Source organism: Globicephala melas, chromosome 10 (genome assembly GCF_963455315.2).
Source record: "Globicephala melas chromosome 10, mGloMel1.2, whole genome shotgun sequence".
Taxonomy (NCBI): Eukaryota; Metazoa; Chordata; class Mammalia; order Artiodactyla; family Delphinidae; genus Globicephala; species Globicephala melas.
The window spans coordinates 63480929-63537020 of record NC_083323.1 but is presented as its reverse complement, the minus strand read 5'-3'; the positions used below and the strand labels follow the sequence as shown (position 1 = coordinate 63537020).

The window sequence follows — 56092 nt, the reverse complement described above, 5'->3', positions numbered from 1 at the left end:
TATTGGAGGACAATGCTCTTACCTCACCCCCTCAGGGTATCCTTTTCGGGTAGAGATTTGGAACTGCCCAGACTAGAAGAGATGAAGGCCTCCTCCCTTAATTAAATGCCCAGGGGTTGCTATGGAAACCAGAGCTTCCAAATCCTGGTCAGACAATGGGGAGAGGAGCTGCCTCCAGCCTAGACAAGTGAAGCTTCAGGGACCTTGTCGGGGAAAGGAATGGGGGCCAGAGGGTGAGAAAAAGGGGGTGCCAGCCAAGGAGTTCAGCCTCCCCTCTCCGTGGAACTGTGGGAGGGGGCCTCTCCGAACCGAGGGGTCTGCCTGAGATGGAGGAAGTGGGGGGTGGGGGCATGGCTCCGGGAGAGAGGAAGGGAATGGGGGCAGCCAGCTGGAGCCAGGCACTGCCCAGAACTGAACACCTCCTTTGTTCCCAGAGGAGAAGGCCAGCCAAGTTGGTAAACAAAGGGAAGAGGCCAGAGGGCAGACAGCTAAGCGATAAGGCTGGGGACTGCGAACAGCTGAGTAAGGGAGCCTGAGAGACAGAGGGGAAGTTCCCGAGTCCCACTGACAGGCAGAACGTTGGCATATATTGTCACCTGGACATACACAGTCACTAGAGCCACACGGGACCCGCGCTGACACACACCTCTACAGGAACAGTGTGCACTGAAGCACCTGCCTTTGGGAACACTCAGACCCCCAATGCCTTTGTCCCCCCAGCTCCCCTCTGGAGCCCTTTCTTCACCCCCGGCCTTTGGAGCGTCTCCATAGGGAAGGCAGTGAACAGCCCTCTGTAATCAGCCCAGCCTCCCGCACGTGGGGCAGCAGCATATTGGGGTCAGGGTCTTCAGTGGGTCTTGGATCTTGTTACCACACGTCGAGGGAAAAGATCCCCAGTTTGAAAACAGTACAACACCTACCATTAATCGGCACTTACGTGTCAGGCAACTCTGCAATGACAGTCCTCCTCTCCTAGAGAAAGGAACCTGAGGGGAAGTTAAGTAAAGCAGGCCTCACAGCCGTCAGGAAGCGGCAAAGCTGGGACTTGAACCCAGGTTTGTCTGGTTCTAAAGCCCGTGTGCCTTCCCACTTGCCCCCCCTTTGCTTCAAAAACCTCTTGGAAACTTTTCTGAACAAGCCCACTCTGTTCTCGTCCCTTCGCTCTCCCACTCGGTGTTACCTAAATACTTCTCCAGAAGCAATTCCCAATTTGTAAGCTGGTTATCTAAAGGGTCTATATATAACTTGGTTGTTTGGTACCCAAACATATTTTTTCCCAGAGAAAAGGTATTAAATGGGTCCAGAAAGGCCACTTGACCTAGAATGCAGCTGACAAGTACATCTGGTTCAGGACTAGCCCGGGGCCCCAACCATAGTTAAATATTATTGTTTCCTGGAGAAACACATCCCCAGTTCACTGGAGAGAAAGAAACAGCTTTCTGTTCTCACTTTGTCCACCCTCTCCATCATCCTGCTGTACCTGTATCCCAGCTGATGGCGTGGCTGAGGCTGGCGGGTGACAATTTATAAATCAGGCTACATTCTGAGTGCTGACCGAAGTGGGTGTTTCTTGAGAAAACGGCCCAGGGTGGAGAGGGTTAAGAAACCAAGGCTTGCAAAGCTGAAAGAACTGTTTGAGTGGCACAGAGAAGGCTTGAGGGTGGAGGGGCGAGCAGGTTGGCTTCTACAACTGCTTAAAGGACTGTCCTGATTGCATCTAGCTCTAGAGGGCCAAACGAGGACCAAGTTGTAACAGGGAGTCAGATTTTGTTTTTAAAAGGAAGAACTTTCTAACTATTAAATCTCTTCAGAAATGGAATGGGCGTCTTGGTGAAGTGGTGTGTTCTCTGACACTAGGAATATTCAAGGAGAAAGTAGATGACTGCCTGCTCGGCACACGGTAGAGGGAAGGAAGCGTTGGACCAGCAGATCTCTGAAAGGCCTCTAAATTCGTATACTCGTTTAGCAAAATGTTATGAAGTGTCTATATGTGCCTAGCACTATGCTGGGAGCAAGATTTAGAGTGAGAATACAGTGGGACCCTTGCCCTCAGGGAGCTGGAGGTCTAATCGGAGAGTCAAGCATTAAGCACAACTGGATCTATAACCTATAATATAGGTTATAAGGGGAAATAATCGTTTACTACTATGAGAGAATAACAGAAGGGATCTAATTCAGAGGTGGGATCCAAGAGGGCCTCTCTGAAGAACCCACAGTGAGGCTGAGATCTGAAGGATGAGTGGGGGTCAGCCTGGGAAAAGGGGAGGGGATGTGTATCTGAGTGCAGGGGGTGGGGTCGTTCCCGGCAGAGGCCACAGCAAGTGGCCTGGGGCAGGAAAGAACAGTGTGACTAAAAACATTGTGAGTGAGGAGACAAGGGCAAGAGATGACATTGGTAAGGGAGGTAGGGGCTGGCACACCTTACCTGGTCCCCTGACCTTCTCGCTTACCTGGTTGCCCTTCCCTGGTCCTGGAGCCTTGGCCTTAGTCTAGCAGCTCCCCAAAGCTGCAAGTGCCCACCATTTCCCGTGGCTCCTCCCACTGCCCTGGGACCCCCACAGAGCAGTGTCCTAGGAGGTGGAATGGTAGAATTCTCACCCGCCTTATGTGGGAGGCCCAGGTTCAATTCTTAGCTCTTGCCACTGCCTTCGTTTCAAGAAGGTAGCATAGCTCGGTGGTGAAGAGCACAGACTGCAGGCAGCCTGGGTTCTGATGGTGGCTCTGTCGCTTGCTTGATCTTGCCAAGGCACTTAACTGCTCTGTCCCTCATTTTCCCCATGTGTAAAATGACACTGATGATCATGCCTATTTCCTAGGAGTGTTAGGAATTAAAATTTGTTAAGCGTTTAGAACAGTGCCTGGCCTGTAGTAAGTACCAGATGAGTGTTTGTTAAATAAAATAAATCCCTGGCAATAAATCATCGCAACATCTGCTTCCCTGTCTCATCCCGTGCTCTTCCACTTGCACCCCTAAGTCTACAGCGGGGATCCGGGGGCCAAGTCTACTGCTCTCCTCACCTGCTTTTCTAGCCAGGGCTGCTTCTGGCCACAACTCCGGTACTTAAAAAACTAGGCAGAGCTCAGCTCACTCCAGCCCAGCCGTCCTAACCCCCAGAATAAAAGATGTTCCTAACCGTAAGCTGCAGTCAAACCCAGGTGCGCTCGTGATCGCTCCCTCAGCATTCATCCTCCAGCTGTTTTCAGAGGCTGAGGGCCTTCTGGATACGCCGAATGTATCCTGAGCCTCATGTCCTGGGCCCTAGGCCTGATCCCCAAGACTGAGCATAAAACTACTCCCAGGTGCTCCCACACTGCCCTAGGCTCACTCTCAGGGTTGAACTTACACATCTACAGCATAAGCACCGGCTTTCCTGCCGGTGTCCTTGAGGGCGGCAGCGGTCTCCCTGTTTTCTGTTTTTGTTGCATCCCAGGGGCTACATATAGCACTTATCCTCTAGCCCCATTTCTCATGAGTTCTCCGCCTGGCATCTCTGAGCCAGCCACACAGCCTGCTGTCGGCTTCTCAGGTTTGCTGTTCTCTCTCCTCAGGGCCTTTCCGTGTGCTTTTCTCCCTGCCTAACGTGTTCTTCCTCAGGCCTTTGCTTGACCGGCCCCTGTTCCTTCTTCAGGTCTCAGCTTACCTGTCACTTTCGCCAGGAAGCTTTCCATCAGGGCCCTGGTCTAGGTCCTGGTGGGTCTCCCAGCCCCTGCATTTCCCCATTGTATTTTAAGCATTTCCTTACTTATCTGTGTCGACGAAAATAATCAATAAACAATCTATAATAGGAATAAAGTTTTACTTGAGCCAAACTGAGGACTAGAGCCAGGAAGACAGCCTCTCAGGTAACTCTGAGGAACTCTTCTAGAAAAGCATAGTTTTCAGCACAGAACAAAGAACATCAGACAAGTCAGGGATACATTCCTTGAAGGTTTCAAAACAAAAACCCAGACCAGCACATACACAGTGAGTCAGTATGGCCTTGGCACGTGGGAAGGGAGTCTTTATCATCGATAAAGACTTTCTGCACTGGCTTTCTGGGAAGGGAGGTATTTCATCTTTATTTTTTATTTTATTTTATTGTTTTGATTTCCCATTTAGTTTTTTTTTTAACATCTTTATTGGGGTATAATTGCTTTACAATGGTGTGTTAGTTTCTGCTTTATAACAAAGTGAATCAGTTATACATATACATATGTTCCCATATCTCTTCCCTCTTGCGTCTCCCTCCCTCCCACCCTCCCTCATCTTTATTTTTAATATGGACGTTCTTTACTTCTGGTCAATGTGCCCTTCTCCTTAATAATTAAAGCAGATGTACCATGTATGTTTGATAGGCCATAAACACACTGTTCTTGTTAGCATCAGATTCAAGTTAACTCATGTATAAGCCAGAATGACTTCCCTGTACCTCAACATGTGAAAATTTCTTTTGTCATCTGTGTCTCCCACTAGCCTGTCAAGTTCAGGCAGGGTGGGGATCTTGTTTACCTAACTTGTATCGTACCCTTAGTGCCCAAAGCAGGGCTCATAATAAGCCAGGAGTTTAAGTCTTGGGGCCCATGGATGAGCTCCCAGGAGTTCATGAGGCTCCCAAAATCATATAACAGTTTTTGTAGATTTGTAGTGGATTCTTTCTGGGAGAGAGTCTGTATTTTTTATCATAACCTCAAAAGATAGATAACGCCATCCCCTCACCCCGCAAAAACAAAAGGTTAAGAACCACTGTGTAGGCCTTCCGTAAAGGCTTGTTTTTGATTGGATGCATTTATCTGTGAAGATAATCGTTGATATTCAATAAACAGTTATTGAATGGATGATTAAGCCTCCTCTTCAGGGTTAGGGTGCTTTTAATGTTTTCAACGGATCAAGAAAAACCTCAGAAGAAACCTTTGCCAGTAAAGGTTAAAGTGCCCTTGCCTCAGCCCCTGACTCGGTGGCCCTAAATACCCCCTCTCCCTTCCCCGGGCGCACAGTCTAAGACTAAAGCTTCCGAGGCTCACAGCCCCTGCCAGAACTCATCTCCTGTCCTGAAATCCACCTACTGCGCCTTTGCAGCCTGTCAGCTGAAAATAATCTTGGTGAGAACAGGGGTGGCAGGAGCAGTCCTACAGAAGGTTTGATGGAGGGAGACTCTGCCCCCTGCTGGCTGCCCTGCTCCCCTTCAGCCGCCCGGCCGCGCCTCCAAAGAATGAGGTCAGAGCAGGGAAGAGGGGAGCGAGGTGAGGCAGAGGGGCCAGGGGAGGGGGCGGCCCCCCAACCGGGCAGTCTCTCCCATCAAGATTAGGCTCTGTCTTCAAACAAGTCAGGGGCGGTAGCTTCTGCTTTGAAACGCCCACCGCTTCCCCTCTCAGGGCTCCTACAGTCTACTCCCAAATTAGGAGCTTGGGGAGGGCAGGGGCTGCCATGGGGGTGGAAGTCCTTCTGGAGCTCAAAGGGAGGTCCAGTCACTCAGACTTGGCTTTCTCATCGATCTCTTTTCCTGGAGCCTGGCTACTGCCGACACCTTGGGATCCGGAGCCAATTCTCTGCATCGCCTACACTTGGCGTGTGGTGTACCAGCCTCCCCACATCACCATGGAAACAGGAGCCTCTGCATCCATCCCAGAACTGATTTGTGAAGCTAAGAGAAGAATCTGAATTTCAGGGTGGGGTGCATAGGAAGGGCAAAGAGAAAACGTTCACAGAAATTGTGGGGAGAGGGAGAGAGACATCAGGGTGGTGGAGGGGTTGCTTTATAAGGGTTACTGGAATAACTTGTACCCTGTGAAGAGAAGCAGCTTCCTTGACAGACCATAAAGGCAGTCCTCTCGTGGGCTACTGGTCAGCTCAAACTAACCAATCCCTCCACGGGCTGTCCTTCGTAGCTGTATAATCTTGAGTGAGTTCCTTAATCCCTCTAAGCATCTCTTTTCTCATCTGTAAAATAAAAATAATAGCAGCGCTTACTTCACAGGGTTATTGTAAGACTCCAATGAGGTAATGCATACACAGCACTTAATATAGTGCTTAGCACACAGTGAGTGCTCAAAAATGTATTGTTGCACATGCTTATGTTTCTATATATTTATATATTTTTTAACATCTTTATTGGAGTATAACTGCTCGACAATGGTGTGTTAGTTTCTGCTTTATAACAAAGTGAATCAGCTATACATATACATATATCCCCATATCGCCTCCCTCTTGCATGTCCATTCCACCCTCCCTATTCTATATTTTTAAAAATATTTACTTATTTATTTATTATTTGGTTGCACCAGGTCTTAGTTGCGGTCCGTGGGCTCCTTAGTTATGGCAGGTGGGCTCCTTAGTTGTGGCACGTGAACTCTTAGTTGCGGCATGCATGTGGGATCTAGTTCCCTGACCAGGGATCGAACCCGGGCCCCTTTCATTGGGAGCGTGGAGTCTTATCCACTGCGCCACCAGGGAAGTCCCCCTATAGTTATTATTTGTGTCTCCTTAGCTAAATTGCCAGCCCTTCAATAATACTTGAATACTTCACAATTTTTAAAGTGCTTTTGCACACATTTCTCTCATTTGTCCCACCCCAATCCTGAAAAATAGGAGATTACTCTCCCCACTTGGTAGGCAAAGATGCAGATTCAGAATTGAAGCTTGTTCAAAAGCTCAGCTCTAACCTGGTGCTAAAACTCAGGGTTCTATAGAGCCTGGGTTCGTTGCCCTGTTCACTCACATCCTTTCTGCATCCCAGCACAGTGACACAGATGGTCAGTGCCTCACTGTTTGCTGACACTGATCCTGGAGCAGGAGTCTCTGGGAAAAGCTAGTCCTGAAGTGTGGGCCTTGGGTTTGACCATGAAGGAAGCATAAAACTCTTAACTGAATCTATAATTAAAAACATTGCCACAAAAAGGGAGTGACTGCTAATGGTTTGGGGTTTCTTTTTGGAGTGTTGAAAGTGTTCTAAAATTTTTTTCTTAATGTATTTATTTTAATTTCTTTATTTTTGGCTGTGTTGGGTCTTCGCTGCTGCACGCGGTCTTTCTCTAGTTGCAGCGAGCAGGGGCTACTCTTCGTCGCGATGCACGGGCTTCTTACTGCGGTGGCTTCTCTTGTTGCAGAGCACGGGCTCTAGGCGTGAGGGCTTCAGTAGTTGTGGCTCGTGGGCTCAGTAGTTGTGGCTCGTGGGCTCTAGAGCACAGGCTCAGTAGCTGTGGCGTGCGGGCTTAGTTGCTCCGCGGCATGTAGGATCCTCCCGGACCAGGGCTCGAACCAGTGTCCCCTGCATTGGCAGGCGGATTCTTAACCACTGCACCACCAGGGAAGCCCCTGACTATGTTAAATTTTTTAAATATTGTGTTGGTTAAAAACACGCAAAACATTAAAGAGATGAAAAGGAAAAGGAAGAATATTACGGTATATAAATTAATTTTTTTTAAAAAGTAAAGAAAGTGGAAAGGTAAACCACTGAACTGGAAAGTATAAATGCAAGGGAGTAATAAGATCCCAGGGTTGCAAGGGCCAAGTAGCAACACTCAACCATCAAAGGTCAGGTGAGAGTGGCTACCTCAATGGAGAGCAGATTCAAAGCAGAAATCAGAATATCAGGACTTCTCTGGTGGCACAGTGGTTAGGAATCCGCCTGCCAATGCAGGGGACACGGGTTCGAGCCCTGGTCTGGGAAGATCCCATATGCCGCGGAGCAACTAAGCCTGTGCGCCACAACTACTGAGCCCACATGCCACAACTACTGAAGCCCGTGCACCTAGAGCCCACGCTCCACAACAAGAGAAGCCACCACAATGAGAAGCCTGCGCACCACAATGAAGAGTTGCCCCCGCTTGCCTCAAGTAGAGAAATCCCGTGCATAGCAACGAAGACCCAATGCAGCCATAAATAAATAAATGAATAAATAAAATAAAGCAAAATAAAATAAGAAATCAGAACATCTGACTCACAAAGACAGTGATTGACGTTGGTCATGGTGTTCCTAGAAGTGACCTAAACAGGAAGCCTACTAAATTCTTACTTGATCTGTATAAGCAGAAAAGTTCTAGGTCAAGGGAACAAAATTCTAACCAGAATCATAAAAACAGAGTCTTAACCCCTCAGTCAATTCCCAGACTTGAGTCACTTTACATACCCAGAGCCCTTTAAATGAAGAAGAGATTGGGTCTTCTTGAGGAAGAACCCCAGTACACTGCCAGGACAGTTAATCTTTATCCTAACCTTCCCCAAAAGGCCTTTTACCAGGGTTACTGTGCATTGGGGAAAAGGAAATAATCAGACTTTTCAGGAACACTGTCTCTGAACTGACACTAATTCCAGGAGACCCAAAATGTCACTGTGGTCCACCAATCAGAGTAGGGGCTTCCGGAGATCATAAGATGATCAATCAGGTCTATCTCACAGCGGGCTAGTGAGTCCCTGAACCCATCCTAGGGGTATTTTCCCAGTTCTGCAATGCATTATTGAAATATACTAAGCAGCTGCCAGAATACTGACATTAGTTCCCTGACTTGTGGACTGAGGGCTATTATGGTGGGAAAGGCCAAGTGGAAGCCACTAGAACTGCCTCCACCTAGGAAGATAGTAAAGCAAAAGCAATGCCACATTCCTGAAGGGATTACACAGATTACTACCATCCTTAAGTTCTTGAAAGATGCAGCAGTGGTGATTTCCACCACATCACCATTCAACTCACCTATTTGGCCTGTGCAGAAGACAGATGGATCTTGGAGGATAAGAGTGGATTATTGTAAGCTTAACCAGGTGGTGACTCCAATTGCCAGATGTGATTTCATTGCTTGACCAAATTAACACACCCCTTGGTACCTGATATGCAGCGATTGATGTGGCAAGTGCCTTTTTCTCCATCCTTGCCAATAAGGACCACCGGAAGCAGTTTGCTTTTAGCTGGCAAGGCCAGCAATACACCTTCACGGTTCTACCTCAGGGGTATATCACCTCTGCAGCCCTATGTCATCATTTAGTTCACAGGGATCTCGATCACCTTTTGTTGAAAAAGCCAGTCTCGTGCTCACAATATTTCATCCCCCACTCAGCAACATAAGAATGGACCTTGGGGTTGGAACACTTTCTTACCAAGAGGTAAAGTGCCCGCACAGCCTGTGCACATTGTGTGGGTCTCTCTCTCTCTCTTTCATGCTCAATGTGTATTCGTTTGTTCTACTTAAGCAAATGCATCAGTGGTCCTCAGGCATGCCCCCAGCTATTTCATATTCTATGGGGGAGGGGGAGGGATCCTTTTACTTGGCACCAGAGGGGGTGCATATAGGCCAATTGCCCAGCATCTGCTTCCAGGAGGGACCCACTGGCCTTCAGGGACCAGCACCCACTATTGAAGTTGATCCTGCTCTGTCTCTTCTCTAAGTGAGTAAAGCACTGTTCCATCCAGTGCCTGACTACATTGTTTTCCTTGGCAACTCTGTTACCAAGATGCAGTGGGCAGAAATGTTTAGACTTCTATTCCCGGTGGCCAAACAGCACTGTGATGACCTCAGCTCTTCCTCCATGTAGTGGGAGTCCTCCCCTGACACTGGTCATCAATATATGATGTTCTGCTTGACACCTTTCTGATCCACAAGATATCAAACTTGCCCATTACATTGATGACATTATGTAGATTGGATCTAGTGAGCAAGAAGTAGCAACTACTGCCTGAGTAGCTCAGCTGGGAGAGCATCAGACTTTTAATCTGAGGGCCCAGGGTTCATGTCCCTATCCAGGCGCCAAGAATAAATAAATAAACAGAAGAAGTAGCAACTACGGCAGACATTGGTTTTTATTGGTGAAACATATGTGTGTCAGAGGATGGGAAATAAATCTGGCTAAAGTTCGAGGCCTTTCCAGCTCAGGGAAATTTCAAGGGTCCAGGGGTGTGGGGCACATCAAGATATCCCTTCTAAGGTGAAGGATCAGGGAGGGAGAGAGACGCAAGAAGGAAGAGATATGGGAACCTATGTATACGTATCACTGGTTCACTTTGTTATAAAGCAGAAACTAACACACCATCGTAAAGCAATTATACTCCAATAAAGACGTAAAAAAAATAAAAATAAAATAAAGCGAAGGATCAGTTGTGGCATCTGGCCTCTTCTACAACCAAAGAGAGGCACGACACCTTATCGGGCCTCTTTGGATTTTGGAGGCAGCATATTCCTCATTTGGGTGTGCTATTCTGGGCGATTCACCAAGTGACCTGAAAAGCTGCCAGCTTTGAGCCGGGCCAGAGCAAAAGAAGGCTCTGCAACAGGCCAAGCTGCTGTGCAAGCTGCTCTGCCGCGGGGGCCACACAATCCAGTAGGTCCAATGGTGCCTGAAGTGGCAGTGGCATACAGCCATGCTGTTTGGAGCCTTTGGGAGCGCCTATAGGTGAATCGCTGCACAGGCCCTAAGGACTTTGGAGCAAAGTCCTGCAGTCCTCCACAGATAACTACTCCTCTTTTGAGAAAGAGCTCTTGGCCTGCTACTGGGTCTTAGAAGAGACTGAATGCTCCGAATGGACCACCAAATGACTGTGTGACCTGAGCTGTCCATCAAGCCATAAAGTTGGGTGTGCAAAGCTGCACTCCGTCATCAAATTAAAGTGGTATGTAAGAGATCAGGCCTGACTAGGCCCTGCAGGCACAAGTAAGTTACATGAAGAAATGGTTCAAATTCTCATGGCCTCCCACACACATCCCTTCCAGCCTGCACCCATGGCCTCAGGGGAAGTTCCCTATGATCAGCTAATGGAAGAAGAGAAGACTCAGGCCTGGTGTGCAGTTGGCTCTGCACAATACACAGGCACCACCCACAAGAGAAGAGCTGTAATACTACTGACCCTTCTGGGGACATCCTGAAGGACATTGTGAAGGGGAATGGTCCCAGGGGGCAGAACATAGAGCCGTGCACCTGGTTGTTCACTTTGTTTGAAGAAATGACCAGACATGTGATTATATTGTTATATTAGCTCCTGGGCTGTGGCCAATGGCTTGGCTGAATTGTCAGGGACTTGGAAGGAACATGATTGGAAAATTTGTGACACGGAAATTTGGAGAAGAGCTATGTGATAAAACTCTCTGAATGGGCAAAAAACATGAAGATATTTGTGTTCCAAGAAAAAGCTCACAAAGAGTGACCTCAGCAGAGGAGGACCTTAATAATCAAGTGGATAGGATGACCTGTTATGGGAATACCGTCCATCTTTTTTCCCAGCCACCCCTGTCATTGCACAATGGGCCCATGAACAAAGCAGCCATTTTGGCCAGGACAGAGGTTATGCATGGACTCAGCAACACGAGCGTTCACTCACCAAGGCCAACCTGGTTAAGGCAATCACTGAGGGCCCAATCTGGCAGCAGCAGAGACCGACACTGGGCTCCCTGCATTGTATCATCCCCCTGGGTGAACAAGTTGATTATACTGGACCACTTCCATCCTGGAAAGGGCAGTGTTTTTTTCTTAATGGAATAGATATTTACTCTGGATACACACCTGCCTTCTCTGCATGCAAGTCTTCTGCCCAAATTACCATCTGTGGATTTACGAATGCCTTATCCACCATTGTGGTATTCCACAGAGCATGGCTTCTGATCATGGAAATTAGTTCTCAGCAAATGAAGTGTGGCAACGGGCCCATGCTCATGGAATTCACTGGTCTTACCATGTTTTCTGCCATCTTAAAGCAGCTGGTTTGAGAGAATGGTGGAATGGCCTTTTGAAGACTTGGTTACAGTACCAGCAATAGTGGCAGTCCAGGCAGGACTACTAATGGCCCAGACCTTTCAGGAATGAGAGTTTGGGTCACCCCACCAGGTAAAGAACCATGACCAGCTGAGGTGCTTGCTGAAGGCAAAAAGAATGCAGAATGAATAGTAGAAGAAGATAGTTATACATTTCCAGTACAGCAAGATGACCAATTACAGAAACGTAATTTCTGTAATTACAGGACTGTAAGAGTTATATTTGTCCTTCTTGTCTTGTTATGAATAAGTTTGTGTGTGTATAAAAATAAAATATCTTTGTTTTTCCCCTCTCTTATTCCTTATCATGTAACATAAAATATATCGACTTTATTTTATAATATTTCAGTACTATGACCTGGTTATAGTCTTTATTTGGAGATTAGGTATGGTTTAAGAACGGGTGTATTGACGAGCAGTGGACTTGTGATGGTAAATTTTATGTGCCAGCTTGACTGAGCCACAGCGTGTCCAGATATTTGGTCAAACATTATTCTGGGTATGTCTGTGAGGGTATTTCTTTTTTTTTTTTTTTTTGCAGTACGCGGGCCTCTCACTGTTGTGGCCTCTCCCATTGCGGAGCACAGGCTCCGGATGCACAGGCTCAGCGGCCATGGCTCACAGGTCCAGCCACTCCATGGCATGTGGGATCTTCCCGGACCGGGGCACGAACCCGTGTCCCCTGCATCGGCAGGCGGACTCTCAACCACTGCGCCACCAGGGAAGCCCCTGTGAGGGTATTTCTTGATGCGATTAGCATTTTAATCAGTAGACTGAGTAAAGCAGATTGCTCTCCCTTATGTGGGTGGGTCTTATCCAATCAGCTGAAGGCCTGAACAGAATAAAAGGGCTGAGTAAGATGGAACTCCTCCTGCCTGACTGCTTGAGTTGGGACTTTGGTCTTTTCTGGCCTTTGGACTCAGACTGAAACATCAGATGGATGGAAATATATATTTTATGTTGTAAATATTTATATTTTAAATATTATATATTTAAAATATTGGTTCTGTTTCTCTGGAGGACTCTGATACAGGCATTATATCTCACATTTAAAACAACTTTATTGAGGCATATTTTGCATATCATAATTTGCCCTTTTCAAGTATATAATGCAATGATTTTTTTACCCCAAATTCATCAAGTTGTCCAAAATAAATCAGTTTCAGAACATTTTCATCAACCCAATATGATCTCTCATGTGCATTTAATGTTAATCTCCCCCCCTGCCTCCAAGCAATTTGTAGTTTACTTTGCATCTTTATAGCTTTGCCTTTTCTGGGTAGTTCATATAAATGGAAACTTACAATATGTGGCCTCTTGGCTTCTGCGGTTTATCCACACTGCAGCATGCATGCATAGTCTGTTCCTTTTTTATCGTTGAATAGTATTCCACTGTGTGGAAAGAGCATATTTTGTCTCCCATTCAGTTGTTTTGGGACATTTCGGCTGTTTCCAATTGGGCTATTATGAGTAATGCTGCTAAGAACATTCCTGTGCAAGTCTTTATGTGGATACACTCTCATTTCTTTCAGATTGATGTCTGAAAGTGAAATTGCTGGTTCACACTGTGAATTTATGTTTAACATTTTAAGACACTGCCAAAGTGTCTTCCAAAGTGGCTGTACCATTTTGCATTCCCACCACCAGTGTATGAGGGTTCCTGTTTCTCCATATATCTCCAAAACTTGTTATTACTTGTATTTTAAAATATGGCCATTATGTGAAAAATAATCCAAAAAAGATTTTTAAACGGTCATTGGGGAAGCTAGGGATTTTGAGAAGTAAAAGACCCTCTCTCAAAAACTGACTGCGGTCCTCCAGCCGGCAGAGGGCGCACCGAGCCAAGACCTCTTCTCCTAGCCGTTACAGCGCCATCTTAGCGAGATCCCCGTTGCTAGGAGACGGAGATGCGTCTTTTGGTTTGGGAGCCTTGCCTCACCGCTATCCCAGGCTATCTCCTGCCTGAGGTCTGAGATCTAAGGTCCAACTACCCTCCAGGGGCAGTTCCAGAAGTCAGCTTTCTGGGGGCATTTTCCTCCTACCCCCTCTAGCGCTGGCCCTGGCAGGCGGAGGATCCTCGCCCAGATCCAGCTATGTCTAAGAAAGGGAAAAAGGCCAAGATGCCCCTGTCCGACGAAGAGCAGCTGCTTCTGTTTCAGCAGAAGTTGCTGGCAGAGGAGGAGATGGCCAAGAAGAAAGAGAGGCTCCTGAACCAGTTCTTAAAGGTGATGGATTTTTGCATTAACTCTCTGCCCAATCCCACACGCCCCCTGCACTGGTCCTGTTGCCTTGCCCCTGTCATTGTGGGAGCCTCATTTTCATGCTAGCCTCCGCTCCTCTGGAAATCTTAAGACCCAGATATACTTAGATTTCAGGCAATATTGTCTGGGGGAAGGGGCAGTTCTCTGTGAAGCATGGAGGGAGGAAGGTGGTGTAAAGCTTGACAATCACTCCTGAGCCCCAGAACTGGGACAGTAGGTGCTATCAGCTGTCTGAGCTGTCTGAAATCGTGATAGTCTCCCTCGAGATGGGTCATTACAAACAATATCCTGCTCTGATGCTTCCACCCAGAAGGAAATTCATGCTAGCTCTCCCTAAAATGCCATTGGGCTGCTCCTTTCTTACTTCAGACCCTCCCAAAACAAGAACAGGAACTCCTGAGTGTTAGCCATGAGGAGCTTTGGTCCCTCAGAAAAGAAGAAGGGTGATCTTGTTTGTTGTACTGTATCAGGGCTTTTAACCCTGACCTCTGGGAGGGGGTAGTTATTTATTCCTTCACACAGGACAAGCTGGCCAAGGAGGAGCACAACTGTGCCCTGAACCTTAGTAAGATTAACACACAGTGGAGGACGGTCCTTCGGGAAGTCAAGACCAGAGAGCTTCATAAGGACATTGAGATCCTCAGCCGAACGTTTGAACGAGTGGTGGACTGCAAGGACGGTGTCATCAAGGCAAGCTCTCTTCCCAAAGAAACACTTGACTATGACTGTCTTGATCTCTTAATAGAATGGGCCTAGTGAAGTAATTGATCTTAAAGCCCTCCCAAGACACATGAAATGAAAACTAGAATATTGAGCCGTCATCCTTCTCCCTCTGTTAGAGGAGCCATTCTCCTTGGTCATCTACTGCCTCAAACCAGTACCATATTAGAGTTATAAGGCACAGTAGACATCACCTGATGACTTGAACTTAGTTCTATACCTTCGTTTCAATGTGAGAAGACTCAGTTCCAGAGGCAGGAACCAGTTTGCTCAAGGTCACACAGCTAGTCCATGAGAGAGCTGTGACTACACACGGATTTCTTGACCCCCACTCCAGTGCTTTATTCAACCAAATTCTGTTTGGCCTCTTTGATTCAACTTCAGTGGCCCTGGATGAGGTTGAGAAGATCTCCATCGGTAAGAGCAGTTCTGTATCTTTAAGCAATTCAATCAGCCAACCTTATGTTTTGGGGAGGTTCTTGAGTTGAGTATATACCATCTTTTCTTCTAAGGGATTTCTTCTCTTGAGTTCCAAACCCCTTATTCAGGATCCCTCGATATCTGTTCCTGGCTGTGTCACTGTCCTCAAAACTGAGCTCATGAGCTCCTCCTTCTCTAGCCAGCCCCATTTCCCATCCTCCACCATCTGATCTTCCTCATACTCTCTATTTGGGTAGGACCATTCACCAGATCACCCAACCCAGGAATCTGGGAATCATCCCAGCTTTTGCTTCCATTCCTAACTTCTGTTACTAAGTCTTGTATAAATCTTCTGCTTAAATATTTTTCAAAGTCACACCCTGCTCTTCTTCCTCACTGTCCTGCTGTAGTTGAGACGGGCATTATCTATTGCAATAGTCTCTTTTTTTATTTTTTAATTTAATTTAATTTATTTATTTTGGGCTGTATTGGGTCTTCATTGCTGTGTGCAGGCTTTCTCTAGTTGTGGCGAGCGGGGGCTACTCTTTGTTGCGGTGCGCGGGCTTCTCACCGCGGTGGCTTCTCTTGTTGCGGAGCACGGACTCTGGGCGCGAGGGCTTCAGTAGTTGTAGCGCGAGGGCTTTGGTAGTTGTAGCACACGGGCTCAGTAGTTGTGGCTCACAGGCTCTAGAGCGCAGGCTCAGTAGGTGTGGCGCACAGGCTTAGTTGCTCCGCGGCATGTGGGATCTTCCCAGACCAGGGCTCAAACCCGTGTCCCATGCACTGGCAGGTGTATTCCTAACCGCTGCGCCACCAGGGAAATCCTCACCAGGATTATCTTTCTAAAGCAAATATCTGATCCTGTTACTCCACTGCGTAAATCTCCTTAGTGGCTCCCCTCTTCTACAGAAAAAATCGAAACTCCTTGGAAGGAACATCAAACATCAAAGCCCTTCATGATCTGGCCTCTACCTGTACCTTTCACATAGCCAGCCTTCTTTCCTGTGCCTTTGCACATGCCATTCCCTATCTCCCCAGTTTTCCTGGCAAGCTCTCACTCCTGCTTCAAGAGTGATACAACTGACATCTCTTCTATGAAGCCCTCCTCAGTGCTCTTAGTCAGATGTAGGCACTAAGTCCTTTATATCCCATTGTCACTGGGAAATCATCAACCTCATAGCATTTTTCATGCTGTAATTTCTTTTCAGAATTTACAAAATCAGAATTTAATCTGAACTTTATACCTGGGGTTTTTTTGGGGTTTTTTTTCAGAATTTATTGTAATTTTCTACTTATATAACTTTTCCTACTGCAAGACTTCAAGCTCCTTTGGGGGCACTGAGAATGTCTTTTGATCTCTGAATCCTCAGCATCCAGCAGGGTGCTGGTACATAGCAGGTTTAGTAAACGTTTCTTGAGTGAGTGAATAGTCTTCCATTATCAGCACCTATTTCAGATCTCTTTCATACTAAACATGTAAGGTAAAAGCTAGCAATGTGGTAGTTTACAGTGAGTGGATCATGTGGGCATTTGGTAAATGCTTTTTTGCTTTATTCACTTTAATTTGTTTTACTTTTTTGAATAGGTAGTTCACTCACAAAATTCAAAAGATAAAAAAGTTATATAGAGAAAAGTTCCCTCCCACTGGTGCGTTTCAGCCACCCAGTGCCCCTCCCAATAATTTTAGTTTCATGAGTAAACCTTTTTTTTTTACACAAATGGTAGTATTACATAGTGTTCTGCCCCTTGCCTTTTTCACTTAATAATATATCCTGGGGATTATTCAACATTAGCCCATAAAGAGCTTCTCATTTTTTTTTTTAACAACTGCATAGTATACTGTATTGTAGTTTAACATGTTACTTTGTCCTCGGTATTTCCTGTGTCTTGGTAATTCGATCTAGAAGCTTGCAGGTGTTGTGTTTTTCTATTAGGAGGCACATTTGTGATGTTAGCAGCTGTTGATTATCCATTAATTCATTGGGGGTTGCAAAGTGCTGATTTTCTAATAGTATTCTTTTTTCATTTATTAGTTTGAATACTTCTATAAAGAGATACTATCATTTACCATTCAGTTACCCAGAGGTATACTTTATATAAGAAATGCTTATATACACTATAGGTTATATAAGAAATGCTCTTTCTCTTCCCTTTACAAACCAGTTTAAAAAAAAAAAAAGAATCGGTTGTCTGGCATCCTCTAATGGTAACTGATTTTTTTTAAAAGTATCCTGATAAACTCATAATCAAACATATTTGATATGTTTTGATCCATTGCAGTTCTTATCCATATTGATGCTCACACGGTCCCTTTTTTTTCTAGTGGACATGTTCTCATTTTTTATTGCTACATCACAAACCACCCTAAATTAGCAACTTACGACAACAATTTACTTCACTCTGTCTCGTGGTTCTGCAGGTTGACTTAGCTTACCAGGGAGGCTCCTGCCTGACATCTCTCGTACGGTTTTCAGTCAGATGTCATGTGGGGCTGCAGTCATCTGAAGGCTTGACTGAGCTGGATGTGTAAGATGACTGACAGTTGATTCTGACTATCCGCTGGGAGCTCAGCTGGGCCGTTGACTGGAATGAATGCTTCCACATGGCCCCTTCACCAGCACTGGCTTCTCACATTCACAAGTGGCAGAGCCAGAGCTCCCAGGGCCAAAGAATTGGCTTTAGAGACTAGGGAAAATAGGAACTAGCTAGCCGAATACATTTTTATTTTCTCACAGAGATGCCATTCAGCCAAAATGGTAACTCTGTGTTTCCTACCCAGTCGTTAGTGAAGGACCTGTCAGAAGCTGAGGAGCAGTACGCCCACGCGCTGCGCAGCCACTTGCACAACATTGACCAGCTCTTGGCCCTGCAGAGACGCCGGCTCAGCCTCCTAGAGGAAAGTTACAACGTGGAGCTGGAGGCCCTAACCAAGGAGTTTGAGACAGAAAGGTATGGGGACCTAAGAGGAGATATGGGGGGGTTGAGCCCAGGGGACTAGCTAGAGCCTATGTCAAGATGCTGGCTGTAAGCAGCCACCCACTTTCAACTATCAAAATCCTACGCATCTACCTCTCTGGGGGACAGGGATGGGAAGGAGACTTTTCACTGCAACCTTTTGTACTTTTTGATTTTTGTATCATATGAATGTATTACCTATTCAAAAATCAAAATAATCTTATTCATTCTTTCTGGCCCTGAAAAGAATAGAACCCGCCTTCCCTCTGTCCTTCTTCAGTACCTAAGAGTTTGTACCGTTCATATAGTTTTATTACATACTGCTTTGCATTGTCATTATTGATCCCTATGCTTTATGCCTCAGAGCAGAGACGGTATCTTATCTCCTACAGGAAGACAATTATTGACCAACATGAAAAAGAGATTCACTACCTACAAGATGTCTTCGTGGCCATGGAGCAGAACTGCCTAGATTCTGAGTACGAAAGCAAGCTGGAGTTCCAGAGCATGTGGGAAGATCTCAAAAACAAGGTACAGAGGGAGAGCAGAAGGGCAGGAACTGGGAGAAAGTGAGAGAAAATCGCTCAAGGCTAGTAGAGCTAGAAGAGATCCCTTTAACCAACATGGCCAATAAAATGCCTGTTGCCGCTGTAGGTACCCCTACTGCTTTTTGTAATTTTGTGAAAATTGGTGGGGAGGGGGAACCATTCTGAAATGTCAAGGAAGTGCATTTTAGAGCTAACGCACACCAAGGAGATTGTCTGGCTTCTCCTCTGTGATTTGTAGATGAAGAAATTAAGACCCAAAGAAGTGAAATGACCTGCCAAAGTCATGCTGCTGGTCTGTGGTAGAGCCAGGGGGAGAGTCCAGTTCTCCTGTCCCTTGGCCCCAAGAGCTTCCACCACCCTGGAGGCTGCAGACTTAGCCAGCCTGCAGACCTGGATTTGGGGGGTGGGGCCCTTTGCTTCTTTTTGGCCGCGTTGGGTCTTCGTTGCTGTGCACAGGCTTTCTCTAGTTGCGGTGAGTGGGGACTACTCTTCGTTGTGGTGCTGGGCTTCTCATCACGTTGCCTTCTCTTGTTGCAGAGCATGGGCTCTAGGCATGGGGGCTTCAGTAGTTGTGGCACGCAGGCTCAGTTGTTGTGGCTCGCGGGCTCTAGAGCACAGGCTCAGTAGTTGTGGCGCACGGGCGTAGTTGCTCCGCGGCATGCGGGATCCTCCCGGACCAGGGCTCGAACCCGTGTCCCCTGCATTGGCAGGTGGAGTCTTAACCACTGTGCCACCAGGGAAGCCCCCGCTTTGTTTTTATTTTGCCTCATAACGTTTCATTAAAAATTTTTATAAGCTCTCTACATTTAAAAATTGGAAGATTTCACATAAAAATCCAAATTTTCAGCTTCCCTTGAAAAATGTAAAGATCTGGTAACACTGGGCCACATTCCAAATGGAGACATTCATGTGAAGCTGAGCAGCTGTGCTCCCACCCCCCCAAACACAGACCAATGGAGCATTTCCTCTCTGGTTCGCCACAGGCCCCAGCTAGCCCACAGCGCTTATTTATATCATCTGCCTGGTTTGTAGGCATTTTCACTGGCAACCTCTGCACCACGCTGTGCTACAAACAGTTCAAGAGGGGGAGGTTGCTGGTGGAAGTGAAAGGGTGCTAATAGGGTAATTCCAAGCACTGGCTATTTTGGGGCCACTTCCCAGAATTTAGAAGAGAAGCACTTTCTAAGACTGCAACTGGAGCATACAGTAGAAGATCTGTGGAGAAGGTTCCAGGATGCACTCAAGAATTACACTGATGCCACAGAGGATCGAAAGATCGCCTTCGAGACTCTAAAGGCAAAGGACGAGAAGAGCTGCAAAGAGATTGAAGCACAGATGAAAAAAATACAGAGACTACAGGTTAGTGCAGCCCACCCGAAAGACTCACTGCTTTAACTGTTCCATTATCCCCTGTTCTCCTTTCCCCAGTTTCTACTGGGCCTCATCACTGGTTGGGGAAAGATGGTATGCTCTGGTATCAGTCCCCAGACAGTCCTTTTACCTGCTCCCTGAAGACCCTCACCTAGTCAACTGTTTCCTCTAACCTACCCTGTTCCTCTAGGATTCCATAATTATTTTAAAAGGCAAGATCATGGTGCACGGCCGCGAGAGTGAAGAACAGAACCAGGACATTCGTGAGGACAAGGAGTTGGTCCTTGTACAACTGCGAAAACTTAAGGCCCAAAGGACTCAGGCCCGGGGAATATCACAGGAGAACTTAGTCAAACTCACCCTGGAAAGTAATGCCACCCTCAAGGCCCTGAGGAAGATTGTCGACAAGGTAACAAAGGGGAGAAGGCAGCCAGAACAGAACCAAGGAAGACGGCTCCCTGCGAAGCGGAAGGGGCTGGGGAGACATAGAGGGCTTCCCCCTGCTTCCTGCCTGAGTGCACACTTGGAATGCCTATTCTATTCCATGTTCCCTCTCCTCTCACATTTTAAGTGAAATTACTTCATGATGAATGAATTTTAGAAGAGTATAAAATACTTGGAATAGTGCTTGGCACATAGCTCTCTCTGTTGGATGTATTTATTATTTTTGTTTCCCATTTGGATAAGTAGCTCCCCTGGTTTGAAGCAGGGGAACCAAATCCACTATTTCCCCTCCCCACCCCCTTTCCTAATGAAAGGTCTCTTCTTGCTTCCAATAGGGTGAAAAGGTCCTTAAACTTGCTGAAATATGTAGGAAATTTGAAACAGAGGAAGAAAAAGTGCTGCCTTTTTATTCGTCGGTATTGACTCCCGAGGAGCAGGACATAAAGATTGACCCAGAGGAGTTTACTGAGGAGCTTGGAAAGGTAAGCTTCCTACGGCCCGGAGGCCACCGCCCAAGGCTGGGGCTACACTTGCTAATGGGTGCTACCACACCCCTTCTCCCTTTAATTCAATTCCCAGGTGATAATGGACTACATAGGGCTGGAGAATTTCTGGAAAAGGTACAACAAAGTGAAACTGGAGCAACTGAGCCTTCAACACAGACGTGCCCAGTTGTTGGAAATCAATGAGAAGCTGCGTGAGATGCTCAAGCAGTACTTGGATGGCATCTCAGTGAGTGATGAAGTGCTGAGCCAGCTCAGCCCACGCTTCATCGTCAATCAAAGCAGGAACTTACCCCAGCCCCCGTCCATGCCTACAGCCCAGCCAGGTGGCCAAAAACCTCCAGCCACTTACAACATCATTGAAGCAGCCCATGTGATCGCCCACATCCTGTGATACAAGGAGAAAATCTCTTTTCAACCCCCAGAGAATGTTTTGAGAGACCTGAGGACTTTGCTATTAAAAATCTCCATGGAGTTTATGAGCTCCTTGTATCTTTGCCATGTTGGATAGAACAGTCTACCTGGAGGACACTAGGAATACAGCGGCCCTAGGGGGTAAAGAGAGTAGCTAGGCAACTACCCAGAGGCTTACTTCTCAGTGACGGATTGCTCCTCAGTCAGGACGCCATGGGAGCCAAAACACATACCTTCGGGACCCAGAGATCCCATGGTCCTTGGGGTAAGTCAGGACAGGAAGAGGGCCAGGAGAAGAGATCCAAAGCCTCCAACCACCCCCATGCCAGGCAAGACCCAACGAAGAATGCCCTTTCTCCCCAGCCCTTTACCTTATTCCCACTTACAAAGGTAGCAGCAGAAAGTATCCGGTGAAAAGTGCAAAGATTTTAAAAAATTATTTTTTATTTCTTTTTGCTCTTGTTTCTTTTCTCTTCCTTGAGCTTCTTTTTGGAGACTTTAGGTCTGCTGGCCTTTTTGTATAGGTGATACCCAATGAGGCCCAGGAGGGTTGGCACCATGGCCATGCCTACCAGAGGCAAAATGCCCTTCACCAGCTTTTGCCAGTAGTTGGCTCGGATCAGTGCAATGAGCTCCACGTCAAAATGCAGCTCTGCATCCGCTGGAGGCAGAGAGGAGGTGAAGGTTAGAATCCCTGTGCATGTTACCCAGGACTCAAATCTGAATGAAAGCGGGGAGGGCAGACCACAACCACAGCACCAACTGTAAAGCTGGCGAGATTTAAATGTGGGGCTGAGTTCTCTTACAAAGGCAGAAGCAGAGGAGGGTTATGAGCTATCTAGTTATAGTCACGTTTACCTCAAATATACAAGTGTGGCTTGTATTCACTGACAGGTCTTTGCCAGGACAGAAAAACTTTCTGTGAAAAGTACTTGTAAAGTCCATTTGTAAGTTAGAGACCGCTGTACTAACTGTATTCCATTTCTAAACAGCCACATGGAGAGAATCTTTGCGGGGCTGAAATTAATTGGATTTAAACTAGACTTTTTAAAATTTCACCAACCAATGAGCACACCTCAATGTGATTGTTAAAAAAAAGAATAGGTGTTTCACCATAAAGGCTAGAGAGGAAGAAGGATGTGGTTTAAGATGTAAGGACTGGGGCTTTCCTGGTGGCGCAGTGGTTCAGAGTCCACCTGCCGATGCAGGGGACACGGGTTCGTGCCCCGGTCCGGGAAGATCCCACATGCCTAGCGGAGCGGCTGGGCCCGTGAGCCATGGCCGCTGAGCCTGCGCGTCCGGAGCCTGTGCTCCACAACGGGAGAGGCCACAACAGTGAGAGGCCCGCGTACCGCAAAAAAAAAAAAAAAGGAGTGGAGGAATGGACAGGAATGAGTTGGGGGAGAAATGCAAACAGGCAGCACTGGAAATGAGGAGGTAACAGAACTTTGGGTAAAAGAATTTCTCTTTAGTCCCCTGACCCTCTCTATGGGTCTCTGTCTAAGCTGGAACTCGGATGAGAACTTTTATCCCAATACTCTGAAGTACAAGTCATTTTCGCTAGTAGAACATTTCTTATAACCAAAAGCAAGAGATATGCATCTTGGGAAATCTGTCCAGTCTCAGGCCTTCAAAAATCGGTATCAGCAGTGACCTGTGAGGGCTTTTGAAGTTAGGGGGGAGGCTTGGCTTTTTTTTTTTTTTAAAACTTATTTTTAATTTTTATTTATTTAATTTATCTTGGTTGCACCAGGTCTTAGTTGCAGCATGTATGTGGGATCTAGTTCCCTGGGGATCAAACCCAAGTCCCCTGCATTGGAGGGAAGATTCTTAACCACTGCACCACCAGGGAAGTCCCAGGCTTGGATTTTAAAAGCTGTTTTTTGTTTTATTTTGTTTTGAATTACTTGACTGTGATCATCCTGGTGGAGGCTGAAAGGAACGGTGGAGATGTGGTGAGAAGCCATGCCAACTGCACAACCAACAGTTTGGAGTTGTAGGAAAAGGGCAGGAAAGAAGTCCAGAATTCTCGGAGAGGTGGCACAGGCAGCAGACTCGTGTGGCTCAAGCAGGTGTCTCCTCCCTAAAAAGTTGCTGTCTGCCAGAGGACAAGCCAGTGGCTTTAACAGGTTATATATTCCTAGTCCCTGCTGGTGATCTGAGGAGGAAGAAGGTGGCCCTGCAGAAGGAAGCCTCAGCCACTCCTGTACCTTTCAGGAAGCTGGGTTTAGACCTTCTCAAGCTCCAGACAAAGTGTACGTGGCTCCTTGTACGTGGCTCTTAAAGACTGGGTGTTTTTGTTTGTTTTTGCTGCACAGTGCAGCATGTGGGATCTTAGTTCCCAAATCATGGATCCAACCTGCGCCCCGTGCATTGGAAGCATAGGGTCTTAACCACTGGACTGCCAGGGAAGTCCCTGGGACTGGGTATTTTGATAGCCACAGAGAGAGGCCTAGTCAGATTACCTGGGATAGATGGCGGAAATCCCCGTTTTCCATAGGCCAAGTGAGAAGGAACGATTACCCTTCGCTTCTCTCTGAGGGAAGGAATGTGAGTCATAGCCAGAGGTGGGAACAGGTGGGCCAGCCACCTCAGTCCATCTGAAGCCCCACCAACAAAACCCTCTGGATATTCACACTCAAAACGTGAACTTTCCCACCTGAGCACCAAACAGGTTGACCAGCCAAGGCGTCCATCCCCCCACATGTCTCAACTCCACCAACAAAATCCACAGCCAGGAAGCCTGAGGCTTCATCCAAAGCCTCAGTGCCCAGTGACCTTGACCTGCCCAGTGTGACGCCAAAGCCCATTCTCCTGCCTCCTCTAGGAGCAGGGATAGCAGAGCCATGCAGAGGGGGTACCCAAGCCCACCTGCCCAGATACTCACCCCACACACATGTCTAGAAGGCTCTGCTCCAGACCTTGAGGAAGAAGACACAACTGAATAGGAAACTACCTACATTCCCCAAATCCCAGGAGAGGAGGCTCAAAGGCTCCCCATGGACCCTCAGTTGAGCTCCCCACTGCTGGAATCTCTGGCTTCCAATGTGGTGTGGGGCAAGAGGAGTACTAGAAGCGGGGTTTGAACCTCAGGAGGTGGCTGGTAGAGCCCGGGGATCTTATTCCAGGGGACATTTCCACTGTAGCTTAGGAGTTGAAGAAGCTAAGCAAGGGCTTAGGTTGGGAAGAAGTGGAATGGGAGGTACGGCTCACATACCTGGTATCACCTGCTTTTGGCCAAGTTCTATAACCAGAGGATCTCTGGTCAGAGAAGTGTCAAAGATGCGTCCATCTACCAAGCTGCCCTGGGTGGGGTGGGGGGGGGGAAGAGCTTCTAGAGCACACACCTAGTACCTCTCCCTCCCAGCAGGGCGCGCACACACCTGGGCCTCGGTCGGCAACCCGCTAGTGACTGCTGCCTAGCATTCCCCTCGGGGCAGAAAGGGCTGGCGCTTCTCGGAGATCCCTCCACCCTTCACTTCTCAGGGCCCGGGAGGAACTGGCGGAAAAGCAGGGAGGTAAAAAGGGTAGGAGCGCCCCTCCCCCGGCCACGTGCTGGAGGACCCCCAGAGCCGGAGTGACTCGCGAACCGCTTGCCACGTGTCCAAGCTAAAGCTGACGTGTTGCTGCAGGGCGCCGCCCCCCCAGGCCCCGCCCCGGCCCCCCAGGCCCCTCACCGAGTAGTGTATGTGAAGCGTGTCTCCAAAGGCAGCAGGCTCAGCACACGGTTCCGGGGGCTCCACCTATGATCGCACTACAGGAGTCACGGAGGCTCCTCCAAAGATCCCGTTCTTGCCCTTAGACTCAGCACCCCCAATTCAGTGCCCGCACTGCCTCTCCTCCCCGCTCCCAGGTTCCTTGAGACCCCGGCATTCGCCTCACGAGGCCCGACCTCCAAAGAGCCCGCCCGGGACTATCTCCTCCTCACCAGGGTCTCTACTTGGAGGGTCCGGACGGGACTTTCGGTTTCGAACCCAGCGTCAGCCCGGCACACCGCCCCACTGAGCAGCAGCGGCAGCAGCAGCAGCACACGGAGCGGGAGAAGTGAGGGGCGCAGGGTCATGACTGGATGGGCGCAGGTCACGGGACACCCAGGACCGGCTGTTGGGTGGCAGCGGCTAGGACCGCAGTTCCTTCAGCGCCCAGGCCAGACTGGACGGGACGGGGCGGGTCGCGACGCGCGCCAGCTCCTCCTCCCGTAGCCCTTCCTCCACCTTGTCCCCACCTCCTGGAGGGAGGAGGCCGCGGGAGCTCTCCCTGCCCTGAGATTCTGACCTGTCCGTTAGCCGTTCGGTCCCATCGCGAGGGGCTGGGCCACATAATGGCACCCATTTACGACTACGTATTGTGTTCCAGACACTTGTCTGTAATCCTCAAAACCACCTTGAAAGGTAGGCATGGTTGTTTCCATTTTACAGATGACGAACTGGGTGTTCAGGTTAAGTAAGTTGCTCAAGGTCATCTAGCTAGGTGGTGACAGAGACAGGATTCAAACCCAGGACTACCTGAGTCCAGCCAGTTTGCGCCCTGGTCTTTCCTCTTAAAGATATGTGTGTCCTCACACCTATCCTGGCAGTGTCTGGCTGGCCCACCGCAACCCAGCAGCTGCCGAAGGTCGTATCCCTCTCCCATATCCAGCCCTTCAGCTTGATTTTCTGGAGGTCATATACCCAAAAGGAGGGAGGGTGTTGTCCCATCACCCTGTCCTTAAGTTAACTGAAAAGAGCACAGGTTATTTCACTGTAAGGGTGGGATGAATCCCTGATCTTTTCCTCTGACATTACCATTTCCTTTCTCCTTTCATCAACAAAATTGTCAAAAGACCAGCTACATACACCCATTTTATGTTTGTGCAAGGACTTCGGGTTTTTTTGGTTTGTTTTTAGAAATTCTTTTTATTTATTTTGGCTGCATTGGGTCTTCGTTGCTGCGCGCGGACTTTCTCTAGTTGCAGCCAGCAGGGGCTGCTCTTCGTTGAGGTGGCTTCTCTTGTAGGCTTCAGTAGTTGTGGCACACGGGCTCAGTAGTTGTGGCTTGCAGGCTGTAGAGCACAAGCTCAGTAGTTGTAGCGCATGGGATTAGTTGCTCCGCAGCATGCGGGATCTTCTCGGACCAGGGCTCAAACCCGTGTCCCCTGCATTGACAGGTGTTTTTTTTTTTTTTTTGCGGTACGCGGGCCTCTCGCCGCTGTGGCCTTTCCCGTTGCGGAACACAGGCTCCGGACGCGCAGGCCCAGCGGCCACGGCCCACGGGCCCAGCCGCTCCGCGGCATGTGGGATCCTCCCGGACCGGGGCACGAACCCGCGTCCCCTGCATCGGCGGACTCTCAACCACTGCGCCAACAGGGAAGCGCCCTGACAGGTGGATTCTTAACCACTGCGCCACCAGGGAAGTCCCAGGACTTCAGTTTTTAAAAGACTTTTTAAGTTATTTCGGGTGACCCTACCAATCCCCTTGTGCATGATTTAAGCCCTCACTGCCCACTCAGGCCTTGGGTATCTGGATTCTGCTCCCTCAAAGGTCCAGTGAGCTCACAGTCACCATATTTTGGATCACTTCTTAGGTCTTGTCCTCTTAAGCATCTCTCTGGTCCATGATGCCATTGAGCTCTGACTGCCCTCCTAAGCTCTAGGTGCCACTGTGTACTGGGGATCTCCACCTGGATGTTTGACCAGCACCGCAAATCAACACACACAATACCGTACTCATTCCTCTTTCTCCTTCCATCCCACCTGCAACAATCTAGACTTCACTCCCAACCTCCTGTTTCTGTTCCTGGTTCTGCTATCAGCACTCTCTTTGATTCTCCTCTCACCCCCACATCCAACCAGTCTGCTTTGGATTTTCCCTCCACAGCCTCTCCAGCTCTTTCTTTCCATTCCCACAGCTACCACCCTAATTAAACCTTCATTATTTCTCTTTTGGGTTTTTTCTTTTCTTTTTTTTAAAAAGCCCCCTCAGCAGGAGGAAATTTCTGGGGGTGATGGAATGCTCCATATCTTGATAGGGATGTGGGTTACATGGGTGTATGCCTGTCAAAACTTATCAAACTGTGTAAGATCTGTGCATTGCACTTTATGCAAATTATTCCTCAAATTCTTTAAAAAGGAAAAAAAAATCAAACACAAACAGAACTATATTTCCACGTCTCCCTTAAAGTTGTATAAGGCCACGTGACTAAGTTCTGGCCTATAAGACATAAACCAAAGTGTTTGAAATATTGTCCTGGACTTCCAGGGAGGCTGCTTAAAGGAAGTTAATTTAACTAAGCAGTGTGTCGCAGTGCCCCACCTCCTCCCCCCCAGTCTCCTTCCCTTCCTTCTTTCTGCTGCCTGGAATACAGATGAGATGAATTACACTCTAGCAGCCGTATTAGACCATGAGGCGACCATGAGGCTGTAAGTAGGATAGCGAACAAAAAGAAGTCATCGGAGACTGGTAACCGTAGAGCCACCATACCAGTCCTGATTGCCTACCACCAGACACCTTTTAACTGAGGCAGAAATGAACTTCTAGGGACTTCCCTGGCAGTCTAGTGGTTAAGACTCTGTGCTTCCACTGCAGGGGGCATGGGTTCGACCCCTGGTTGGGGAACTAAGATCCCACAGGCCACGCGGTGTGGCCAAAAATTAAAAAGAAATAAACTTCTATCTTGTTAAAACAAAAAACAACAAAATAAGCCCCTCGGCCTCAGCCTCTCCCTGCTCTAGCCCATTCTGTTCACTGTTGCCGTCTGTTCAGCGTCAGTCATGTTACCTACCCACCCACTAAAAAGCCTGCATGGGGGCTTCCCTGGTGGCACAGTGGTTGAGAGTCCGCCTGCCGATGCAGGGGACACGGGTTCGTGCCCCGGTCCGGGAAGATCCCACATGCCATGGAGCGGCTGGGCCTGTGGGCCATGGCCGCTGAGCCTGCGCGTCTGGAGCCTGTGCTCTGCAATGGGAGAGGCCACAACGGTGAGAGGCCCACGTACCAAAAAAAAAAAAAAAAAAAAAGCCTGCATGGCTCCACACTGTCCAGTGAATTAAATGCAGACTACCTGCTATGCCAGTTGAAAGCTTTCATCATCTGGTCTTAACCTGCCTTTCCAAACCTGGCTTTGATTCCATTAAAATGAAAGCCTTTTAAAGACAGGAACCTCGTATTTCTCATTTCTGTATTCTCATTGCCTAGTATGATGTCTGACACATTTGATGCTTGATAAATGTTTATAAATTGAATCAAATCCCCTTCACGTTCATGGCATCAGATGAACCTGCGTTGTGTGTTTTCATCTCTGTGTGCAGTTCATGCTCTTCCTTCACCTGTCAAGCTCCTTCCAGGCCAAGCTTGAAGATCACCTCCGCTGTTAAGTCCTGATCCCCTTAGCTAGAAGTGACTTCTCTTATTTCAGAACTTCAGGCACACTTGGGGACCTTAATGTATTTTTCCTTGTGTTGTGGTTATTTGTGTATTCCCGCTCCTCCGTCCCCCTCTCCTCTAAAGAGCGAGCTCACTGATGGCGAGGACAAGATATCTGGAGTCCCTTAGATGCTAGCTGCACAATACCCTCCATATAACAGATTCCAGACAAATGTGTTTTATTCTGAGTAAATACTATATACTATGCAGTACTGAGAAACCATTAAAAAGGAAAACCTAACTATACTAATATAGAAAACCTCTAAGACAAACATATATACCTTAAAGTTTTAAAAAAAAAAGGTAGAATAATAGATGTGATGAGTCCCTTTATATTTTAACCCCTCCCCAAATGTGTGTATAGACACATATATTTAGAAAAGGAACTAGAGGATGCACGCCAAATAGCCGAGGGTGGTAACCTTTGCGGACAGAGTGAGCAGAGGGGAACAAGTCCTACATGCTGCTCTGAACACTTCGGTATTGTCTGGATCTTTTGCAACAAAAATTATTTTGGTTACAAAGATAAATTCTGAAATTAAAATACTGCATGAATGAACATGAGACACAGCAATCCAAGGCGATGTGTGGGAGGTGTTGAGGGAGTTGTGCTAGCGGAGCTAAAGGAGCCAGGCCAGGAGAAAAACGTCCTTGTGACTAGAGGCCATGGCAGCTTTGCATACCTTAAAGGAAAGCAGTGTTTCTAAACAAGGGAGAAAGGGTATAAAGGCAGAGGGCCAGATATTTGGGGAAAATGAACCGACCAGTTTGGCTAAAGTAAGGGATTTAGCCAGAAGACCAGACAGAGGTAATTGGAGAGAGAAGGGAGAGCTGGTTGTGGAGAGCCTTGAATGGCAGTGGGAACCCACTGAAAGCTTCTGAGCAAAGGGTGACCATGCACACTGCACTGAGGCATCGGCTGACTGGAATGGTGCCACTGAGGTGGACGGCTACTGTCTTGTCCAGCTCTGAGGCTTTGTTTGGTAGGTAATCTGAATGGGAAGGGGTGAGAGAGGATGGTAGCAGAAAAGGGCAAAACTAAGACAATGTCACCCACAGAGGGCAGCAAAGCCCTCTTGGACCCGGAAGGGACCATGGAGGAAGGAGTTTTCTCCTTGGATCAAGTTAGGAGGAACCTGAAGGACAGAGAAAAGTAGCATGGTCCTGGGAAAGGCAGGGGAGCAGGCCCAATCCTGACTCAAGGCACAAGTTAATCAGAGGGCCACTTCTGGAGAGGTTTCCACCTTCAAAGGTGTCTGTCAGCAAGTACGAGAAACTACCACAGACCCCTGGCTTCCAAGACTCATGGGGCACCCATCATGTCCAGTTTGGTCAAGGGCAATGACGTCTATTCATTCATCAAGGTTGAGTGACTATCATGCGCCAGATAGTAAGCAAGGCACTGCTTTCTAAATGGTTTTAATATGTTTGACGGATTGTTAATAAAGTCAGCATATACAAATCTGGGTTCGAAATCGAATGGCATGTTTTCAGGAGCATGCCTATGCCCTGGCTGACTAGATGTTTTCTTTTCAGGTATGGTTATGCGCTCGTAACCAGGAATGAAGCATGACCTCCCTCGCGCACCCTGCCCTTTGGCTGTTCTAGCCAGGGATGTCTCATCCCATCAATGCAACATCTGGCATAGGCAAGAACAGATTCTCCATCTCCTATTTATTACCTAAAGGCAGTATTCCTATATTCAGAACCCAGAAAAAAGCTAGCATCCAAATCCCTGTGATGCATCGCCCCACGCTAAGCCCTCCAACCCTTACAAGGTCTTGCACTCTGTCTTAGGACAGCTCTCAACGCTTGTGGGAGGAAGTGCCAGGTGGCCAAGTTCATTCTCAAACCTCCTGCCTGGCCCAGACTCACTGTCCAGACCTCCTCAGAGACAGCTCTCAATGCACCCGGTTTGGAGGAAGGGTCGGGCAGGAAGGGTGCCTGGGCAGAACTGGTCAGCTCTGGGAACAGAGAGCCAGAGTTCTGGCTTGCGAGGCACCCTCTCTACTCCACCACATTCAGCTCAGAAGCCAGCTTTGCTCCTAAGCTCGAGAGAGCCCAGATACTCTCTTCTGCAGCTCATGGCCATAGTGACACAAACAAGGAGACGCTTACCTTCAAGGCTTGATGGTGAACAGTCCTGGCCCAGGTTCCTCACTTCCAGACTCCAACCACTGCCTTCAGCAGCATTGTGCCCTTTACCACACTCAAGGCTCAGATTTCCTCAGGCCTAACCCTTTCTTCCCTTTGCTCAGGAACTCAGGATCATCCTTACCCATCCCAGTAATCAGGGCCAGGAAACCTAATTTGAATGAAAAACCTGCAGAGGAAAAAAGGCACCTGGATCCTGTGACTCCCCAGTGACCAGCCTGACACTCTAACCTCCAGTTACCAGGCTAGAAAGTAGAAAACTGGACTTTGACCCTTCTACCCCCACACCCTTCTGAACTGGGAAAGAGACTATTCTCGGTAGTATAACTGCCTGCAAAGATGCCACTCTCTGCTGCAAGCAGCAAGGGGATATCCCCCCTACACACTTACTCCCCAACTCTCACTACCCCACGTGGTACTCTACGCTTATCCCAAGGATTCCAGAGTATCTCAGAAATAGATTCCCTGGTCTCTCCCTCAGTACCGTGGTTTGACTCCATTCTTAGCACATGTCTGGAAACACAGGAGGTACAAAATAAATACCTGTCAGTTTTCTGCTTTGACCAGTCTAGGTACTTGAAACTGGAAATGATGCAGTGACTCCCCGAAGCCTTCAGACCTTATACCTCTAGTCTGAAAAAGTCATACATACTCACACTCATTCTCCCTGTCACTGCCTCCATCCCACCTGGACCAATCCAAGTACTTCCAATGGCTTTCTCCAGGCTCATTTTAGAAGCTCCCTTGCCCAGATTATCCTGAAGTGGATCCTAGGCCCAGATCCTCTCCCAAGCCATGAATGAAGAGCTATTCGTGTTTCTGGGAAGACAAGGTCGCTGTCTGTCCTAAGAGCTGAATGCTAAACATTTACCTTCCAGGTTAAGTCTCCCTTTCATCTCCACATGTCCCCCCCAACCCCAAAAGATGGAAAGTTTAAGCAAAAGCCACAAGAGAGCTCCCTCCACCTCCTTCCTGGCATCCTAGACCGCCTACTGAGGGACAGAGGGACTAGGTCATCCTCTTCCCCAAGTTGTCAGGGGTCAAAAGACCCCCACTGGCCTGCCATCCAGCTAAAGTCCTCTCCATTATCATGATCTTATGCGAGGTTGTAGCTCTAGAAGTTATCTATTTATTAGTATACAAATAACGTGCTTGGGAAAGTGCTCCTAACTTATCGGTCACCTCAGTCACCAAGCAGGACTTCTGAGGCGCCTAGAAGCAGAAAAGCATCATCTGATTTTGAGCGGTAAGTGGGTAGTGTTCAAAGCTGAAGAGGTTAATAAAGTGATGTCTGGTTGGAGCAGTTTAAGGGTTTCATAAAGGCAGAAGCACTGGTCCTTGAGGGTGATGACTTATTTTAATAGCAAGAGAGGGGCTGAAAAGGAGAATTACCAGGGGAGGCAGCAGGGAGGTAACTGAATACAAATGATATACTTCACACTGGTACTTGGGGCTCTCAGACCTATTATATGCCTAAATCCTGTCCCTTTCCCATATCAACAGGTTGGGAAGACCTCTGTCCTCAAAGCTTAAGAAAGTGGTAAGAGTCGGGAAGACCTGCCGGGCTCATCCAGACCTCACCCCACCCCCACCCCAAGAAAGGGTAGCACCACCCCTTTCTTTGCCTGAGTAATAGCAGGAGAGGAACACAGGAGTGGTGGGAGTGGGATGGGAGGATAGAGGCTTGTCTTTTGCCTCGAAACATTATCTCTGGATGAGGCTTGGCTTCCTGACAATGGGGAACCACACACCTAAAGCAGAGGTGACGCAGGGCCATCGGCTGTAAGGAGGATCAAGTTCATTATACTACTCAGACCTCTACCCTTCACGCTTACTCACTACCAAAATCCAGAACTAGATGGGTGAACAGACTCCAATCTATGGATGAGGGGACCCTGTTCCAACTGGAAGCACCTGATGTGCAGGCCTGGGGAGATCTGAGAGTGGAGGCAGTGTGGGGCACTCCAAATTCAGGGCCCTCTAGCTAGTGAAGTCCCTAATGTCCACTAAAAGGTGATAAATATGGCTAAGTTCAGGGTTAAACCCTTTACAATTAGAAAGGCAAAGTCACGAAGCCCTCACACTCTGGGGCCCAATTCATTTAAGCTCCCTTTTGGGGTATGACGGGAAATAGTAAGCAGTGTGGAGATGAACCTAAGCTCCTCTATAACCTCACTCTCCCCAGTCAGGGGTACGCTTTACCCCGCTGCTGAGGGAAAGAGCAGTCTGGAGAGCGGGACCAGAAGCAGAAGTACCCTCACCATTCAACACTGTCCCAGGGCTGCTGCACATCAAGGATGAAGGTCTGCTCCAGAGCTGCATAAAACAAGTTTAATTTCCAACCAGGGTCACAGTCATCGCGTATCCCACATTTTGAGCAAGGAGAGAGAAGGTGAGTTATTAAACATATACAGTCTACATTCCAGAGCAGGAAAAAAGAAGAGAAAAACCAGTTCAGAACTGCAGTTACCACTGTAACACCACAAACTTTTAGGGGGGAAATTTAGGGGAAATCCCCAGGGAGAAGAAAGGCTGGAACAAAGGAAAGCAAAAAATTAAACCTACCGGAGGAGAGTGGGGGAGGGAGTGGGCAGAAATGGAATGAAACACCCAATCCCAAAAGAGCTTTTAGGTGAATGGGAATGTAGAAAGGGCCAGCCTAGCAGCCTGGGATACTACCAAGATCACTTACTGCCCCCTGCTGGACAGATCCCCAAGCAGCACTTACATAACCTCTAAGGCTGCTTCCTAACACCCTCAGCCCCACTAGTCCCTGAAGCCCCCCAAACCAAGGTGGAGGTGGGTCTAAAATGAGAAGAACCCATTTAGGACTGGCATCTACCTAGGCAGGGTCAGAGAGGGCGTGAGGAAGGAGAAGAGGCAAAGTCCTCACCAACCACAAAGGTACAGAGTGAAGAATCCTAAGTAAGAAAGAACCAAGGAAAGGGGAGACAAATAGGCAACAGCAGTGACTAAGTTGAGAAGGCAAAGGAAAGGGTTCAGGGAGGGAGAGGCAACAGGGGCAGGAGCAAAAAAAATCGGACAAAATAGAGACAGAGGCAAAGAAAAAGTGTGGAGGGAAGCATTTGTGGGGTCAGGGGAATGAGCGCATGTTAAAATGAGACAGAAGCTCCAGCACCCCCCTCCCCCCACCAAACACACACACACACACACACGCATACACACATACAAGGCCTAGAGAGCAAGAGACCTGCATACACCCGCTGCACCTCGGGTAAGTAACACATCACTAAGGAGCTGGCACTGAGGGAGACACCCCTGGAACCTCTCTTTCACAGTTCAGTCTGGGGTGGGGTGGGGGGTATTGATCCTCCTGCTGTAGACAAAGGTGACAGGAAGCCTAGTCCCATGGGGTGGGGCTTGGGACAGCCCTTCTGGGAAGGGGTCCCCCAGCCACGCTGTGGAGGCCCTGGGCCCTGACGTTAGCAGAAAGGTTACGGGCGGCTGTCTTGGAGCTCAGGGCGCAGCCAGCACACACAGGAGCCCACAGAAAAGCCACGGCTTCACAGAAACCTCAGAAGTCAGGACCCAGGCCAGGATCTCAGGGACAAGCGCCTCCTGTAGACAGAGACATAGTAGCAGCAGCTTCTGAACAACTACATAATGATGAAGGGAGGACTCTGAAGACCGCCGCATCCCACCAGCACCAACAACCACTTCAGATTCCTATTCCCTCCATTCCAACGCCCAGACCCATTTATGGGAGGTGGGTGAAGAGGGCAGGAAAAAGCTGTTGGGATGGAGAGGGAGGACAGCAGGATGGTCTGAGGGTCTGGAAACAAAGTTTTCACCCTTCAGCACATCCTGGACTAGAGAGAACTGGAGAACAGGGGGATTGATACTGAGGTCTGCTATGTCACCCCCACTCCCCGCTCCTCATTAAACCAGCCAGCCAGCTCTGGTCAGACCAGCACAACTACCAGGGTGAGGAAGCTTCTGACAAAGGACAGATGAACCACCCAGCCCCAAGATCAGAAGATGGGGGGATAGGAAGGCAGGAATAGGACTGATCTGTGTATCACCTTCTCCTAATAACAAAAGAGGATGAAGATGGAAAACCTGAGCCCCTCTCCCCAGTGCCCTGGGTCCCAAATACACCCCATGGTCTTGCTACCTATCCCCACCTCCCACCTAAAGCTCCTGAGGAACAGATTTAAGGATGAGGGGGAGGATCAGCTGAACACTCTGAGCTGGTAAGAGTGAGTGGGTTCCTCTCTCCTTCCCACTAAAAGGCAGGGCAGAATGGCATCTCCTTGGGAACCGTCATCTAGAGATAAATGCCACCCCCCTGCCCTAAGCGGGGTGGAGAGGGATAAAGGAAGATGGTGGCAGAAAGTCCATCATCTGTCCTATCATCCAGGAAAACACCTACCTGCAGAGGAGAGGAACCAGTGCAGGACTGGGGCAGCCTTCCCTCCCCCTCCTTCCCTTTATCTCAACAACATGGGAGGGGAAGATGATAGGCGAGAGTGGGCAATGTCCTGGCTCCAAGCCCTGAGCTGCACTCCACCCTCCACCCGCTCCTTGGCCCCCATTATATATCTCTCTATACAGGTATATACACGCGCACACATGCACGCACACAGAGAGGCCCGTGCAGTTTCCATGTAGAACAGGGGGAGAGCGGCAAAGGAAAGGAAGACGGGGAGCAGGAGAGGGGCCTATGGGGAGAGAGGAGGGACTCAGATGCCAAGAGCACACCAACCGGAGCCAAACGAAACCAGCTGGAGAGAAAACCCCATCCCACCTCCCAACCCCAGAGCTTGGGGAGGGGGGCACCCCATGAAACCATAACAACCTTGTTTTTGTTTTAAATCCGGTAAATTGGAATGATTCATCATTACGACAGCAACTGGGGACTGGTCATGGAGGGGGGAGGGGAGGGAAGGGGAGGCAGGACTCCTGTTGGGCATACGGACATGATACCCAGGGCCCTGGCCACACTGGCAACAGGAAGGAAGGGCAGGGCTGGGGCAGGGAGACAGCAGGGGCGGGTGGGGCGGTCGGACAGGGCTGGTGTCTGGCTCTCACTTCTTGTTTTTGAGCTGATTGGCCAGCCAGTCCAGGCCTTCGTACAGCCCGTCCCCGCTGGTGGCACAGGTGGCCTGAATGTACCAGTTGCGGTGACGCAGGGAATGCAGGCCCAACTTGTCTGTGATCTCAGCAGCGTTCATAGCATTAGGCAAATCCTGGAGCACAAGGGAGACACACGAAAAGGAGCTTCAGGATCTTTCGAAGGCTTCTAGAGCGACCATCTACCACAGACTTGTAGACTAGCACCCTCTCCTCCTCCTTCAGTGTAGGAACCCAGAGCAAGATCCTAAAGAACTACTCTGGATTTAATCATCCTAGAACTCCGGATCCAAGGCACTAAAGATCATTCCACTGAGGAGATGGAAACCAAATATGGGTTGGCAGGGAAGTGGAGATGTGATTCAGACTGGACGTACAATCAGGTCTGTCTGACCATAAGAGTGAGGGCAGTTCCACCAAAGTAGACAATAGGTAAGAAAAAAGAGGGACAGGAGGTGAAGGATCTACCACACCAGTCCCTCTGGACAGAAATGTTGCTAATTAAAGCTGGGACGGAATGGGGTGGGGACAAGAAGAAGAGCACGAAGAAGCCAACTAATCAGATTTCCCACACTTTCAAAACTGAGAGCATAGTCACGGGGCTTCCCGCACAGTGGGCCCCAAGACCCCATGATTTCCACGGCCAGGCTGCCCTCTCTCAAACCCAGGGGTAGGGAGATGTCACACCTGCTTGTTTGCAAAGACAAGGAGCACAGCATCCCGGAGCTCATCCTCTGCCAGCATCCTCATCAGCTCCTCCCGGGCCTCATTTACTCGCTCCCGATCATTGCTGTCGACCACAAATATCAACCCTAGGGAGGCAGAACATGGGCTGCACAGAGACGACAGATCAACTCCCCTCCCCCACCACCAAAAGATAACACCCTCCTTATACCCTCCAAATATCTGCTCCCTTTTCTCCTTGTCTCTCACCCCTAGGAACCGCAGCAGGGCAAAAGTTGGTTACCGATAACCAAGAACAATAGCCATACTCTCTGCTCACACCCAACCAACCCATGCCAGTCCATGGGCAATTCACATGCCCTACCTTGGGTGTTCTGGAAGTAGTGTCTCCAGAGAGGCCGAATCTTGTCCTGGCCACCCACATCCCAGACTGTGAAGCTGATGTTCTTGTACTCCACTGTCTCCACGTTGAACCCTTTGGCAAAAACAGACAATGGTCACTTGGCCTGAAACACCAGGCCTGCAAACGATGCCCCAGTGGGCTGTTTGTTTCCCCCAGCCGTGGCCATGTCCTAGCAAGGGAAAGAAAGCTAGGGCTTCCTCAGACCTGGTGTTCCTTGACTTAGTCGTGGAAAGGCCAAAAAGAAAGCCTACGAGAAGTGGAAGAGGACGAAGAGGGCCAGTCAGGAAGTTCACAGTCACCTCGGTGAGACAACCTTCCCCGTTCATTCTCTCAGTTTTTGACTCTCCCTCCTGCAAAAGAAATGACTCAGCCCCACTCCTGTACCTTGGCCACGAGAGTCTGCCTCAGCTAAGAAGTAAGGCCTGTGAGGCAGAGTGAAGAACAAGAAGTGAGCTATAGTCCTGGAGCCCCAAATACAGAACCAGCTGCTGCTGCTGATCTGGAGCCGCCTTTACAAGGCAAATGTTCTCTCTCCTGCAGACAGGACTTAGCCGGGATCAGGGCCACCAAGGATCTAAACTGAAGCAATTCCAGGCCTCTGGCAGGAACATCAAAGCCCTTCACCTGCTTTTCAAACAACAGAGAACAAACCAGCTCAGTGCCTGAGGGCCACTGTCAGGTGCCAGGCTGAAGTTCCCGCATTAGAGAGGGTGAGGGTAGACAGGCAAACAGCAGCCCCAGCACCTGCTAGTAAGCTAAATAACCATTCTTCCCTGAACCCCACAAACTGCAAGGACTTGCCTGGTGGCCAGATGGGGGATCTAGGAATGGGGCCCCTGTCTGGCTCAGCGGCTGGCATGAAAGCCTACATCCAAGCTGTGCCCTTACCAATGGTGGGAATCGTGGTGACGATCTCGCCCAGTTTTAGCTTGTACAGGATGGTGGTCTTTCCTGCGGCATCCAGGCCCACCATCAGGATGCGCATCTCCTTCTTCCCAATCAGGCTCTTGAGAAGGTTTCCAAAGATATTACCCATGATCACAGCAGCCGCTTTCTGAGGACAGCGGGGCGCAGTGAGGGCAGTGGCAGTCTTGTTTTGGCTTGGTTCCTGGTATGGAGGACTTGATCCTAGGCAAAGAAATGCAAACTTATTACCACCATCTGCTTGTCAGGATTTCACATTAATGGCACTGGCTAAAGTCATGGCTGGAGTTCTTTCATGACAAACTGAGAGCCTGAGGGTACTAAGAAGATCAAGGCCCACTCAGACACATCCTGAGCCTTTGGAAGCAGAGATAAAGCAGTGAACATCCAGGACCCCAGTTTCTGCCAGTAATCTACCCATGTGACTTTGGATGAGTTATTTCACCTGTCCTTATCTGCACCTGTAAATGGAGGGGGTTGAACTAGATGATTTCTAAAGTCCCTTCAGTCCTGAAATTCTACTCTATACCCCAAGGCATTGGGAGACCATTAATGCCTCTGCCTCCCCCAACCTTACCCTGAGACTTCTGGAAAGGGTGGGAGAGGAGGGAGTGGAATGAGGAGTGGCTCTTTGTGACTCCTAACGAGGTTCAGGCTTGCCAGGTTCCCAAGGTTTATGCTCTCAGCTCTAATCAAGACACTCTGCTTCTTCCCTTCCTATATCTCTACACCTTCCTTCTACACACCAAAATTAATGAGGAAGAAATAAGAAAGCAGCACTCCTAAGAGAGGCTGATCTTTTCCACTCTGTGAAATGCCAGCTGCTAACATCATGCCCTGTTCATACAACAGTGCACTGAGAGCTGGGAGATGGGGTAGCGAGAGGCTGCCCCTCATTCCTCAGCCACATAGGTCCTAGGCTTGCTGTGGCCCGTCCCAGGACAGCTGCTCCACATGGCCACCTGCAATGAGGCAGTCAGCTCATCCTCTGCCTCTGCTCTAAGCCCCTTCGGTCTATTCTCCACAGAGCAGCCAGACTGATTTTAAAGCCAAAACCAGGTCATGTTGATCCTCTATTCAAAACCCTCTCTGGGCTTCATAGCTCCTTTTCAGTAAAACCCAAAGCCATACCACGGCCTATAAAGTCCGGCACAATCTGCATTCCCGTTTCTCTCATCAGATCTCCTACTCTCCCCTGTGTATACTCCACTTCAGTTCCCCAATACCTTCCTGCCTCAAAGCTTCTGTCCTTGCTGTTCACTCTGCCTGGAACGCTCCTCTCCCAGACAACCTTCAGGGAGCACTCCCTCACATCCTTCGGGCATCTGTTCGACCGTCACTTTATCAAAGAGGCCTTCCATAACCACCTATAACATACACACACCACTCTACACCATTTATCCCACTTTATTTTTCTTCATAGCATTTATCACCATCTGACACGTTACGTATTTGTTTCCTGCTGTACTGTTTTTCTCCTCCTACTGTAATGTCAGCTCCTTATCTATTTTGTTCCCTGCTGTGTTCCCTACCTTGACTAGTACCTGGCACCCAGTAGCTGAATAACTGAACTAACTCCCAGGTCTCTACTGACCTGACTAGCAGTTCACTCAGGTTAGACATTTCTGCCTGCTACATAATCGGGAAAGATGAAGGGAGCAGTTGGAACACTACAAAAATACAAAATGCCTCTCTGCCCACCCCATCCACCGCCCCCGACAGACAGAATCAGAGTCATTCATTCCCTCTCTTCTTCCCTCCCTTCTCTATGGCTCAGGACAGCCACAGAAATGAATCTTTGAAACAACAATGAAACGGGGGTTCAGAGTCACCCGTGCCAGCCAGTTCTCTGGGCCCGCGGGAGACATGCATCAGCGGGCAGCTTATTCGGCAATCGCCATATGCCAGCAGCTGGCATTCTCTACAGAGTCTAGGAAGCAGAGATAAACACACGCACACCCCAAACCCAGTAGGCGAAAGAACAGGTTAAGACAGAGTGCACCCAAACCCAAGAATGTGAAAGGTGGATGGGGAGGAACCCTATTTACAAGCTAAAGCATGGCGGGGTTTGGTGGGAGTTTAGTTGTTTTTTCAAAAACGATTTCAGGTTTTTTTGTTTGTTTCCTACTCTCCTCAGTTTGCAGCGAATTCCAGACCAGTACAAAGGAGCCAGATCAACAGCTCCTGGAGACCAAAGTACTAGTTTGTCCAAAAAACAGAAACAATGAGTGCTTATAGAGTGTTTCATCTTCAAAGACCTCCCCAGACATCCACTAATGAGCCAGGCGTGGTGCTCCGGGTAGGTTCTGCAGATGAGCCCTGCCCCTGACCCAGAGCGCTCACATCCGGGGGGAGGGCCTGGCTCAACTTTGGCCTCAACTTCAGTCAAGTCGCCCACTAGCCATCCTCCCTGCTCATCCTGCCTCAACCACCCAGGCAGACAGATTCCCGAGGATTCCTGAGGCAGGAGGGGACACCTGCCCAGCTAATAAGATCAGATCCCGCCAACCTTGGTAATCTGTGGTAGACAGACTTCTGGTTCTGCTGCCATCACTTCCAGAAATTTAGACCTTCCCCAAGTCTTCCTAGTTTTTATCTTGTCTCCAGTTCAGGTGTCATTTCCTTCAGCTCCAGATGATACTCTGCTTTAAAGCTTAAGTAACAGGCTTTGGCCCAGATTCTGAACTGAATTTATACCATACATTTACCTTGCTTTCCTTCATGACTGGAACTGTTGCTGGCTGAATGATTACCAACTGTGAGTCGAGCAGTGGCTGAAAGATATCCCTTGCCGCAGAACATGCATACACTGTCCTTTGGTTTGCTCCTTTGCGAAGCTCTCATGCTAAAGTCTTGGTTCAAAATCTGATCCCAGTGTTACACTTATTTCTATTTTCTGGCATGCTACATAAAGCACCCTGAATTATCTGAACCACTCAAGTAGCACTACGTTATGGAGTTTTTTCTTCTTTTATAAGTCTGTATGTTTACCGTCTCCCCAAGTTAACTGTGTACTCACCACGGGCAAGGACTATGCCTTTTATTTATTTGGGATCTTTCCTTGCTCCCAGTGCCAAGCCCCCCGTAGGAGTTCAGTCAAGCACACTGGCTAATTTTAGCCTCATCTGAGGAGGTCCTTCTATCATTTCTTCTGTCCCAGCGGTTATCTCCGGGTAATGCACAGATGGTTGCTTAGCTTTCCTGTCAATTCTTGGCCATTTTCCACATATACTGACCGCAAGACTGGTTTGGGAAAGCCATGAAAGGATCAGAAGACTAAAATTGGTAAAATTTTCTCTTGTCATTTAATACTCAGTGGGGCTGATAGATAACTAACAAAATATTCAAGTAGTTACCATGTGGCCCCCATGACAGCCCAAAGCCTTGAAATTAATGGACATTACAACTCTTCTTTAATATAATCAGGAGCTTGACTCAGATGAACATTCCAAAGGGGGTGCTGGCTTTCTTGTCTTGGCTTCCCCTGTGCCTGTTTCCAGATAGCATACTGCCCCTACCATCAGGATGGCGGCCACTTTCAGCTTTGTGCCATGAATACAAATCTATGGCTATCTAGCCAATTCTCACTTTCACCATAATGCATTCCTAGAGAAAGCTCTGGGAAGCAGATGGCAAACAAACAAAACCTGGATTGTATCCCTACGTACTGTACTGCCTATAGTCATTCTCTTTTGCCACAGATGGCACTCCTGTGTCAAGAGGGCAAAATACCAGGGTTCTATGGGCTGGCAGAAACAGGAAGCAGTTAAAACTAAAGGTGAGTGGCTCGAGATGAAAAATGGAATATAGTAATATCTCTATGAACAAAGAGTATGTCTCAACATTCTATTCTACAGTTACAAACTTTGTTATCTCCTCCCTATGCGCGACACTGCAGGAGTTCAACCAAGCACACTGGCTGATTTAAGCCTCACCTGAGGATGTCCTCACCGACAATCACTTACTGCCCCCAATCCCTCTCTCCCACCCTCCAGGAGGGGCAGGCTATTGCTATCACTGTTCAGTTATCTGGACTTGAGGCATGCCTGCTCCACCCTCCAGGGGATTCTGAGAGTCACAGCTCAGTCTGCCACACACACTGCCCACTCCTGATGCAGAAATGTGTCCTGAGACACCCCGAGGGGACTCCTGATCCAGCACCTCCTCTTCAGGCTGCATGGGCCCAGGGAAAGGACGACCAGAGCTTCCCAAATCCTGTGCTGCCCAGGCAGGGTGCACTAAACTGCAGGTGCAGCTTTATTCCCAAACAACCTTCCAATTGAGATAATCACGAATAGAATCTCTATTAGATGCTATTTTTAGCACAGCCAATGGAGCAGACCAAAAAATTTAAGAAAACCAAAGCAGGGTCTGCCTGTATTTAGTTTCCTTAGTGCAGCTGGCTTGTGACCTCTGTAAACTTTCCAAATTTTTGCCTCAAGAGCACTGTAATCAGCACACAAGAACTCCCAGATTAGTATCTCAATGAATTCTATTAGGCTCAAAGATTTCCCAAAGCCAAGAAACAGCTTCTGATGCCAGCTTCCATCCATTCATTAAACATTTATTGAGTATAATGAACCAGGGATACAGAGGAAGACAGTTTCTGCCTTCATGAAACTCAGTCAATGGGAGAGAAAGACTAGGAAACAGAGGATTACTGTGGGAAGATAAGAGTGGGATAAGCACATAGTTTTACGGGGACAGAAAGCTGGAGCAGTTACTCAAGACTGGAGGATAAAGGACAATTCCCAGACATGATTCTCAGGTCACACCTGAGCTGACTCTTAAAGGAAGAATAGGAAATAATCAGACACTAAGGAATAGGGAAGGTGGGAGAGGGAACAGAGTGTGCACAGGCACAAAGACCTGAGTTAGAGAGGGCATTTATTAGCCAAATACAGGTGCGACTAGGAGGTCATTTATGTGGATGCAGCATGGTGAGTAAAAGGAAGGATGAGGCTGGAGAGAGAAGCAGGAGCTAAATCATGAAGGGCCTTAAAGGTCATACTGGGTAACATGATCAGATACGTGCTTTAGAGACCATCCTGGGCTTCCCTGGTGGCGCAGTGGTTAAGAATCCGCCTGCCAATGCGGCGGGCACGGGTTCAAGCCCTGGCCTGGGAATATCCCACATGCCGCGGAGCAACTAAGCCCGTGCGCCATGACTACTGAGCCTGCGCTCTAGAGCCCGCGAGCCACAACTACTGAAGCCCGCGCACCTAGAGCCCGTGCTCCGCAACAAGAGAAGCCACTGCAACGAGAAGCCCACGCACCACAATGAAGAGTAGCCCCCACTCGCCACAACCAGAGAAAGCCTGCGCACAGCAACGAAGACCCAACGCAGCCAAAATTTTAAAATAAAAAATAAATAAAGATCATTCTGGGGCTTCCCTGGTGGCGCAGTGGTTAAGAATCTGCCTGCCAATGCAGGGGACACGAGCCCTGGTCCGGGAAGATCCCACATGCCACGGAGCAACTAAGCCCGTGCGCCACACTACTGAGCCTGAGTTATAGAGCCTGCGAGCCACAACTACTGAGCCCGCGAGCCAAAATTACTGAAGCCCGCACGGCTAGAGCCCGTGCTCCGCAACAAGAGAAGCCACTGTAATGAGAAGCCGGCACACTGCAACGAAGAGTAGCCCCAGCTCGCCGCAACTAGAGAAAGCCCCACGCAGCTACTAAGACCCAACTCAGCCATAAATAAATAAATAAATAAATAAAAGACCATTCTGACAGCAGTTTAGGGAATAAGTTAAAAGGGGGAAAGACTGGAAGCATAGAGACCACTTGGGAGGTACAGTAATACAGATAAGAAAAGTTCTGAAACAGAGGTGGCAATAGAGAGGACAGAACAGATTTGAAACAACAAAATAGTAAAATCCACAGGATTTAATGACTAATTAAATGTAGGAAGGAAGAGAAGAGTCAAAGATGATTCCCAGGTTTCTGGCCTGTGTGATTCAGTGGCAATTCTTTAGGCAGAAAACATAAGAGGAACAGATCTGAGAGCGAAGATGTTTGTTTTTAGATTAACGCGAATTTTGAGGTGCTACGGTATGAAGCTCAGGAGAAAAGTCTGGTCTGGGTATATGGAATCATCTGCATAGATAGTAACTGAAGCCCCAAGAGGAACCAAGATGATCCAGTATGGCAGCAGTTACGGGCTGCCTACCAACAGCCACCTTCCCCTTCTTTCTTCTAACAGAACCCCTACTTTGTTCAGATGTTGGCAGGGAGTGGGTATGAACTACCCCTCGCCAGCCCTAGGGTATGAAAACTGATCAGCTGAAGGGATGTGGGCATTCCATTTCTCTTGCCAATGACCGAGTCACGAATGTTTAGGCACTACCTAGGGCAATAAAGATGTAAGGAAAGTCTGCTGGGAGTATCTGGGAAAGTTTTCCTCAATCTTAAAAAAGAACATATGTCAATGCTCTCTCGTCCAGCCTTTGGATGTTAATGTAGAAGGGTGAGATGCTGGAGTATCTTGGGTACATGAAGGGACAGACATAAGAACACTAGGATATCAGAGCAGAAAAACTGAGAAAACTTGGGTCCTTAATAACACTGTCAAGTTGCTGGATTAAAAAAATAAATAAAAAGTTATGTGGCAGCCTGGAAGGGAGGGGAGTTTGGAGAATGGATACATGTATATGCATGGCTGAGTCACTTTGCTGTGCACCTGAAACACAGCAAGGATTAACACTGAAATTAACGATTAACCTGCAACGATTAACATTGTTAATCGGCTATACTCCGATATAAAATAAAAGGTTAAAAAAAAAAATAAGTGTTCTACCCCTGGACTACTTCTGTGTGTGGTAGAATATACATAACATAAAATTTACCATTTTAACCATTTTTAAGTGTACAGTTCAGTGGCATTAAGTACACTCACACTATTGCACAACCATCACCACCATGCATCTCCAGAACTTTTTCATCTTCCCAAACTGAAACTCTGTACCTATTAGACAATAACCCCCCTCTCCAGCCCCTGGAAACAACCACTCTACTTTCTGTTTCTGAATTTGACTATTCTAGGTATCTCATAAATGTGGAATCAAACAATATTTGTCCTTTTGTGTCTGGCTTATGTCACCTAGACTTGTTGCTACATGTTTAATAAATCCTTTGATTGTTTGAGCCACAGGTGTGTTTTCTATCTTTTGCAACTGACACATCTTAATTGATATATCTAGGAAGAGTGTGTACAGTGAGACAGGAGAAAAGGCCAAAGTCAGAAACCTAGGGCACATCAACATTTAAAGCAGTGGGCAAAAAAGAAGGCCAGGAAAGAGAGTAGGAAGCAACCAAAAGGGTAGAAAGGAAATCAAGAGAGTGAGACATCAGAGACACCAATGAGGAAAGAACATTTAAAAAAAAAGGAGGGTCAAAGGCTGTAGAAAGGTCAAATTAAGATAAGGCCTGAAAAATACCTACTGAACTTAACTACTAGGCAATCAGTGATGACCCTGTTATAAATTAGAACATATCTAACTAAAATTAGCCTCCATTTAACTCAACTAGCAGCATTTAGGCTCAAGCCAGAATCCTACGCCAGTTTCCCTTCTAGTCTGAGAGGAAGACTCCAGTACAGGATGACCTGAAGGAGGCCACAACACCAAGTGAAGAAGGATTCTAAATTGCCCTGATAAAGACCCAAACACCGAGAAAGGGTATGGCTTTTCCTACGGACAACCCTCAGCAAATGAGTCAGAGCAGAGCATTAAGTCTGTTTCAGAATACATGACTTCGCTAGATAAAACAGTGGCCGGATAAAAACTAGACTCATTTGTTTCCTTGGAACATTCTGTGGCACTACCCTCTCACCAAAGCTTTCAGCTTGCCCTATTCTTAGAACCTGACCAGTTTACAACTGCACCATCTCCTGATATTTGATGGCTGCTCCAATGCCCACACCGATAGCCTTGGATATCCAGAACACTGTACTTTCCTAATTATAAAATCACTTAAATTCCATGAGTAATCAGCCTAAAGCCCTAGTAAATCTTTGCCCCAATCTGGTCCCACTATGCAGGTCAAGATGGAACTGCCAATCTTAAAATGTGTATGGAGACACAAAAGACCCCGAATAGCCAAAGCAGTCTTGAGGGAAAAAAACGGAGCTGGAGGAATCAGACTCCCTGACTTCAGACTATGCTACAAAGCTACAGTAATCAAGACAATATGGTACTGGCACAAAAACAGAAATATAGATCAATAGAACAAGATAGAAAGCCCAGAGATAAACCCACGCACCTATGGTCAGCTAATCTATGACAAAGGAGGCAAGGATATACAATGGAGAAAACACAGTCTCTTCAATAAGTGGTGCTGGGAAAACTGGACAGCTACATGTAAAAGAATGAAATTAGAACACTCCCTAACACCATACACAAAAATAAACTCAAAATGGATTAGAGACCTAAATGTAAGACCAGACACTATAAAACTCTTAGAGAAAAACATAGGAAGAACATTCTTTGACATAAACCACAGCAAGATCTTTTTTGATCCACCTCCTAGAGTAATGGAAATAAAAACAAAAATAAACAAGTGGGACCTAATGAAACTTCAAAGCTTCTGCACAGCAAAGGAAACCATAAACAAGATGAAAAGACAACCCTCAGAATGGGAGAAAATATTTGCAAATGAATCAACAGACAAAGGATTAATCTCCCAAATATATAAACAGCTCATGCAGCTCAATATTAAAACAACAAATAACCCAATCCAAAAATGGGCAGAAGACCTAAATAGACATTTCTCCAAAGAAGACATACAGATGGCCAAGAAGCACGTGAAACGCTGCTCAACATCACTAATTATTAGACAAATGCAAATCAAAACTACAATGAGGTATCACCTCACACCAGTTAGAATGGGCATCATCAGAAAATCTACAAACAACAAATGCTGGAGAGGGTGTGGAGAAAAAGGAACCCTCTTGCACTGTTGGTGGGAATGTAAATTGATACAGCCACTATGGAGAACAGTATGGAGGTTCCTTAAAAAACTAAAACTGGAATTACCATACGACCCAGCAATCCCACTACTGGGCATATACCCAGAGAAAACCATAATTCAAAAAGACACATGCACCCCAATGTTCACTGCAGCACTATTTACAATAGCCAGGTCATGGAAGCAACCTAGATGCCCATCGACAGACGAATGGATAAAGAAGATGTGGTACATATATACAATGGAATATTACTCAGCCATAAAAAGGACTGAAATTGGGTCATTTGTTGAGACGTGGATGGATCTAGAGACTGTCATACAGAGTGAAGTAAGTCAGAAAGAGAAAAACAAATATCGTATATTAACGCATATATGTGGAACCTAGAAAAATGGTACAGATGAATCGGTGTGCAGGGCAGAAACTGAGACACAGATGTAGAGAACAAATGTATGGACACCAAGGGGGGAAAGCGGCAGCGGGGGCAGGGGTGGTGGTGGTGTGATGAATTGGGAGATTGGGATTGACATGTATACACTGATGGGTATAAAATGGATGACTAATAAGAACCTGCTGTATAAAAAAATAAATTAAATTAAATTAAAACATTTTTTAAAAAAAGATGGAATTGCCAGTGCACAGATGAAAACAGGAGGCAATGATTTGGACAAAGCCACCCATCATAGAGCAGCCTAAGGATACAGAAGACAGGGAATCACCTGCCTTGAGCGATAAGAGCCATCTGTGATCCCCTAGCACCTCAAACACACTTCTACTCTTATTCACCTTTGTGGGTTTTGCTTCCCAGAGCTGGAACTTCCCAAATAATGTGCCTTTAATGCAATACAGGTCAGCTGGAGATACTGGTCCTGTCAATACTGGACAGCTAGGCAGGGCTTAGGGTGGCTAGAGCCCATGGGCCAGTCATCTCAGGTTGCAAGCAGCTATGCCTATTTCACTATTACCATTTTCTCTGTATGCCATGGTGGGAAAAAGTTTGGGAAGTATTTCACTAGACCCTCAGTCCCTTGCCAGCAGGGACCATGCCTTACTCATGTTCCCAGCACCCAGCTCCATGACTGATCTGTAGCTAGTGACTGATATGCTTGTTGCTGAACACGGTTCTACTGATGATGGCAAACGTCTGCGAGGTTGAGGAAGACAGTACTCTTTAGGTGATCTCCAATCCTTTTCCTGTATCTGACAAACTGGAGAAGTGGCTTCCACGTTCTCAGAGCCCTAGGGTTCCCGGGATGGGATTCAGAGCCTGCCTGGGGAAAAGGGAGAACTATATGAGAGGCTCTAATTATGTTTGCCACTCTCCACCACTACCACAGCAGCAGCACTGTTATGCATTTTACGTATCAGACTTCAAATAAGATTTTATATAAGGTAAAGTTCAATTGCTTTTTTAAAAAAAAGTGGAGGATAGGGGACAAAACCACTCCAATAGAGAGCAAATGTTATTCTGCATCCTAAATCATGTTGAAATTTAAACATTTATGCTTGACACTCTTGTGTTTAAGCTCATAAAGGACAGGTTATGGGAATTCCCTGGAGGTCCAGTGGTTTGGACTCTGCGCTTTCACTGCCGAGGGCCTGGGTTCAATCCCTGGTTGTCAGGGAACTAAGATCTGCTACACCCAGGCATTTCACCTTTCTTCAGGAATATGGTGCTAATGGTGGATCCCTGAAATCTTGAGCCATTTCCCTTCTGGTCCATATGGTGCAGCAGATCCTTTGCAGAAGTCCATGACAAATCTCTAACACCTTCATAGACTCAGTTCTTTCCTAGACTACAATACAAAGCCTTCAAACATTTGTAGAACTTTCTCCAAAGGCTCCCCATGTCCTTTCATTATCAAAAAGCTTTATTAGCATTCTACCTATATTTGCAATAGATTTTGGAAAAGGTACAGTACACAGAATTACAGATATCGCAACTCTGGATCCTAATACAGTACATTCTGAAACAAAGGCAGACATTTAAAGGAGATATGACTAAGTGAAAAGAGTGGCCCAGGAAATGGAGGATGCTAAAATACTATCTGAAATCTAAAATGATGGGAGCCAGGAAACTAAATGCCCAACCTAGGACAATCAGGGTGCTCTTTTATGGAAGAGTCAACCATTACCTCAGAGTCACACTGAACACTATTTTTGAGCCCCCATATCCTCACCCTACATCCAAGTTGATAGTTCAGGGCCCCTGCCTTGCTCCAGCTTCACCTCCCACTCAGGCAACAGGAGCTGCCTCTGTGAGGCTGATGCTGAAAAAAAGATTTCATTGCTCGTAAGCCTACGACCAGCACAAGAAGTCATGGTAACAATCATCCCTCTACACAGGCGCTTCAGGCGGCAAGTTGTTCTTTTGTAAACCTCCTCTTTAAGGCAGCCCTGAGTGCTCATGTTATTATTTCTATGATGATGGTGATTATTAATAGCAGCTAACATTTACTTGAGGCTTACTATGTGTACTTTGTTTAATACTAAGTGCTTTACATGTATTATCTCATTTAATTCTCATGCCAACAGTATGCATAGGTACTATCATTATCATACTCTTTACAGATGAGGAAAATGAAGCTAAAAGAGGACAAATAATTTCACCAAAATCACACAACTAGTAATTAGCAGAGGCAGGATTTGAACTCAATTTTGTCTGATTCCAAGGTCCACACTCTTAATTACCATACCATTTTGCCTCCAAATTCACCTGCAACAAAAATGGTGAAGGGGGGCTTCCCTGGTGGTGCAGTGGTTGAGAGTCCGGCTGCCGATGCAGGGGACACGGGTTCGTGCCCCGGTCCGGGAAGATCCCACATGCCGCAGAGCGGCTGGGCCCGTGAGCCATGGCCACTGAGCCTGAGCATCTGGAGCCTGTTCTCCGCAATGGGAGAGGCCATAACAGTGAGAGGCCCGCGTACCACAAAAAAAAAAAAAAAAAAAAGGTAAAGGGAACTATGCGTACACCTGAAACTAAAACAATACTGTAAATCAACCATACCTCAATTTAAAAAAAAAAATGATGAGGAGAGCCAAATACAGTGACATGTTTTGAGTCTCAAGCCTCTTGACATCCACTTCTAAAGGTATTCCACAGAAAGCAGATTCCATCTGTAAGCAGATTCCACAATTTCCCTCAGTTATTGATTCAACTTTAACAAACCTGGTTTTAAAGAACTTCCTCCTTCTGACCAACAAATCCCACCCACTGTCCTCTGAGTCCATTTTCTCTATTATGACTCCAGTGGAAGAGACTAGCAGAGGTAAACACACTTTATGACCCTTTGTGCACTTAAGACTTCACTTCCACTCTTTTAGCCTGCTGTCTGCTCTCCTTTACACTTGCATTCAGTTTAATAATAGCAGCTACCATTCACGGGCACCAATTCTATGCCAGCCACCACATACATACACTGGCTCCCTTCTCCGTAATTACCAGGATCCCAATCTGCAGACAACACTCTGAAGGACTTAGGTCTAATGGAGAGACCCCTTTGCCCACAATGGGGAAGCAGGAGATCTGGGATTTCTGATAAATAATGACTCTGTGTTCTAATATTTTTCTTTTGGGGTCTTATTTTCATTATCCATGACTGTTTTTTGCCTCTTAGGAAGGTGGAGAGACCAAGACTTCTTAATTACAAAGGCTAAGGACCTTTACACTCTCACTCAGCTATCTTCAGGCACTCTCCTTGACAGCCAAGCCCTCTCCTCCTCTTTCCTTAAACTGTGGTCAGAAAACCTGAGTTCTGTTCATTCACATCCTGTATTCATCATGAGTGCCTACTGTGTGCCCAGATAGTGTGGGAGATACAAGATGGGATCCAATTCCTGAACTCAAAAAGCTTCTTTTCTTTGGAAAAGCAAGACATACACATAAAAATTTTGACTACGCAAGGTAATAACTATGCTGGGAGGCAGGAGGCATGTGTATATGGGATACAGGAGGACCCTTCCCAGCTGAATTCCACGGTCAATGATCCATTCTGTGAAAAGGTGAGGCAGCTTCTTTCTTAGAATGAGCTTTTCTAGACGTGTTATTCAAACTCGGGTCTAAGGTACAATGACCAATTCACTGACCCATTCCAGTCATAGCAAGTGGAGACCCCCCAACAACAAGCTCAAGACAAAATGGCAGCAAAGACTGTCAACACCTGATTAGGGACACGGAAGGAAGTATGCAGAGACTAGATTCTGCCCTGTTGCACTGACCCAAGCAATCAGACTCCTTGCAGCAGATCTCCTACCAAATAAAACTTTCATGCCATAGACCAGGGGTGACCCAATCCAACCGCGGCAGAGACAGGTTTTAAGTTACATTTCTCCCTCACCCGATGACCTCACTATTTCTTCTCACTCCTGACCACATACCACACTCCTCCTGGCCTGGCCAGAGAGAGACCAGCAGTAATACAACCCAGAAAGAAGGCAACTCCCCCAAAAGAGGAGCTACCACTTTGCTAATCAAGTGGCCCGTTTTCAACAGGGAATTCCACACACCCCCGCCCCCTTCCCGCAGACATTGGTATAAGCAATGGCTCCATTTTCTGTTCCGGGAATCCTGGTACTTCCTAAAGAAAGAAAGCGGATTGGAAGACAGAAACTCTGAGCCAGTGACAAGATGCTCCCTCCTCCTGTGAGACCGCCCCCGCTTCGCCTGGGGGAGGAAGGCACCACCTCTCTTCTCCAAGCAAGATCAGATCCCCTCCCCCTCCTCCTGCCTCCTCTCCTCTTGCTCCCCACCTGCTGCCCTCTTCCCGACTTGCGGTCCCCAAGACCCGAAAGCTCAGCCTCCACCAAATAGTGCCCCTGGAGTGCCCCACTAGCCTGTGTTCCCGGTTAATCCCTAAACCCCCTAAACACCCCTGCGCCACGATGCGGGGAGGGGGTGTCACCATAGCAAGGCTTCTCTCTGGTCTATTACTAAGGTGGAGAGGGAGAAGGGGTAGGAAAAAGCGACATTCCCTAGCCCTTTAATAGGAAAAAGATACAAAACAGCCATCACCGCCCCCGCGTCACCTCACCTTAGACTGCTTTCCTCCCCCTCAACCCCAACCCTTCAAAAGCCCACCTCCTGCAGGCGAGGGGAACCTAACTGCAGCCCAGGTCGCCCCCTTGTGCGAGGCGGAGGACAAATTCATGTGCGCCCTCCACCCCCACCCCAGCTCCGTGTCCTTCAAATGCGGGGGCAGGCGTGTGGCTGGCCCGGCGCCCCCTCTCCAAGCTCTCAGGTGGGAAGGACCACACCGGCCCATGCCAAGCAGTGCCGGGCGGGCGAGCGAGCAAGCGGGGGTGGGGGTGGGGGTCTACCTTCTCAGCTCCCACCCCGAGTCTCTCCTCTACCGGGACCCGCCTTCCCTCCTCCCCAGCCCCTCACCTGTTCCTGCTCCCAGCTCCGCCGCTGCGGCCGCCGCCTCCGCCCCCGCAGGTTCCGCTCGGCTCTCGCTCCACTCTCTCCGGCTCCCTCCGCCGATTTCAGCGCGGCTGCTCCCCTGGCCCCGCTCCCAGCTCCCTCCTTCCTTCCCTCCACCTAGCACCGGAAACCGCGAAGGCTACAGGAGCTGTACGGCGCACCCTCACCCCCAGACCAGGATACTTCCCACCTCCCCGATCGCGCGAGAACTGCGCGGCGGCGAGCGGCAGTTCTCGCGAGATCCATCACCATGGCAGCTGCTGCAGCAGAGGCAGCGGGCATCTGAGTGGAAGACCTGGCGGAGGCCGATGTGGGGGCTGGAAACTGCGGGCGGCGGAGGCGGGAGCTAGGAAATGGGGGTGAGACAGTGGGGACAGAGGTGAGAATCGCAAGCCTCAGAGCCATGTCTGTTATTTAAGGACTGGGCCGCATAATGGGCACACTGGAGACTGGGACTCCTTGGGCAAAGTCAGGAAGGAGCAGAAAATGAGTGAACAGCCCTTGCTTTGGACCTTAGCTCTCATCTTCATTTTTTTTTAAACTTTTTTTATATATACATTTATTTATTTATTTTTGGCTGCGTTGGGTCTTCGTTGCTGTGCGCGGGCTTTCTCTAGTTGCGGCAAACGGGAGCTACTGTTAGTCGTTGCGGTGCACAGTCTTCTCATTGCGGTGGCTTCTCTTGTTGCGGAGCACGGGCTCTAGGCGCGCGGGCTTCAGTAGTTGTGGCTCGCGGGCTCTAGAGCGCAGGCTCAGTAGTTGTGGCGCACGGGCTTAGTTGTTCCGCAGCATGTGGGATCTTCCCGCGCCAGGGCTTGAACCCGTGTCCCCTGCATTGGCAGGCGGATTCTTAACCATTGCACCACCAGGGAAGTCCTCAGCTTCATTTCTTAATCAGGGCTACGTGCACCCCCCTGAGAGCCCTCACTGCACCAGCGTTTCTACTCACTACTAAGACTAGGTTGCTTGGGGGTGAGAATCAAGAGATCCTTTCCATAGGGAAGAGGGAGAGTGATGAATTTAAGAGACTGAAGGAAACAGCTGGACACTGGGTCAGTTAGGAAGTTGGAACTTGAAAGACAAACGGTTGAAGACCAGTATTCAGAGGTATGGTTTGAGGATGTATACCTAGATGAGTATGAATTTTAGGATTACAAGGAAAGTGAGGGATTTTGCACCCGTGTTTCTCTATTCCTGCCAACCCCCACTTTCCTCACACTCATTTCTGCAGCTGGTCTAGACATGCAAATCTGCCTTGGAACAGTCACAGCTGTGATACAAGAAGGGCGCTAGTAATGCTAAGAATGGAAAAAGGTTCTTGAAGTGCCCTTTCTCCTCATTTACAGCAGTACAGATCCTCCTCAGCTTACAATGGGTTACATCCCAATAAACCCATCGTAAGTTAAAACATCTTAAGTCAAAAATGCGTTTGCACCTAACCTACCGAACATAATAGCTTAGCCTAGCCTGCCTTAAACATGTTCAGAACACTTACATTAGCCTACAGTTGGGCAAAATAATCTAACACAAAGCCTATTTTATAATAAAGTGTTGAATATCTTATGTAATCTATTGAATACTATACTGTACTTAAAGTGGAAAACAGAATGCTTGTATGGGCACAGAATGGTTGTAAGTGTATCAGTTGTTTACCCTTGTGATGGCGTGGCTGACTGGGAGCTGCAACTAGCTGCCACTGCCTAGCATCACATCAGGACATCATACCAAATAGCCTGGGAAAAGATCAAAGTTCAAAATTAATTTATAGTTTCTACTCGAGGCAGATCACTTTTGCACCATCATAAAGTAAAAAAATCGTAAGTCAAACCATTGTAAGTTGGGACCATCTGTACAAGGGAACACATGGCTCTTCCCTAAAGCTTGAGCCAAAATTGTTGCTTTTTAAATTTGTTTTTGTTTTTACCTTGTTTCTTGTCTCCTTCCAAGAAGAACTAGACTGGTAGATAGCTACATTCTGTCTACCCTGTATCCCTATCAATCCTTGGTGTATGAATTCACCAGTCCCTTCCTCTTATTTCAGTTTGGGGTTTTTTTGTTTTAAAGTCTTTATTGACTTTGTTACAATATTGCTTTATTGACTTTGTTACAGTATTGTCTTGTATTGACTCTGTTACAATATTGCTTTGTTACAACATTGTTTTTTGTTTTGGTTTTTTGGCTGGAGGCATGTGGGATCCTAGCTCCCCAACCAGGGATGGAACCCACACCCCCTGCATTGGAAGACAAAGTCTTAACCACTGGACCGCCAGGGAAGTACCCCCAGTTTGTTTTCTCTCTTATTTTAACCTGAAGAATAACACAACTCTGGAATGTGAAGTCAAGAGGCCCTTAATTTAAGATGGTGAAGGATGAGTGATAACCTACATGAGAAAAGAATCCAAAAAAGAATGCATATATGTATATGTATAACTGAATCACTTTGCTGTACACCTGAAACTAATACAACATTGTAAATCAACTATACTCCAATAAAATTAAGATATTATTTAAAAACAGAAAAAGGATGGTGAAGGATGATTGAAAACAAACTTATGGTTACCAAAGGGGAAATGTCTGGGGCGGGGGAGAGGGGAAGGAGGGTTAAATGAGGAGCTTGGGATTAACATACAGACAATACTATATTTTTTTTTAATAAATTTATTTATTTTTGGCTGTGTTGGGTCTTCGTTGCTGCAAGCGGGCTGTCTCTAGTTGTGGCGAGCGGGGGCTACTCTTCATTGCGGTGCACGTGCTTCTCATTGTGGTGGCTTCTCTTGTTGCAGAGCACAAGCTCTAGGCGCGCGGGCTTCAGTAGTTGTGGCACACGGGCTCGGTAGTTGTGGCTCGCAGGCTCTAGAGCGCAGGCTCAGTAGTTGTGGCGCATGGGCTTAGCTGCTCCGCGGCACGTGGGATCTTTCTGGACCAGGGATCGAACCTGTGTCCCCCGCCTTGGCAGGCGGACTCTTAACAACTGCACCACCAGGGAAGTCCCCACACTACTATATGTAAGATAGGTAACCAATAAGGACTTAATGTACAGCACAGGGAACTCTACTCAATATTCTGTGATAACCTATATGAGAAAAGAATCTGAAAAAGAATGAATATATGTATACATATAACTGAATCACTCTGCTGTACACTTGAAACTAACACAACAGTGTAAATCAACTGTACTCCAATAAAAGAAAAGAAAAGGTGGTGAAGGGTGAGATGGATAACAAGGATCATGTTTATAACAAAGAGAGTTGTATCCATCCTGGGCTATTGCCATTAAGGGCCTTTGCCCTCCTAAGCTCTCTGTTTTAAATGGCAGAAGACTCCTCTAGTGTTATTACCGACTCCTAGAGTGGGCCCTGTGATACCTCCACATGATTACTCTTCTCTTTTCCTAGAATTTTCTAGGCACACCCCACCAGGTTATGCCCACACACTGATCACCAAAATTATGCTTTGCAACTGCCCTTGCTAGTGCCTCAACCATACCAACATGCCTTGTGGGACTCTGACAGGAGGTGACACCTGTCAATGTTCCTGCCGAAGTCTTCAGATCCTCTCAAGGTTGGGCCCAGGTGTGACAGAAGGATGGAAATGGTGACAGTCTAGTATGGTTAGCAGCAAGTACCATGATATTTGAGTCAGAACTGTTGAATGGAACTGGAGAATCTCCCAGCCCTTCTATCCTTCACCGTCTGGAGTC

The 56092-nt window shown here is 47.7% G+C and overlaps 3 protein-coding genes and 1 non-coding gene across 4 annotated transcripts; 2 read left to right on the top strand and 2 right to left on the bottom strand.

Moving 5' to 3' along the window:
• Positions 1–9641: 9641 nt before the first annotated feature.
• Positions 9642–9714, top strand: TRNAK-UUU (transfer RNA lysine (anticodon UUU)). The gene has a single exon. It is a non-coding gene; the product is annotated as a tRNA-Lys (tRNA).
• Positions 9715–13605: 3891 nt separating this feature from the next.
• CCDC65 (coiled-coil domain containing 65) lies at positions 13606–21405 on the top strand. The gene is made up of 8 exons (XM_030835221.2): positions 13606–13934; positions 14493–14660; positions 17890–18059; positions 18458–18596; positions 19775–19972; positions 20175–20393; positions 20764–20910; positions 21008–21405. The coding sequence occupies exons 1-8, from the start codon at positions 13803–13805 to the stop codon at positions 21323–21325; spliced, it is 1491 nt and encodes a 496-aa protein (XP_030691081.1). The 5' UTR covers positions 13606–13802; the 3' UTR covers positions 21326–21405.
• On the bottom strand, positions 17174–25571 carry FKBP11 (FKBP prolyl isomerase 11). Its single transcript, XM_030835222.2, has 7 exons — positions 25274–25571; positions 25023–25088; positions 24563–24650; positions 24233–24266; positions 23811–23881; positions 21732–22006; positions 17174–19926 (listed from the first exon to the last, which is right to left on the bottom strand). Exons 1-6 carry the CDS (start codon positions 25406–25408, stop codon positions 21789–21791), a joined length of 612 nt encoding a protein of 203 aa, XP_030691082.1. The 5' UTR covers positions 25409–25571; the 3' UTR covers positions 17174–19926; positions 21732–21788.
• A 7646-nt stretch (positions 25572–33217) lies between these two features.
• On the bottom strand, positions 33218–52587 carry ARF3 (ARF GTPase 3). Its single transcript, XM_030835218.2, has 5 exons — positions 52357–52587; positions 37970–38209; positions 37043–37153; positions 36682–36806; positions 33218–36110 (listed from the first exon to the last, which is right to left on the bottom strand). The coding sequence occupies exons 2-5, from the start codon at positions 38115–38117 to the stop codon at positions 35949–35951; spliced, it is 546 nt and encodes a 181-aa protein (XP_030691078.1). The 5' UTR covers positions 38118–38209; positions 52357–52587; the 3' UTR covers positions 33218–35948.
• Between the last annotated feature and the right edge of the window lie 3505 nt (positions 52588–56092).

What these genes read in the sequence shown, in the direction of transcription:
- FKBP11 (XM_030835222.2), bottom strand. Translation starts at nt 25,408, where the DNA reads ATGACCCTGCGCCCCTCACTTCTCCCGCTCCGTGTGCTGCTGCTGCTG. An exon ending in CGCTTCACATACACTACTCG is followed by an intron (nt 24,651 to 25,022) that starts GTGAGGGGCCTG and finishes CACCCCACCCAG; the next exon opens with GGCAGCTTGGTAGATGGACG. An exon ending in CCAAAAGCAGGTGATACCAG is followed by an intron (nt 24,267 to 24,562) that starts GTATGTGAGCCG and finishes TTCTTCCTCAAG; the next exon opens with GTCTGGAGCAGAGCCTTCTA.
- CCDC65 (XM_030835221.2), top strand. Translation starts at nt 13,803, where the DNA reads ATGTCTAAGAAAGGGAAAAAGGCCAAGATGCCCCTGTCCGACGAAGAG. An exon ending in GCAAGGACGGTGTCATCAAG is followed by an intron (nt 14,661 to 17,889) that starts GCAAGCTCTCTT and finishes TTTCCTACCCAG; the next exon opens with TCGTTAGTGAAGGACCTGTC. An exon ending in GGGAAGATCTCAAAAACAAG is followed by an intron (nt 18,597 to 19,774) that starts GTACAGAGGGAG and finishes GCCACTTCCCAG; the next exon opens with AATTTAGAAGAGAAGCACTT.
- ARF3 (XM_030835218.2), bottom strand. Translation starts at nt 38,117, where the DNA reads ATGGGTAATATCTTTGGAAACCTTCTCAAGAGCCTGATTGGGAAGAAG. An exon ending in CTACTTCCAGAACACCCAAG is followed by an intron (nt 36,807 to 37,042) that starts GTAGGGCATGTG and finishes CTGCCTCCCTAG; the next exon opens with GGTTGATATTTGTGGTCGAC. An exon ending in TTGTCTTTGCAAACAAGCAG is followed by an intron (nt 36,111 to 36,681) that starts GTGTGACATCTC and finishes CTTGTGCTCCAG; the next exon opens with GATTTGCCTAATGCTATGAA.